The sequence below is a fragment of the Haplochromis burtoni genome, unplaced genomic scaffold (genome assembly GCF_018398535.1).
Source record: "Haplochromis burtoni strain Fernald_Lab_line unplaced genomic scaffold, NCSU_Asbu1 Contig_162, whole genome shotgun sequence".
In the NCBI taxonomy this organism is placed as follows: domain Eukaryota; kingdom Metazoa; phylum Chordata; class Actinopteri; order Cichliformes; family Cichlidae; genus Haplochromis; species Haplochromis burtoni.
The window spans coordinates 1,300,987-1,363,728 of NW_024582523.1; the positions used below are offsets into that span (position 1 = coordinate 1,300,987).

General features: G+C 40.9%; 4 protein-coding genes across 5 annotated transcripts in view; 3 read left to right on the forward strand and 1 right to left on the reverse strand.

Moving 5' to 3' along the window:
* The window catches only part of tex2l (testis expressed 2, like), a 20,710-nt gene extending 8,059 nt beyond the window's left edge, over positions 1-12,651 (reverse strand). Inside the window, exons 1-4 of the mRNA XM_005932882.3 lie at positions 12,302-12,651; positions 3,483-4,915; positions 260-460; positions 1-80 (exon numbers count right to left, since the gene is read on the reverse strand). The exon at positions 1-80 is cut by the window's left edge and continues 248 nt beyond it. Coding sequence (XP_005932944.1) covers positions 1-80; positions 260-460; positions 3,483-4,874 — 1,673 coding nt within the window. The 5' untranslated portion in view covers positions 4,875-4,915; positions 12,302-12,651. The remainder of the gene's footprint in view (positions 81-259; positions 461-3,482; positions 4,916-12,301) is intronic.
* Positions 12,652-16,406: 3,755 nt separating this feature from the next.
* neurl2 (neuralized E3 ubiquitin protein ligase 2) lies at positions 16,407-18,769 on the forward strand. Of its 2 annotated transcripts, XM_042225153.1 has the most exons (3): positions 16,407-16,758; positions 16,881-17,693; positions 18,297-18,769. In XM_042225153.1, exons 2-3 carry the CDS (start codon positions 16,916-16,918, stop codon positions 18,410-18,412), a joined length of 894 nt encoding a protein of 297 aa, XP_042081087.1. In that variant the 5' UTR covers positions 16,407-16,758; positions 16,881-16,915; the 3' UTR covers positions 18,413-18,769. The 2 variants fall into 2 exon arrangements, with proteins under 2 accessions (XP_042081087.1, XP_005932945.1); XM_005932883.3 differs by having other exon boundaries at positions 16,409-17,693.
* A 905-nt stretch (positions 18,770-19,674) lies between these two features.
* On the forward strand, positions 19,675-21,974 carry msrb1b (methionine sulfoxide reductase B1b). The gene is made up of 4 exons (XM_042225173.1): positions 19,675-19,834; positions 20,435-20,577; positions 20,688-20,805; positions 21,375-21,974. The coding sequence occupies exons 1-4, from the start codon at positions 19,780-19,782 to the stop codon at positions 21,389-21,391; spliced, it is 333 nt and encodes a 110-aa protein (XP_042081107.1). The 5' UTR covers positions 19,675-19,779; the 3' UTR covers positions 21,392-21,974.
* An 18,476-nt stretch (positions 21,975-40,450) lies between these two features.
* On the forward strand, positions 40,451-60,660 carry si:dkey-121b10.7 (heparan sulfate glucosamine 3-O-sulfotransferase 6). The gene is made up of 2 exons (XM_005932886.3): positions 40,451-41,277; positions 59,051-60,660. The coding sequence occupies exons 1-2, from the start codon at positions 40,805-40,807 to the stop codon at positions 59,691-59,693; spliced, it is 1,116 nt and encodes a 371-aa protein (XP_005932948.1). The 5' UTR covers positions 40,451-40,804; the 3' UTR covers positions 59,694-60,660.
* Positions 60,661-62,742: the final 2,082 nt, after the last annotated feature.

A 62,742-nucleotide genomic window follows, 5' to 3' on the forward strand; every position in this document is an offset into this window, starting at 1 on the left:
CCCCTGGTTAGCTGGATGCAGATGGGATACTTTGGGTTCCACATCCTCTTCTGCGCCAACACAGATGGCAGCAGGAATACCTTTGGGAAAAGCAAGCAGAGTTCAATGGTGTTGAAGCAAAACTGTTAAACGGGGAACGTAAACAGTTTATTTTAATCTTGAGAGTTAATTTCAAAATCAAATATTTCATTTCAGCCAGTGGGGCCTCAGATACAGTAAAACCTTTCACTTAACACTATTACTTAGCGAGTTCTCATACTTTGCTATTTGCCAGCTGATAGCAGCGTGACTTGACAAAGGTGGGCTCGTGGAATCTCTCGTCATACGTGGCCCTGCGGCTGATGTTCGATCGTGGCGTTTCCAGACGGAGACACGATCTCTCCAGGGTGGCAAACACAGAGTGAGTCAGACCTAGATGGCTGGTTTCTGGGTCGTAATCAAATATCTCATTCATCCAGCCCTGAAAAGAAAGAAAGTAAGATGTGATTTAAAATCAACACTAGGGGTTTTTATGCACATTCAAGTGAGAAGTAAACACTTCATCTCGAATTGTTCCAGCCGTGAAAATCCTGATCTTTGTAATCAGACTGAGATGTGATGTGGAGAGCGAAAAGTACAGGTGCATTTTAAACGCTTTATTTGTCAGCGAAGGTTTCAGTGAGAGCTGATGTCTCGGGACCAAACTAGGCAAATTATATTCAACTCTCTTGATTTTTAAAGATATGCTTTATCTTATTTCACCTTTACAAATACTCAATGTGCGATTGAAGTGCAGACTTCCAGATTTAATTTAAGGCAACAAACAAAAGTACCTCATTAACTGTTTGTGCACTCCACTTTAAAGTTCCAGTCAACTAACTGGTACATTACACACAGTAATTTAATAATTTAAAGCAGAGTCACCCTATGACCTCTGAGACTGCCTCACAAACCTCCCCAGCTTTCATGTTTTAATTGCTTTCAAACTGATACCCAACTGCTAATGGCCAAAAAAGGGAAGTAGCTCAATAGCGAGACAGCAAACATTGTTTTCCACTCTTCTCCATCCCTAGTCTGCCGAGCTTCCTGACAAATTACAGCTTATTCCTGTCTGTATTTCCCACTAATTGCCTCTGGAGCTGACAGTGTCTGGGTGGTGTAGTCCTTCCCGTTTGCCCCGTGTCAAGCTAAGCCAGGAGCAGAACAGCAATTATCACTGCGGCTCCAGCACTTTTCATTATTGACGGTTTTAATTGTGTTCCAGGATCCTCGTGTACGGTAGTAGCACGCCACATTCAGAAGCTTTAATCTGAGAACAAAACAGTCAGACCTGCTGAAGCGACTCGCCAGCATGACATTGTTATTTTGGACCAAGTGAGCAGCAGTGAAGACTAATAACAACTACTTGGCATACTCTGGGTGCTGAAGTTTATTTGGAGGAACTTTTTAAGAAGCTTTTTAAAGTGAATTCAGAAATTAGTAAATTTTCATTCGTATAAGAGGTAAACATTTTGAAATAGCCATAATCCCACTGTGACCATACTAAGGTACATGTTTCCATCCATCTGCTTCATGTGAACATTTTAGACAAAACTGAAGTTTGTTTACAGAGTAGGAACATGCCAACATGAAAAAACTTTGTGCACTACAATATGAACCTGTTTCAGCTCTCTGTGCACAGGAGGGTCAAAAATCAGAATTTGTTCTGAGACTATTAATGCCCTATTTTGCAGTAACTCTTGATCCCATCTCCACATAATATTTATATAACAGTATTTGTTCAATTCATTCTTTTGAACACTTATCAAATTCAAGGTCACAGGCAGACAAAACCTGTCAAAGCTGGATAGAAATGACTATTGCCACTCCATCACAGTGTTGACACACAGAGACTCACGTCCACACTAATATGTTTTCATTTTAAAACGCATCTTTTTCCCTCCGTTTTGGCCTTCCATCCACACTGAGATGCTGTTTTTGGTCAAGGAAAACAGAGTATTTTGAAAACGCTCTCCAAAGCGGATCCATTTGAAAACTCAGTTTTTGCGTCGCAGTGTGGACAGCGAACTCGGAGCCTTTTCGTAAATGACACATTTTAGTCATGTGACGCAGTCATGTGACGCAGTCATGTGACCAATTAAACTAAGATAGCGGAGGGCATTACACAGCAGTTGTTTTGTTTGCTCTAAATTTTGACAGCCCTATTAAAGATTAATATCAGTCTGAACATGCTCCACATAGCTTTTCTTCAAATTCTTTAATTCTCACTCGCTTTTGCAACTTTGTACTTGGGTTACTCGCAGCAACAACTCCACCTCATTGTGAGTCCATTTAAAAAACTTTTCCTCGACATTTTGCCACAACGTTTCAAAGAGCCAGAAAGTAAATAAACGGCAGACAGAAATGACGCAGGTCGAATCGTCTGGCATTTCACGCATGCGCAGTACTGGAATGTTTTCAGCCATTTCAATGTGGACACACAACTCTGTGAAAATGAATGAAAACGATAGTGTGGACGCAGAGCGTTTTTAGACGTATACGCCGTTTTCAAATTTATCTGGGCTAGTGTGGACGTAGCCCCACAAACTCTCACATTCACACCTATGGCCAATTTAAACCTCTGAGATCAAAGTTTTCAGCAGCAGTACCGAACCCTAACCATAACTCTACCTATGTAATTAGAATAGTTTTTCGGTTGCTTTTAAAAAAAATCTGTGTCTTGACAGTTAAGGAACAAACAAAGAAAATGACCATCCTGACACAAATTAAAAACTACTTCCCTTTTAAAAAAACGTTTGACTATCTCAAAAACAGAGTTAGGTTAAGTTGAGAGTCAGAACTAGAGTTATTACCTACAGTAACTTATAATTCAGAGAGTTAAAATCTCCAGTCGATGTAACATGCATATCTGAGCCTGAAAAATAACCCATACCAGGGAAGGCGGGACACACAGAAAGGCCGCAGATGACTAAGAGCTTCAATCCAAGAACTTTCTTGCTAATAAGTGCAGAAAATGGAAAAGCCAATGTACAGTATATATACATTTGCTTTTGCCAGTTTTCAAACATTTGATGGAAAATTGTTCAGTTTAACAGCCTCTGAATCAAAATAGAGCCAGTTGAGCTCATAGTATAAAGACTATAAACAGGTGTAATGTGGGGTATATGTAAAGATCACTGATTGATGAACAAAAATGTAAAATAAATCCTCAAAATTTTCATCCAGGACTACTTAGTTCTCCCTTTTGCCAGCCTTTTTCTAACACTTCAACTGGCTGTCGGGTCTAGTCTCATTTTTAACCCTGTTCCCTGTGAGTTGGAGAATGAGGAAAACAAAGAAATTCAATTCTGTATCTGTTGAGCATTATGGCACCTTCAAGTGCCATAACGCACTTGATTCCCAGGCATTTTTATGACAAACTAAAAATGTGTGAGTACTGGAGCTGAACAGAGGTGTCTGAAAATAAAAGTGACATTTTCATCGTTGATGACTCATCCATTTACCTTGAGTGTGTCAGGCTCAGTGCTTACGATGCCACCTGTCAGAATCCCTTCTCCCAACAGCGTCTGTGGCGGTCTATAGGTATGGACTGAGTTGCTAGACCTGGAGGAACCCATCCGAATGAGCCAAAGCCCTAGCAAGAAGCCCAGTGCTAATCCCAGAGCCAGGCCAGAGAAGTATGGACTGAGAGGTAGGATAAAGTAGCCGTATGAAAGCACTGCCACACAAAATAAACTCATTCGTGGCAGAGGGTGAGGGGGCTGTGGAACGGGAGAGGTCGTGGGTGCTGTTAGAGCCTGAGAACCAGGCAACCTCCTCGCCTGCTTATGAGTTTCGATGGCAAACACTTGCATCATATCACCATCTGTACATATTTCCAGCTCCTCATCCCTGTGTTGCTGCACGTGGTGATGCACCGGGCAGGGGCAGTGCTGAGTTCTCCCGAGATGTCTTACAGAAGGCCACTCAAAGACAGAAAAAACATCAGCATCTGTTTTCCTGGCGCTTCTCACAGGAGACTCGGACAGAACAGTGTCTGTGCTACTTTCCCGCCCCAAACCTCTGGAGCTGATCTGGTGAGTTCCCTGGTTCTTACACTGGTGTTTGGGGCTGCCTGAGCTTTCTTCCCTCCTGATCTTACTGAACATGCTGCTCAAAGGTTCGTGCACAACCTCAGTGAGCTTCCTCTTGGTGTCCTCCAGTTCCATTTTGAAGAAACCACCTTTCAGGCTGTCTCCGCTTGGGGAAAGCAAACTAGGAGATGGGGGAGCAGTCCGAGAGTCCCCATTGCTGCGGGTTTTCGGTTGTGTCAGCTGCTTCCACAGGTGGAGGTTAAGTCGGGAGTCTGATTTGGACTGCGACACCTCGGGCTCTGAGCGGGAAAGCTCTGTGGAGATTGACTTGACGAGGCTGAGAAAAGGTTTGGGTTTGAGGGTGGAGCTCTCTTTCAGATCCAGCTCTGTGGACAGAGACTTGACCAGGCTCGCTAAGGGTCGGTGGGTGGGTGAGGGCGAGCCAGGCAAGAGGAAGCTTGGGCCCAGAGAACCAGAGCAGTTCCCCAGGGAACCTGGCGTTGAGGGAGACAGAGGGACATGGAACTCTTCGGACTTCACCCCTCTGTCATCCTCGACAGAAAAATGTTTCTCCTTTGAGAGCGATATAGCAGGGTAGTCCTCATCATGCTCAAGGGAGAAGATGAACTCACTCTCATCCAGGCTGTCCCACTCTCCTTCAGTTCCTGTTAGCTGGATCACAATCCCTCGGGGGAGATGCCTCTTTGTCCCGAGGGAGGTGGCACCCACTGAGGAGAGACCGTGGGGTTCCTCGGGAGATCTGCCACCTGCTCCACCTTTGTCCTCGCTTCCTCTCTCTCCATTTTTACCACCTTCTGCCATTTCTTGACTTTACATTTCCAGGCCGAGGCACTTATGTGTCACTGAAAAAGAATAAAAAAAGACACGGTCAGCTACATCACTAAGCCTCAAGGGCAGAACAAATGAAAGCAGTCAGGGTCTGAGCTGTAGAGAATGAGGAAGGGCATCTTTTCTGTGCTAGTGCGTAATTTCCAAAGAAACTGCTTACTGATGCCAACTGCGCATTAATGCGTGAATGCCGCTTAGTTGAGCTCTGAAGAGCTGTGGAAACCTACATTAATCTGAAGACCAGTGAGCCTGAATCACAGCCAAGTAAGCATGTCTCCCATAGCTGTCGCTCCACATACTGAAGGTTTTTTAGAAGCATGCAAAAATAGACAAGACAGACTTTCTTCCCCAAATGTTGCACAAACTAGGGCAACTCAGGCTTGGATCTATATGCTTTTTGGCCCTGATATGAATGCATTTATGGAAACAGAAAAATCTGTGCATGATAGTAAAAAAGGGGTAATTTAAATATGGTAAGATCCCTTTAAAGCAGAAACAAACATAAAAAAGCTCCACTCATTCTGTGAAGCAGTATTCAGAATGTAATCTCTCTCCAGCGTCACCCTCCAAAGAGCCTACTGTCAGCCACTGAAACTGAGCCACAACGCTCCCTGTGATGTCTTCTCAAGCTGCTTTGAAAGTTACTTATGCAACCCTGAGATGAATAGTGAGGGGGGATGTTTTCTGTCGTTCACCCCCACCTCCATCCCCGCATATGGCCTTTGTGTGTCGCAACAGCATTGCGCTTTTTCACATAACACGGCCACCACCAACAAACTTGTAAAATGATACAAGTAAAAACCAACATTGGAGAGACGCATTAGATCAGCTCTGATTTAGTGAATGAAAAAAGTAGTTCTGTGTCCCCAAACACAAGTTGGAAACCAGCATAAAGGCCCAGTGGGAGCCCTTTTATTTGCAGTCTCTTGAGGTCAAGTGCCCTGCAAGTTGAACCCTACCTCTTACTGTTCAGATTTACGTAACTGTATTAGGGCACTGTGTGGCACAGTTTCACCCACTTCCCCAGCAGCTGGTGGATTCTGACTAATCTGCTCTTGCCCAAAATGGACGGAGGGGAGATAAACTAACACACACAGATGTGTTGAGGCGGCTTTACTCCTTCCTCACAACCTTTAACGGGATGGAAAGAGGGACCAGAAGCTGCAAGGTGCTAAATGCACTCACACATTAAACAACTGTTAAGCTAATAATGTTTTGTCCAAGCTGACTGTTGTCTTATCATCATGTGAGTTAGGAAACTGCTGTGGACTCCAGATGCTGCTGTAGTTCTAATCCAGATGTTTTTATAACAATCACGGCAGCTATAAGTCGGCTTTATGCATAAACTCATCATAAAAGGGTATGAACCATTGGGGCATATAAGATTATTGTATTGGTCAAATAGCATAACACAAAATCCACAGTGGAGACGGCTTTAAGCTAAAACATGTGCAGGTCTTCTATATGTCTCAAATAAGACAGAGAGAAAATAAAACTGTACAGAAATTGCTGTTAAACACCTTAATTACACAGAATTCATGTGGAAGTGTTGCTTCAGTGATTGGCTATAGTTGTTCCTGTCACTTGGGGGGACATGTCTGCTGGTGGGAACCTCATAAGAACTAGAACCAATCATTACAAGCCAAGATAACCAAGCTTCGCTTGGAAGGTAGCATTAGCCGAGCATTAGCCCATTAGCGAGCTGGCTATTGCTAACTTGGTGCATATACAACAGGCTGCTTATTCACAGAGTGATCAGTTTCCTACATTTTGAAGTACATCTTACACAATGTCCACGCCGTTCTCTAAGGACGTTTGCATAACGTGATTTCATTCGCTGACTGCCATGCTGGAGCATGACAGTTAGCGAATGAAATGAATGTGAGTTGACTGGCTGATGTCAGTGCTGGTGCTTCAGAAGTTAAATTTCTCTCAGCTTTCAGCACAAGCATGGACAGGTTAAAAATTGATATAGCTTTCAAGTCAGAAAAATGAAGCCAGTGTCGTAAAAAAAGGATTCTAAATGAAGGACCCCAGATGGCGATAGCTGTGGTTAAGGCTGTTCGATATAACGATATATATCGGATGACGATATAAAAACGTCTATCATTTCATTTTGCACTATCGTTTGTTTCGTGGTGTCGCAAAATAAACTGTTTACGGCAATATTTTTTCATCGTTTCGATGGTCACTGTAGCGGCTATATTAATTTCTTAAAGTTCTCTCTTTCTCTTATATTTAATATAACCACACTACGGACGGACAAGCCCTGTTTTTAATGGGTTGTCGTTAGCAACAACGACAGTAAAACCATCGCATGTCCGCTTGTTTATTTTCCACATAAACCTTTCACAATAAAGCTCAAGATCCTGTTGAGACTTTTCAAAATAAACGGAATCACTTGAAAGAGGATGCAGCGTATTGATGGATGAGAAGCAAAAAAAGAGCCGCCAGGTGCTAAAAAATAAACCTTAGACTCAAACGTTAGAACAGGCTTTTCCCCGCAGCATGCTATGCAATAAATACTCAGAGAAAACGGCGGCCGTTACAACTTATGTCTAAAGATGTATAGTTTCATACATCGGTTAAAACACTCGACTCCAGGTACACGACGCCCAGCTGGAAACACTTCACCTACCCGAGATTCACAGAATTTACAGAAAATATAAAAATTTTTGTGATTTATATCGTTATCGGGACGATAGATGTTTTATATCGGGATATGAGATTTTGGTCATATCGCACAGCCCTAACTGTGGTTGCAAAAAGACTTCCAGGGCTATTTATAGAAAACAACTTTCTGTCTTGACCTCTAAAGACATTCAGTTGGTCAGTCATTTTTTTCAGTAACTCATTTTGGAAGAAGTTACATGCTCCAATTTGTCACTGTATTGATATATAACAGGGCTCTAGACTAACTTTTTGCCACGGTTGCACTGGTGCACCTAACTTTTTTTCTTAGGCGCACCAGCACAAATGTTAGGTGTAAATGATTAACTAACAATCTTGTGCTTGTACTTAAAGTACTTTGGCAGTCTTTGGCAATATTTTAGACAATGTTAAATTTAATCATCACATCGGCCTCTTCTGACGACCTGTTTGCTGCTACCTGCCGCTGAAAGGCCGTGGAGAGAGGGGACACTTGGGCAGCGCATTTACCACGACATATAATGTGTTTTCTGGATACACTGTGCTTTTTCAGCGTTCAAAGATTGATGGCTCTGTGTCAGAGCACTGCCTATGAATTTCAGACAGATCAGGCCTTAACTTAACAAAAAAGTTATCAATCGTTCTTTTCAATAGAATCAATAGTTTCTTTTCAGGCAGTGAATTTCGGTTGGAGAGACACAAAACCTGCAGCTCAGAATCTAGCGCAAAAAAGACGTAAAGACAGCGCAGACCCGACGCATCAGAATCAGTGAGCTGTCGGCTTTCAGCCCCAACGGCGTGTCAGTCTACGTGCTGTCAGGTGAGAAAGCTGAGAAAGAGAAAGCTGATTTTGGTGCGTCGGGTCCGCTCTGTGTGTCTTTGTGCGGAATCCGTGTACCTGCTCTCATTTACTGTTTGGTGGTTGTTGAAATAGTTTTGTGAGCTTTAACCTGAGATTCTGGCGTTCCTGGCAAAATACATTTATATTTAAAAGTCGATTCAGGATTTAATGAATCGATATCGCTTTATTCAAGCTCACCTCTCTAAATCCACCTGCACTTCCAACTGGACCACGGCCAATCAGAGAGGTCCCGCCCCTGACTATCACTGATTGGTTTAGACCACGATAGGGGCATAATGTGTGTCTGCTGTTGACCACACAGAGACTTTCAGAATTGCAGAGACTTTTTTTTTGTTACTCGAACAGTTGGTCGCACCGGTGCGACCTAAGATTGTTTTTTAGTCGCACCATTGAAAAATTTGGTCACATTTGCGACCAAATTGGTTGCACTCTAGAGCCCCGTATAACAAAATTTAGAGCCAAAATGAGCCAAATGTCTTTTTATGACATTTGGATAAAAGATACATTTGGGCATTTGGATAAAAGCTTTTCTTCAGTCTAGAGGGAGGATGTGTAATGCCTTCCAGAGGGCAACCATGTAAGAAAATGAGAAGCATCGTTGAAAATGTCTTTGACCTAATGTACATATGCTCAACTGAAAATAGCTGAGTGTTGATGGCCATCTGTGCTGATTTATTCAATTTGAATTCAATTCAATTTTATTTATATAATGCCAAATCACAACAAAAGTCGCCTCAAGGCGCTTCATAGATATTATGATCATAGATTTATTAACTCTCTCAAAAGCCTTTTTGTTTGTATGCCTGCTGCGCTGATGCTAACAACTGTTTTGACAGATTAGCTTTCCTCAGTGTCTCAATTAGTGCCACTTCTGCGCCTTCTTCACCAGACTGGTTGTGTTTATAATTCATGTGAGGTTCTGGAACATGTGTGCTAAAAAAATTAAAGTTGAATAGTCTCCAAACAGTTTCTCCACCTATGTTTAATGGAACAGGTTCCTAGAATAGAACAGAATAGAATTCAACTTTATTGTCATTGCACATGTCATAAGTACAAGGCAACGAAATGCAGTTTGCATCCATCCAGAAAGCGCTTTAGTAATAATATAGGTATATTACAAGATATGGATCTATTATAGGTATGTTACAATGTACATGGTGTGAAGGTATGTTATGAATATGCTATAACTATAAGTATGTATAGGCTGCAGTCAGTATACAAGCTATGTACAGGCTATGAACAGGATATAAATATGGTTAAAAATATGAGACTATACAGATTGTAGATATACAATTGTAAGTATTAATAAACAGTTGTAAACAGACCAGAACAGAACTATAATTATTGTATTGTACAGAATGATTGTCTATACAGAAATAGTTCTGTATAGGTTCCTATTTCTGTCACCTGAAGCTAGTGATCAGTTCTTTTGCTTTGGAGGTACTGAATGCCAGGTTATTGATGAAGCCCCACTCTGATAGTTTGCAGAGTTCATTCCTGTTGGCAGAATTGTTATCATTATATATTAATCCAATGACATTGGTACCATGTCCAGTCTTGATGACTAAGTTGGTGCTGGGGTGGATGTGCAGTAGTAGGTGTACAGGGAGTAGCAAAGTGGGCTTAGCACACAGCCCCGGAAGAGTGTCAGAGTGGGGAACTCCCAACTCTGTGGTCCATTTGTTAAGAAATCCTTGACCCATCTGCATGCGTGCTCACTGTCACCAGTGTGCTGGGCATGGCTGCGACTTTAAAACAGGGCTTCAGAAACCAATGGGCGACATCACAGTACCTATGTCCATGTTTTATATGGCTTATGATCCACATGTACAACTAACTACATGTTTGTTTAACTTACACTACTATCTTACTGTATGTTTACATGCTAACTTGCAAAAAAACAGTTTCTGAGGTTATTCCTTCTGTACCAAAATGCAGACCAACTGATAAATAACAAGTGTGGCTCAGAACTTGATCCCTGATGTGTTTTTGAGAAGAAAATTAGACACAAAGTCTAATGTTTCAGAAACATTTACACAAATATCAAGATCCCTATATGATGTGTTTGTGTGATCTCTGGGGATTTCCCTGACTTTGTCCTTTTTGTCCACTTAGTTAACTGTGCATTTGGAGTATTCATCTGCGGCTGTCAGGGGTTGCTGAGTGGATGTGGAGAAAAGGACTCAAACGCAGGACTCACGGTGAAGATGCAGGGTGTTTATTGTGAGGGACGAATGACGAAAACAGGAGATGGCTGACTGACTGAATAACTGAATGAACGGCTGACTGATCTGAACTTGGAAGGCAAACATGGGGCATAGACAGCAGTGACAACATTAATGACGCGACGCCGACCAGGAGAGAACTGAGGACTTAAATACACTGGCTGAACAATGACTGATAGGTGATGGTAAATGGCCTGTATTTATATAGCGCTTTACTAGTCCCTAAGGACCCCAAAGCGCTTTACACAACCAGTCATCCACCCATTCACACACACATTCACACACTGGTGATGGTAAGCTACATTGTAGCCACAGCCACCCTGGGGCGCACTGACAGAGAACTAGAACATAATGCACACAGAGTAACGTAACACAAAACAGGAAGTGGAACGCACAGAGGATAAACAGTGAACATGAACTGAAAATACTGGTCAACAACCCAGAAACCCTGACAGTGGCAGCCCCGTTGGGCATTGAAAACTGTGTGAAACAAGGGCAAGAAAAAAGTAATAATTTGGTGTCTCAACATTACTACTCCTAAAGCCTTTCATTTGTATTTGTGATTCCAGAAACTCATTTCAGTTTCTTAACCGGCAACATGAAAAGCTCAAGAATTAGGCCATAACAGATCTTAACATGCAATCCAAGCATTCAAATGACAGGGTGTCTTTCACTCACTTTCTCTGTATGTGAGTGTAGAGGTTTGTGTGTTTGTGTGCCGCGCCAATCAGACACAAACAGTAACAATCTCAGATTAACATTAATGCAGGGCTTTACTGTGAAATCTGACAAATCACAGAGCCGGATTATGGGCTAGACCAACATTTGCTGGAGTGTGTTTCCAAGCTAGCTCATCTCAGCTGACCCAATGTTGATTGTAGTTATTAGTACCAGTGCAATACTTTAGAGTCCCTTAGCTATGAGTCATCTTCCTGGGCTTAAAGTGAAAGCCAGATGATTGACAAATAAAAAATTGCAGGAATCATATCCAGACTGAGGACTTATGGGAGATTCTGCTCTTACATGAACCTGAGATGGAGGCAGGTGGAGACCACAAACAATATAAAGATACCCTGAGATTTTTTTTCTTTTCACATGAAAAGTCGAAGAATGTCAGTCCCTGTTAGATTAAATATTACAAGTAACAACTGACTTCTTGCAGCAGTTTAAAAGCAACTTCAACCTCACTAATAATAAAGTTATGAGTTTGAAAATGACACTCAGGGCTCCTCCCACGACGTTCAAACAATAAATGTAATAAACGATACATCAATCATTCAATCAATAATAAGAACAGCGATCAGGTGAATCCTTTTTGCACCAACATATGTGATAGGTATGAAAGAAAATATAAAATATTATTGGCTGACTTTACAGCCAAATCCAAGAACAGTTGTCTCATATAAACTATTAAAGCACAGAGTGCAGCTTTGGAACAGCGCATACAGACCGTGTAGCAGTAAAATCTTCACTTTTGCATCCCTCCCTGCATGCACAAGACGAGCGTGAAAGGAAATCACGGCGGGAGAGGTGGAAGTTAAAGAGACGATGGCGAGTGCGCACAATTAGCTAAAAGACCAGACACGTCTCCTCCGCTTATGATGTTTGGAAAATAAAATAAAATAAAAGGAAGATAAAAATGTGTTTAGGGGGCGTTTACTTACCCCGGGAAATTGTATGTGTGCGGAAAATAGTTAAACCGGTTCGTTAGTTTTGTCTTCCTCCGGGTTCCTCTCCATTTGTGCGCGAGAGGACTGCGAAATGCGAAAGTGTCGCTCTTCTGTTCGTCTGCCTGCCCCCCCCCAATTCTCTTTCTCCCGTCTTCGCACGCGCGCACACCTTCCCTCCGCCCGTTTCCAGATGTGTCACGCGCTGCTGAGAATCACAGCTCAACAGCCTGATTATGAAAAGCGTGGCCGCGCGGCATGGTAATCCAGATTAACCACAGAGTTCTGCGGTCCTAACAGACACTCGCACAAACTCACCCACGCACACACGCACGCTGGCACAGTGTGTGTCTAGTAATCGTCTAATTGTATCCTACACACCACAGGGTGACAGCTGAAGTACACCCTGAGGGTTGAATACCGTTACACAGCCTACTGCATTAAACTCCGTTACTCGTCTTATCGATCAAAAGTACCATAATCAGCAGAACACACTGATACTGGAATGTGCGATTTTTAAAAAGAGTATGTTTAGCTTGAGTGAAATGCCAGAGAAGACTTTTATGCGATGCTAAAAAGGAAAGAATAAATACGGCTCCCTTCTTCTGTGCAGTTTGGCCTACATAAAACACAATGTGAGCCCTAGAAATGACAACGTGAGGAATGGGGCAGACTGGCCTGCAGGCTGCAGCTGGGGTAAGAGACAGTAACCCCCATCCATCACTGCCTGGAGGAGGAGACTCAGTGAAGAAGAGCTACAGCTTGTGTACAGTTTGGTTTTTTCATGGTTCTGTTTTACTTTAACTCTGCTCTGTTGTTATTATGGCGTTACACGTTTTGTTTAACTTGTTGGTGTTAACATATGAGCAGTGAGTGGAGTCATGGAACCAGAGGGTCCTTAAATAGTCCTGAAAGAGTTTGTTTTTGTTCCTGTGAGAACTTAAAAGATTTCTTGAATTAAATATATGTCCTTAGTCACTGTCATTTTTCTGGTGCGCTTGTCATTGCTGCAGCACATTCAGTTTGCAGAGGTTGTCCAGCTCCTCCAGGATGGCACATCTATGCATTTCATTGCAAGAACGTTTGCTGTATCTCTCAGCACAGTCTCGAGAGCGTGGAGGAGATTCCAGGAGATGGGTGATTACACGAAGGTGAGGTGAAGGCTGTTAGAAGGGCTTCAACCCAGCTGAAGGACTGGGATTGGCTTCTTTGTGCGAGGAAGAAGAGGAGGAGCACTGCCAGAGCCTTACAGAGTAACCTCCAGTGGTCTACTTGTGCATGTTTCTGACCAAACTGGCACGATGTCCTGATATCCTTTATTAGGACCTGTGATCACACCACAGTGCTGTGCAGCTCCATTGGCATTTGCATGTGAACAAAAGAAGTAACTACTCCTCAGACTTTCTGTCAGACCATAAATTGGTGTTTTTTTTATTGTACTGTGAAGCTTGAGCATTAGTTCTCTTTAGCAGTCTCATTTTCTAAAGACTCTCTAATGGCCACTTGAGCTTTCAAACACAGAGTGAAAGCAGCATGCTAGATCAGCGTCTCCAGCAGGAGGCACAGGACTGAAAGCAGGTCACCAACTTGGCAGCTGGCACAGCATATAATTACTGTACTGTAGATGTTAGACCTCCCAAAGTAGAACACTATGAAGTGCATTGGGTCAAAAATAAAAAGCTTCATAATAAGTGTATTTACGAAGTGTGCAGATTTTGTGACATTTTCAAACACAGACCAGGTGGAAGCTTGCCTCAATGTAAATCTAATCATGCAGTATGGTAAAGCATAGCTTTAAGGTATTAAACATACTTTAAGGTTTTCCCCTATTTATTTAAAATTTTGTTTAATTTTTCTGTTTAATGCTATTTCCTGGAAGAACACTCTTTTAAGCTTTCTGGTGCAGAGCTTCTTTTCATCACATTATCATATTAACCTTCAGATATTGAATCTCAGATAAAGAACTGAGTCCCTTAACCCTTGTATGGTGTTCGGGTCTGTGAGACCCGTTTTCAGTTTTTTTCAAAAGAAAAATTAAACAATTAATTATTTTTTCAACCTGAAATTCATTGGCTTTGGCTTATTTTCTGTGAAGAACATAAATCTGAACTAATTTTCAATGACCTCATACTGTACCTCCCCCCACGCATTTACATTACATACAAGGTGTTCGGGTCCACTGGACCCAGGTCTAATAAAAGTGTTGAAAGTGTAGGTCCTGTGGTCCCACACTCTGTCTTCCTCCTTTCTGGTGCTGCTGATAGTGTTTTCTTCCCCTCCTGCTCTTGCACAAAGTTGAAACATTGTTGAAAACTCAACTATAAACACTGTCTGCTCTTACATTCCCACACATTTTACCCTCTTTCTTGAGGGATCCAAATTTTATTTTCTCATACCCTGTCCCACCTGCAAATTAGGGGCATAATACTATAAATAAGACTTTGCCAGTGTGGTTCTTTATCACAACTGATCAAGATGGCAAAAGATTATCTGCTGCGAGGGCCATCCAATTGATTTTGGAAGAGAGAGGGGCTTCGGATGATGATGTTGACAAAGAGGTTTCAGAATATTTCACATTTCTGAAAATTCAGAGTCTGACAGTGACTTTGAAGAAGAGGATGAGGTTGAGCACCATTTAGTAACAAAACGAAGACGAGTACCCCATCTGCAGCCAGCTCCAGGACCAGAACAAGCCCACCAGACAGCAAGTGAAGAAATATGGATGTCAATAACTGGTGAAATTGAATGGTCTTCTTGCCCAAGAAATGAGCCACCCTGCAGAGCTGTTACTGTGATAAGCCAGGGCCAACACGGCTGACAGTTACTCATGTGCAGGACATCAAGTCTTCATTTGAGCTTTTCATCCCAGATTCCATCCAGAAAATTATTCTGGATTGCAGTAATCTAGAAGGAAGGTGTGTTTTTGGAGAGAGGTGGAAGGAGATGGACCAAATTCATCTAAGAACCCCAAAGGCCTACTTTGGGGTTCTTATCCTTGCAGGAGTTTTCAGGTCCAAAGGGGAATCCACAGAATCCCTGTGGGATGCAGAAACCGGCAAGAACCTTTCCGTGCATCAATGTCTCTGGAAAACTTCCACAAAATTTCCAGGATTATCCGTTTTGATAACCGAGACGACAGACCAGCTCGACGGCAGAGAGACAAGCTAGCTGCCATCAGGACAGTGTGGGATAAGTGTGTGCACCACCTCCCCCTGTTTTACAACCCTGGGCCTAATGTCACCATTGATGAGCAGCTGATCCCATTTAGTTGTGAAACATATTGCTTCACGTGTAAATGTGTTGTGTCTTTCCACTCACTCCACTTGATTATAACTGATTTATTTTTTTATAACATTTTATAAAAAAAAAAACGAGAAGCACATTAATTCATAAATGTGATCTAACAAAGGTAAAGAGAAAAAATTAACCATGTTTGCTGTTCATATGGCTTGTAATTGGGATGAAGTAAACATCTGTTGAGTAATTTAACATAAAATTGTTTGATAGTGTTAATTTGGAAAGCCAAAACTCTAGCGGGTCCACCAGACCCATGAACACTGGCTGAGTAACAAAAATATGAACACCACACAAAGGTTAAAAAGACAATCGCTGTGGTGGAGTTATGCAATCTCCACCACAGCAGCTGCATAATGGAAATAGTTCATGTAGGCAGTATTCACAGGAAAAAGTAAAGAAAAGTCGTATCTCATAGCATATATCTCTGCCGAGCAACACAAGAATATATAAACGTGCTTTTCATAACATTTGGTTGCACAGGCCACGATGAGCTCACCGCCACGGTAACCCAAGTGATGTATTTTATTCTCATTAGTTTAAATGCTCATTTCTAACATCTTATTTCTTTTTTTTTCACAGTTGCATAACTGCTCTAATATGACCTGGTTAAAGAACCAGATAGCTTCACATTATATTATTTTATTTATACATAATAAGTAAAAAACCTCTCATCACATTCCTCCTTTAAAAAAAAAAAGTAATTCTTCTTCATATTCTCCACGGCTCTGTCTACCTCGGTATGTTACTTTAATTGCTGCTTTACATAAGAATGAAATCCCAGTCTGTTTGCATGAGCTATTTTTAGAGTGCAGCCATGAAAGGCCAGTATTTTTACATATCTGCCTGGCATATGGTATTAGGATAATTACGCTGGTATTTCTTCAGTACGTGGGTTCGTGAAATCAAAAATGAGCGCTCAGGCCCCGGGGGCTTCATCGCCCCAGCTAACCCCTGCTCAGTCCCTGTCTTTCTACGTGTCTGCCGTGTGAGTGACTGTGGCCGTGCGAGTGTTGGCCACCCCCTCCTCAACACACACTCACACACATATCTTGCCATCTGTTGACATGTGCAGCTGTTCAAAAATAGCCCCTCTACCAGAAGCTTCCGTAAGTGGCCTGCAGATCAGCAGAGAGGGCTCCTGTCCCACGTCCATGCAGGTTGTTTTGACTCTACAATGACCACGTGTACTCTAAAACCACTGCAAGATCATTTCTTTTGTTCATTTTTTAACCCCTCTGTTCATCTGGGGTTTTTGTTCTTTGATCATTTCCTGATCCAGAGTGGCTGCTTGAAGTGCTGCAACCAAAGCTGGAAATGGAGCCCGTTTCTGACCAGTTCATGCAATTCCACCCCATCCATGGTACCAATGTTCGACTGGACCACTCGGGAACCCAGGCCACAAGAGTAGAGAGCTTTGCCAACGGAGTTTGTTTTAGCAAATGCCCCCTGAAGCCTGGAGAGATTTTTCTAATAGAGATTGAAGATAAGGAGCTGGGATGGTGTGGCCACCTCCGGATCGGTCTGACCGCCAGGGACCCCAGGAGCTTAGAGGTGGTACCTGAATACTCCATTCCAAACTTGACAGATTTAGGGGACAGCTGGATATTTGCTATCACGCGCAACCATAACAAGATCGTCGAGGAGGCTGAGGTCATAGAGCCCAGGCAGGGAGAACTGGTCGGGGGACGGAGGCTTGGGCGAGGGGAGGAAGAAGACGAGGCTGGAGATCAGGCAGATGAACGAACGGCCATGAACAGAAAACCAAAGACTTTCTTCACCGACACCCACTTGTACATCGAGAATGTTCGAATTCCCAGAGATAAGCTGGTTGGTCGGAGCCGGCCCGGGCGCTACAGTCACATTTTAGACGACTTGTATAAAACCAACGCCCTGCCTCCCACAGCCAGACGCAGCAGGATAGGAGTACTGTATGTGCCTAGAGGAGAAGGCCTGGCTGACATGCACATAGTCATTAATGGGGAGGACATGGGAGCTTCTGCAAAGAGAATCTCTACTGCGGGGCCTCTCTATGCTGTGGTGGATGTATTTGCTGCTACCAAGTGTGTTCGGATTGTCCAGGTGGAGTATGGATGTGAGTGTAGGAATGATTTTGAGATAATAGGATGCAAGGCACAGACATTGATTAGCACTAAAAAAAGATACAACACAGCTACAAAGGAGTCATTGTGTACACGCTCCTTTATTAACATCTTTGTGGTCATCTTCACAGTCACTTTGCATTTCTCTGTAGTTATTTAATCTCTTTGTAGTTGTCTGGCATCTCTTTGCAGTCTGTTGTGTCAAGTTTTTGTCATTTTGAGTCTCTGTGTTGTTGTGTGTGTGTCTGCTTATAATTTTTATCTTCTCTTAGTCAGATTATGGCGGTTTTTAGCCTCTTTTGGACTTTTTGCATCTCTTTGTGTTCATGTTGTGTCTTGTCGTGATTGTTCTCTGCATCCAAAGGGTCGTCACCTTTTTGTCATGTTGGGCTTCACTATGGTAATTTGACCATCCATCAAATATTAATGACTGTTTAATAATTTCAGTTGCTCAGGCTCGTGGGCAGCTGGGCAGTTTGCATGTTTAGAAATTCTTTAGTGCTTTTTATTCATCTCTTATTTTCTCCATTGCCTTTAATCTGCTAAAACACTTTGTATTTTTTGTCATTTTCCTCTTCTCTTTTCTGTCACTCCAGTCTCATCCTTGCAGACACTGTGTAGGAAGGCCATCCAGAAGCACATTGTTCACAGGATGGCCATTGACTGGCTCGAGCTGCCAGAGGCACTCAAACACTACTGCAAGTATGAATGAAGGACACATGGACACGTGGATATCGCTTAAGTGCTAGGTCCCATCAAGAATTTGATATTTATTTGGATGACATTTATAAATTATAGCGTTACACTCTTTTCACTTGGAGCTGACATGAATTGTTTGAGATGACAAGATCAAAGTAAAGTAAATTTAAATAGTTTGTTATGTGTCTGTTTGATTGATTAGTTTTAATGTTTGCATCACAGGGAGCATCTGTGTGTCACACATCGCTGTGTCTGTAATGAATAAAGTTGTTCCAGCTGCAGTGCAGCTGCTTGCAAGCAGAGGGTTAAATTCATGTGATGATCTGGTCACACGGAGTCTTTTCCACTTTCATGTTCATGTTTCACCCTTTTTTTTTCTGACTCCATGAACCAGTGTTGTGTCTACACATAATACAGAACTTAGCAAAGAATTCATTTTAAATTGTATGTTTAGACTTTGTCATTAGTAGCCTTTCAGAGGAAAAAAAACTATGGCAGATAAACAGTAGTTATAAGTAATGTCCTTATGAAGTAGGAGAAATCCAGCAAAGACCCTGTAGCAAGGCACAGGGCCTACTCATAATGAATATGTTGCCCCAACCTAGTTAATTTAACTGCACTTTACTTCAATTTTTTTTTCTTCAATGAGTTTTTGAAGCCTCGTCAGAAATGGTCTCAGTGGAAACTTGTCAACAATCTGTTTTTGCCTTATATATTTCCATGTTTGCACAAGTTCCAATGAGATGACTGCAATTATTCCCCAGTTTCCCAGCAAACTAAAAAAAAAAAATATGAAGGGTTGCTTGATACTTTTTGCACTGAACTGTGATTTTCAGATTTACATATTTCAGAATAACAATCAATCTCCTTGTAAAGTTAAAACGAGTCTGGCTGTGGTGGAAAGTTATAATTAAATCAATCTTCTTAGTTCTTCTTCATCTGCCTCCATAACCCTCTGCATGTCCTCCTTCACTACATCCATGAATAAGGAAATAATAAGGCTGTAATTGAATTTTTAAAAAAGTATCACGTGGTTCCAATTGAAAATATGATGCTCCATTTCCGGTACGTTATGTTGATTAATGTTTGCTCAGCCCATCAAACACATAAATTAGAGATAACACATCTGTTTCAGTCCGACATCAGACTCGGAGTAACACGACCTCCACCTGTGCGTCTGCTGTCAGACACTGACATCTAGTGGCCGTGGTAATAACGGCAGTGGGCGGAGCTCCCGTTAAATCCTAAGCCAGGATCACGTCACACGAGAGGAGGGGAAACCGGAGACGTTCCGTAATCGCTCCCAAACGGAGGAAGAAACACCGAGCAAGCTTAGGAGAGAGAATTTTCCCTTCAGCTAATCTATTTAGACCAAATATCATGTCCTTCTGTCAGTTTTTCGGCGGTGAGATCTACAAGGATCATTTTAAACCAGGTGAGCAGCAGGCGGTCCCGTTATTCGGTAAACGGTGATGTGATGTAACCTCCCCTGGACTGTAGTATATAAGTAAGGATGAAAATGAACTTTGAGGCATCATGTGACTGTAAAATTAAGTAAATCCTGTGCAGCATCGCAGTGGCAGGATACAGGATGTACTGTGGCAAAATCTGGGTACATTTATAAAATAAATGTAGCTGGATTTTACCAGGATCACAATAGAATAAAGCTGCTGTAATAGTAAAAACAAAGCAGTGATACAGCTTAAGAATCCAATCAAGTATTTAGCTACAGCTATTAAAGGGTGGTATGTTCAAACGATTTCTTCAGATGTTGTCATGGCACTTGGAGGAATTTTTGTAGCACACAGATTTTAGTTTTTGTTAATGAGCAAACAAACTGTAGAATATGGAGCAATGCTGGAAGGATTTTAGCCCAAAAAAAGTGCAAAAAAACAGCACGATCTCAGCTATTCAGAAAACAAAATAAACCCAGTTCTCTCTAACTACTTAAACATCTTTAGATTATATTGAATGTCTTTTTGCAGGTTGGAAATAAATAAAGGCACCAAAGCTTTTTTTGCATGTCCCCCTGCAGGAGTGTATGTGTGCTCCAAATGTAACCATCCGCTCTTCTCCAGTCGGTCCAAGTTTGCTCACTCGTCTCCCTGGCCGGCTTTCACAGAGACCATCAGGGAGGACAGTGTAACCAAGATGATGGAGACGCTCACCGCCTACAAGGTCCGAGTCACAACCAAGCAAAGTGTGCATTGCAGCAACAAAAATCATAATTACAGTCACCTGTTGGTTCCAACGGGAGGTTTGTGCACTCTGGTGTTGTGTGTACACAGGTCCTGTGCGGCAAGTGTGGCAATGGACTAGGCCACGAGTTTGTAAATGACGGTCCAGAGGAGGGAATATCGCGTTTTTGAATATTCAGCCACTCGCTCAAGTTTGTCCCCAGAAAAGGTAGAGAACTGTGTTTACTGCTGTTTTATAACAAGTTAACCTTGGAAAATCCATGCATGCAGGCAGAAAAGGTCACTTCACCTATATTATAAAACCTGCTTCTTAGCAATAATGCTTTGTTAAGCTGTGAAATGAATACTCCCTGTTAAAAGTTTTAATTGGTAGCTGTTTCTCTTAAAAGCAGAAAATAATAAGCGTTGTCCACAATGAGGTCAGTTGATTCTCTCACATATGAAACAATCCTTTCTTGCAAAAACCACTCACCACTGGTGATTCAGGCTCGATAAGCATTAGGAAAAAGAATCAACTGTACACTTACTTGACAATATAGCTATTAGAACAATATTGTGGATTTAAAGTACAATATTACTGAATCTGAAATGAACTGAGGTAGCAAATGCTGTTCCGGTTCTCTCGTCTAATAACTTGTGTGTCCTGATGTTGCTCCACAAAGTGCTCGATGTTTGAGATTTGACTGGTAGCTTACTGTAAGAGTGAATCAGCATTTTTCAGATTTAGCCTCACATGCAATCAAACAACAGCAAGTGTGTTTCTCTTCTCTGTCCAAGGTAAGGACAAGCAGTAAAGAGCGAGTGAAGTGTTTCGTGTCCAGCTGCTGTACCTGCTGCTCAGCTCGAATCCGGCGAACAGGTTGGGTCGGTGGGTGACGTGGATGGGAGAAAAGCCCCGGAGGGACGTCCTGTCCACTGAAGAATCTTTGACCGGGCCTGTGACGCCGAGCTCGGACCGCATCTCTGCAAATATTCCTTTACAAGATGGTTCAAATATTTTGAACACCTCATATTTAATGTGCATTTAGTCATTTACTCTCCTCAGCTGAAACACGTTGATGTGAGTAGACACACTTGAAAGCAGTTTCACTTCCAAAGACTGCTGTCTATTTAAAAATATCGACTATGCACCAAAGTCCAGATAGTCTGCCTGCTGTTGTGTTACTTGAAATTCATGCAGTAGCAAACAAATCATGACTCAGCTGATTTGTTCTTCCAGTTTGCCACATTTACTTAACACTGATTTCTGTTCTCTATATCCTTTACTTATAGCAAGTTTACAATCGAATGCACATCAGTTTAATTTGTCTCCCAATGTTAGTGTTTTGTTGCTTATGCGAAGGAAAAACCAAACAATAAATTATATTTGATAGAGTCCGTCTTTGTCTTTAAAGATGCATTTGCAGCACTTAACATAGCTACATTAGGGATGAACTTGCTTATTTAAATTTACCTTCAAAGTGGTAGAGCTGTCATTCTTTAGATTGAGCTCTAGATGGCGATATTGTCCTTTCACATGACATTCACTGTTTTCCACAAGTGAGGATTCCCTACATTTGCCCCTATATGATGCAAACGGTGTACTGTATGCTTTGGTATACTGCCTACGCGTGTGATTGATGCACAGGCAGAAATCTGTGTGTGTGTTTGTGGGAGATCTCTGGCATTAATTCCTTCAGCAGGGGCTTAGGCGCTCTCTGAGGCCCAGCTGCAGGCCATATTCTCTGGGTTCCGGGGGTTGGCAAAGACCCTGAGGTTTAGAGGAGTAGCTCGGCCGCCTGGTGAGAGATTGAGGGCTATCATTACAAAGGAAGTAAACATACACCCTCGTGCACACAAAGCTCGACAAACGTGTCAGTCGCCACCCTCTCTCGTCCATGTCACAGACGTGTACTACTTCAAAGAGATGTATTATTTTTTTCCCACCTAATTGCTGTCACATGCATCGACTCGCTTTCTTTTTTTTCCTATGTGCAAAAACATGGAGCTGTACATGCCAAAACACACACAGAACACACACACTGAACTCCATTTTATTGGTCTCACCACAGACAAGTTAAGTTTAAAGCCTATTTTCTTTCCAAACATCACTTCTTGTAGTGTGCAATTACGAGAGGTCATCATAACATTGGGAGATGTCGATGAACTCTCACCGTCCGCAGCTTGAATATTCAGCTGCAAACATTCCATCCGACTTCACGTGTTCGCGCTGCCAAAGGTATTCGAATGCATTCAGGCCTCAGAGTGGCAGAGAAGCCTGACCTTGCACCGAGGTTGTTACGGCTGAGTGAATTTCCTCTTGTGTTGTCTTGGCAGGCAGACACTCAGCTTATTCTTTCAACATAACTTAGCTTATTTGGTGGATGTTTTTACCCAAGATGCCGCACTGTACAGCATTTTTAGCAGAGGTGGTCCCGCTAGGAGTTAAACCCATAACTCTTGGCAGTGGTTGTCATGCTCTGCCTCTGGTATACTGTACAGCCCTGTAGGATAAGGTAAAAGCAGATACATCTAGGGGACTGTGATTACGACATCAGATAGCCGAGATGAAGTCTGTAATTACAGAGAAAGGAGCCCCATGGATCATCTTTGCTGTTATATTCCACGAGGCTGTGACATGTGGTTCATTCCTGTCATGATTGACTTCTTTCTTATACACTCTTTGTACCTCAACGAGTCATTCATATTATGCAGAAATTTGCTCGTATTTCCCACAATAGTTTTCCATAAAAATCTTAAGGGACTAACTCTTTCCAGTTTGGTCTGGGCATCATCTTTTTCTTTCTTTATTCATTGTCATCTTTAAACACTAGGTGACATCAACCACCATAGACATCATCCATTTATGGTTAGTGAAGTACTGTTATGTGTTAGCATTTCAGTGTTTTGGAAGCCTATGTGACGATCTTTGAAAGAAGCTTGCTACACCCTTGCTGACTAACAACTTGTGCTTGAGGAGTCTACCCTTGCTGGCTGTTGAAAAGAATAAAGCACCTTTTTCGTAATCAAATCTGGAAGGTACCCATCTGTTCTGCTATCCATGATGCTAACATGGAATAACAGTGATAGCATGCTAATATTTCCTGGGGGTCACTACGGTCAGCAGCTATTGTTCAAAATCTTTTATGTTCTTAAACTGTGTCCGCATCCCATTCGATTACTAATGCTGGTGTCAGTACTAATGCTAGGTGTCAGAAAGGAGCCCCCCAAGAGGAGTATCCAGGCTAACGTTGTTAGCTAACAACGTTGTTAGCTACTGAGCATGTTGTTTCACAGATAAATTTGCTCCTCGCTAACCACATGCAGTTCAAAATGCCAAAATAGCGAAGCCAGAAACGCTCATCTCAAGGCTTTAAAACAGGACTTCACACACAATTCAGTTAATATCATCATCATCATCATCATCGTTTATTTGTATAGCACTTTAAGAACACACCAGGCAGACCAAAGTGCTGATAGTGGAACACTACATACTTCTTACTCTTATTCACAACAATTAAGAGGACTAGCCTGCAGCACTTTTTTCGTTTCACTCATGTATATGCCGCTGTATATATTCAGATGAGAAAAACTTGGTTGTTTATAAAAATTCACAACAGAAAGATACATGTGACAGTGATTCATCATCTTTGCAAGCTACATATAGCCTGTAAGCCTTGGATTGATGTTGACGTGAAATTACTGTTTCACGTCAATTACTTATTATACAATTACTTGATATAGAGATGTTATTAATTGCTGTATGTGTGGTTATGTTTGTGCAAGTTTCGTCCAGAAATTTTGGCCAACACATTAAGAAGATTCAAACAGACATACATACTTATTAAATTGCAATGCCAATGCTAGCTATCTTGATAACATCCATAGGTTTTTATCAGGCATTGATGTTACATCTGCCATTTTTTTTGTTACTTTGTGTTTAATTGCCATCTTCACTTGTTTCAGTTTAGTTTCTTGGTCAGAGGCTTTAAAAATCTCAGATGTTTTCAAAATGTGTTGCAGTCAAATGCTGCAATTGTCATTTCCACCGAGTACCAAACTTTCCATTTTTTGAGATAAACTACACTGGTCAAAATATAAAGTGTACTAAATGAAAGTGCGCCAACAGAAGGGACTGATTTGAGACATAATAACCATTTTAATATTAGACGTAATGCTACATTTGGTAATTGGCCGTGAAAATCTAAACAGAAAGAAACAGTTTCACCTCTTGTTGTTTATGGAAAAAAAAATTTCATCATATATATTTCTTTTAATTTATGTTGGCGTTTTCTGCCATATGACTAAACATGTCTGTTTTCTAATGGCACTATATCATCTAATTTTGCCCTCAAGAAAAAGAGTTGCTTCACAAAGGGCTGTGCTTACATGTTTTACAAGGATTTTTCCATTAAAAGTTGGCATCTGTAAATGTTCATAACACTACTGTCAGTGATCTGAAGTTATATCTCGCAGGAAACCAAACAAAGTTGCACCCCTCTAAACCACAAATATGATAACTACCTTTCTGGTCTGAACATCTTTGCACGTCATAAAAGGCTTCCACTTGGCATGTTGTGCACAGCTACTTGATAGATAATTCAGCAATAATTGATCTTCTCATAGCTATCATTAACCTTAGCATGACTCATACGCATCAAGCTGCATTTGGGTTTCACCACTGATGAAATGAAAGACGCAAAACAGAAACAGAGTGCTTTCTCAATGAGGTGTGTGGACGTAGGACGTCTGCGGGTTAATGGCGACTCTCTCCGAAGGGCAGACATCACGCTGTTGTTGCAAAGGCACCGCATTAACCTGGCTGCCCTGAAACGTTTTAAGATCGAGCTAATGTTTGATCCAGTGAGAAAAAACATTTCTGTACTGGTGTGAAGAAGCTCAAATATATGTTACCTGTGCAGTGTTGTAAAAAAAAGAAAGGGTATTCAAAGAACTACACCTTTTCTTCCCCGGCCGTACAGATGAATCTTTCATTACAAACGGGGAGTTTATGGAGGGCTCTCCTACCACAGCTTAATTGAAAGGGTAAATGAATCCAAATTAGTGTATTTTATAAAAGAAAATGTTCTGGTCTACAAAACAAACACTTTTCAGACATTCTGCACAGCACTTTGGAGAAACCTAATGGAAAAAACCTTTGTTCTCCAATTTTTCCCAAAGCAGTAAATCCCAAGGGTATTTCCGAATAGACGACTTTTCACATTCATAGGTACTATTTTCTTTGGGTTTCTAGCCCACGGGCTCCAGATCAGATAAGATGATTATTCAAAATTGTCCCATCAGTCATCGCTGCCCCTGAGCCAAAAAACAGGTGGATGACATCATGGTTATTAGGGCATATTAGAGCCACTTGCTGAGCCAAAACACACACAAACGCCGAGACGCACATACATACCCACATATCAGTTTTGCTATGGGACGGTGAAACTCTATTGTCTCGATCTAGATAAAGAGTTAGATTTAACCATTATATATTCAGCAGAAATGCCTCCTCCATAGGGGCAACTGTTAGACGACGAACAATTAGCTGTACCTGCATCGCAGTATGTTTATCCTTCCTATTAGGAAGGCATTTTAAAATGGAGCATGTGAGCAGGAATGACTTGATGGTGCAGTTTAGTGTTGTGTTTTATTGTAATATTTTATTCTTGTAATTATGTCCATGTCATGATATATTGCATGGTCAGAGACTTTGCCTTAACGCCTTACTTTGAATGTACCAGAAGTCAAAGTACGAGTTTTGGTGGTAACAACTTGCTCAGTAGATGGGAAAACCCCCAATGAGAGATAGCATTTCTATCAGTTTGCTAATATGTGGTATATATGTGCTAAATGATGCAGCCATATTGGACTCCCACACTATGAATCTATTTGAGATGCCAACAAAAATAACTCATTATAATTTTTGATATATTATATATGAAGCTTTAAATCTCAAACACATGTGCATGCTAGCAAAAATGTCACGATTCTGTATTTGTTTCATACTTTTTTAATAATATCTATTATATGTTTATCTTTTTTTGGTCTGTCGATGCTGTTTTTTGTTTTTTCGGTTGCTTTTGCAGTCTGTAGGTAGAAAGTTTTCAGAGTGCTCTATGCAGTCCTGTGAATTCAGTAGCTTGTAGAACCACCTTTACCAGCAATAACATTTTCTTAGTTTATCAGTCTCTCACATCATTGCGAAGTATAGTCTTTAGACTTTTCTTTTTATGCTCATTTTTATCCTGCATATATACAGAATTTTGCCATACTGTGCACTGTTTACATGCTAAAAAATGGAACAAAAAACAAACATCACATCACTTAATTGAGGCTTGCTGGCATTCATTTGTGCACAGCTCTCTGAAGGTTCCACCGCAATAATTCAGTCAGGTTGAGGTCTGGAGTTTCGCTGGACCATTGCAGCACTTTGATTCTTTTCTTTTTCAAATGAATTAGCTGGGATGTTTGCTCCTGGGAAGATTCACAGCTGTCTTGAATGCCTATTTCTTTCTCACTGAAGAATGGCGGACTTTCAGATTCTTTTGGCGGTGGTCTTATAACGATTGCTCACTCACTGTTATTCCTCCTTGAGGTTGTGTTAACACGCAGCTAGAAGCTCGAGACCAGCAAACTGCCAAAATGTCTGCTTTTATAGAGGTGCTCACATTTGCTAATGATTACTTAATCAAATGCATTTCATTAGCAGCACTTGGCTGCTCCTTATCCTCTTAATTCCTAAGGAAGCAGAAAGGCTGTGTTTAGTTTTTTTACAGGTCTTCTTAGTGTCTCTTTCGCCTTGCTGCACTTGTTTGTATTGTTATAAACTAGTTTTTTCCCCCTTCTTGTGTACTAAAGAAAGTTTGAAGAAAAAATATTTTGCTTTTTTCTACAAAAATAGATGCCTTGAAGGGTTACTCCAACAATGCAGTGTCACTTCTATATTGCCATCTGAGTCACAATGAGTTTGATTTAAAAAAGAAAGGTCAAATTCAAAGCGGTAGAGACTGAGATGCACACTTTTTTCTTTTCTTCCTTCTTTTTTTTGTGTTTTTTTGTGTTTTTGTTAGTGCAACTCACTATCTTCATGGACATGCCATGTCTGAAAGTAAATACACTTGTGCTTCAGGCGCCACACCTAAAGTTTGGAGCATCATCAAAGACATTTCAAAGCGTTGTGCCAAATCTGTTATAACCTCATCCCGATGGTCATTTGACTTTACAAAGTGTTTTCGCAGTCTGAATAATACTCATAATGATGAGTAAACCAACCTACTTGTGTAAAATTGGTAGAGCCTCTAATTGGCTCTGGTGCATTTATGCAACATTTCACTTCAAACGCACAACCTGATGGCGTTCCCCGTGGCTCCCCTGATAGCCATTTAATGATGTAAATCAAGGTAAAACATACTGGAGATAGAAAGCAGCTCCAACTCGTCAGATCACTAAGCACTTGCTGTTTATTTACAGTGTTCTGGCACGGGCAGCATTGAAGTTCGGAAAAGCAGGCCTAGGCTATAAATTTGTCTGAAGATGTAAAACCATCTGAGTAAAAAGAGACAAAGCACGCTCTATGACCCGTTCCTGCTGGGTGAAGATCGTGCGGTCAGAAGTTAAATCATGCTGCAAACAGGATCGACCCACAGGCAGCTACCCAGCCAGGCAGTGGAACAAAAGTCACTCAGCATCTGGGCTGAATTACGTTCCATCCTCTGGACAAATCTCCACCATCCATCTTGATGCCCTGACGCCTGTCGACTTTAGCGCCCAGCTCCCTCGGCCTGCTGTGTGTCCCCAGTGTCAGCGGCATCTCTCGGGTCCCAGCGGACCCCACACGTACACCCCCATACATCATGCTGCGAGATCAGAGCATTGAGCTGCTGCTCAATAAGTCAGCACAGACAGCGAGGTATCGACAACTTTCAGCTCCAGATGGGATTTGAGTTAAAAATGCAACAAGGGGCTATACTGGCGTGCTTTTCTTGCCAGATGTTTAACAGTGGCTTTGATTCTGTAAAAGGTCTGCTATGCATCTGTATAAAGTTAATGTCCTGGTATGGGGCTCATAAATATGTACTACACCATTCTTCATTATTTCTATTAGAAAGGAGACACTGTTTCAGATGTGTACCAAATGTATTTTTTATCAAATGGTTACTCGGTACAGCGAACTAAAGCTGAGGCCGGTTTATATGCACGGTACATTCAAACCACTTTTGTGCAAAGTGTCACTCAGCCACATCTAAAGGCATAATTACGCCTTAATGGTCACACTCGGGGACAGCACGAAAACCCTGCCATCACAGAGAGGGCAGCAATCGTTCAAACTGGGATGAAGGTGTGCCATTTTCATGGTGCTGCACTTACTTGAACCCACAAGTGGCAGAAAGTATGAAGACAAAAAACAAGTGAAAAAGAAGCCCAGTCCTTATTACCTGCCCGATTGTTGCAACTGAATTTTGAGCTCTTAATGAGAATCTCAGGAGCAGTTAAAGCACACTGACAGTTAAAGCCTTCATTGTTGTGGCCTTTCTGATGATCCCAGTGTGTTTTTGTAATCTTTAGTTCTTGTTTGCTTTGTGTGTTTTCCTTGACCTTGCTTTATTTTGAAGTTTACTTCTTCATGTGGCTTTCTGTATTTTAACTCTCCACCATTGTTACAGCTGCCCACATGGGCAAGCCAAATGCCTTCTAGAGAAGGATTGTACGGTCAGACGAGACAAAGATTTAGGTATTTGGCCAAGAAGTGTGTTTGGAGGAGTAAAGGCCAGGCTTTAAAATCATAACACACTGCACCCGCAGTCAAGCATGGTGGTGGTAGCATTGTGCTCTGGGGCTGTTTTGCTGCCAGCAGTGGATAGAAAACTTAAGAGGGACGTCTACTTCCAAATTCTTCAGTTTCACCTTAGTGCAACAGCTAAACCATTGAAATTTGGACACAGTTGGGTGTTCCAACAGGACACACAAAATGCATTTGGTCAAGGTGCTAAGGAACATTTAACTAACTATTAGTGGGTGTGTACATATATATTGACCTTGTGTGTGTTAGAAAAGATAGATAAGTTCAAACTTGTGCACCAAATTCTTGTTTTTTTAAGTCATTAAGCAAATGGTTAAAGGATTAAGGTTAAATAATCATTAAAAGCCCCAAATTACCATGAGATTTATGCCCATGACCTAAGTATTCAGACCTCTGACCACAACTCTTTGTATTTAAAATAGTGTCATCACTTTTAAAGAGTCAAATTATTAAAAGTATTTTTTTAATTACGCATCTTTCTGTGTTTTATCTCATCATTTCTGCTTTTAATATACCATTTTCCAACATTTTAAGCATCAGACGTTAAGTTTCATTCTCCCCCTGTGTATTGGTTAAAGGTCAAACATACAGTAAAGAGGAAAAATGGAAAGTATCCATATTGGAAAAAGGAAAAACTATCCATCCCTCTGTGTCATCATCAGGCCAAAATTCTGTCTTAGACTTTACAAATCCCAGAAACATAACTCAAAACCAGTGTAAATAAATCCAAATCTGCTTTATGTGAGTAGGAATATACTTCTAACCTCAGTACGAAAATGTCACTTAATTTAGTATAATTTAGTGAACTGACCCTTTACCAGAAATATAGCAGGGGGAAGGAAAGAACTGAATATGATGTGATACAAAGTTTAAGCAGAAGTGCTTTATGGGATGTCTGGCCGCAGCAGGTAGAAGTGCATCCAGGTTTCAAGCACCATCTGCCCAGTAATCACCATCTGGTTTGCTTTCTGAGCCTCACTTCTGCGTCGCCGTGGATTCCTCCTGTCAGCACCGCTCGCTGTTTGTAAACATCGTCTTTTACTGCTGTCTAACTGCATTATCTTAAGTCCAAGAGCAGATAAGAGAAAAACCGAGTGACTGGCTTCAAAGCAGCCGAGCTTCCTGAACCGCAGTGGCACACGCTCCAAAGAAATGTAATCAGGGGCTTTTCTCCTGGCCATCGCTGCAGAACTGGTGCTGCGATACACTCTGTTGTTTGTGTGTGCGGTGTTAGTGGTTGAGGGGGTCATGTTTGTTTAGGCTCTGTCTTTCCCTCTGTGGGTATGGCCTAGGTTTATAGAGGTATAATTCTGTGGTGAAACTGCTCAAGATCTTACAAGTTTTCTGAGTTTTCCTTTGCTCCATCGATTTCTCCTGCTTAAACAACCACATAGTGAATTCAATGCCACTCTATAAAGCTCCTGTATTCAAAACACAGGCATTCACGCAAACACCATGTAACTGTAATAGCCCCAAACGATCTAACAGCATGGCACGTGTCTGAATTTATATTCGTTTCCAGCTTCTGATAAATCTCTGTGGAATTTCACAGCAGAGAGAAGAAGTGACCAGAATGATTATAAACCACTTTTTTCCCCCAAATTCTGTGAATGACATCATGATTGTAGATCAAGGAATGGTATGGTTTTGGAGATCACACAGCGCAGTAAATTGCACGGTAGCTGTAGCGTGCAGTCTGACATTTTGGGCTAAATGTTTGATGCGGAGGAAAGAAGAAGGTGGGCAGAAGGAGGCCCTCGTGCAAGGACTCACCAACACACACACATATGAAATGCACTCGCATAACCTGCGAGCACAGATGCCGCTGTGAAGCTTTAATCTGCTCGTATCATGGGGTGGTCTTATTACTTTGAGTTACATCTGTCAGATAACGTATCGGAGAAGACGATTGCTGCTGTGAACTGTAGCCCAGATAGGGCGATTGCTCTGTTGCCATGAAGTCCCCGAGGTCTCCTGTAACTTCATTCCAGGGTTTGATTGTGGGCTGTTTCATGAAGTTGGGCTTTTTTTTGTTTGTTTGTTTGTCCAACGTGTTTTTTTCTTGCTCAAAAGTGCTGTAGAGGTAAAGATCAATACTGCTTTTCTAATTCATATGAAAGTAAACAGCCAGAAGTTGGCTAACCTGGTGAACTTTAGCTAAAAAGTAAACGCGTGCACATAAAAGTGCACATATAAAATTACATGTTTGCACTCTTGTCTAACGGAGATGACGAATTTGAGTCCACTTTCATGTCTTGTTGATAAATAAGAGGCTACAGGCCGCAGACAGCGTTAGCGTAGTGTAGCTATCACTGCTAGCAAGCAGCGCTGATAGAAATTTGACACATTATAAGCTGCCACTAGGAAAAACTTTTTTTAATGGCTTTATTTACTTGTTTAGTTTTTTGTAGTGCTGTTAGCGTTAATCTCATTAAAATGATGTTAACGCCATAACCGCATTAACGCGGTGAATCTCCATTAGCGAGTTAGCACGGTTAGCAAGTTAGCAGCGTGGGGCTGCACAGCGCGGGTTATTTATTTTGTTATTTTTTTACGTGCGGTTATTAATAATAAAATAGTTCTTGAATATATAAATAGAATGCAATAATAATTTATGTGTATATTTTTTAAAATGGCAGTTTGATGCTGTTTGTAACCAAGACATGGAATTCAGGACTGATTTAGGAGTGTATGTATGTGAAGACATATGCAAATCTTGCACTTTATTCATGTTTGATGTTGTATTATGTTGATAATTCAAAGTAAGTCAAAATATATACATTTTAGCGGCAACTGGTATCGCTTTCAGCCTTTCAGGCTATTTGCTTTGGTGTCTGTGTCATTATTGCAAAATTTATCATTACAGCGAAACGTGCTGCAGTGGGAAGGGAGACAAACACGATACTTTGTTAGGTGTTTATATGACTAACTGAGGACAGGTCTGTCAGTGCTATAACAACAAAACTGTGCCAAATGCAGTCATGAAATTTTACAGGATTGTAGCTGAGATCCAAATGAAGTGCACGTTCAAAGATGGATGCTGCCCAGCCAGTGACTACTGATTATGTGGTGGGGGTTATTCATGAGGCAAAACACCGACATGTTGAGCGGCTTCACAGTTCGCATGATCCTATAATATGACCATCTCTAGTTAAACAATCACGTTAATGTGCAACAGACTAATATTTTCACTTCTCAGGTTTAAAGAAACCCGGTGTAGCACGAACTATCAGGAAACTATCATGAAAGTGGTGTTGAATGTTTTTGCAGGTGTTTATATGTCTGTTAATCTATGGACCGATTTCAACATGATGGTGTAACAAGGGCACAAGATAGTGTCACGAAACCTTCCAGGTGTGTGTAGCTGAGATCAGAATCACGGAGGTTTTCTTTGGGCCACTCTCTTTTATCATTTGCTTATGCAGGCATGACTGCCATGTAGATGTGCAGCATGAGAACTCGTCTGTATATGGCAGTTTCTTTTAAAGTGACCCTTAATGACTTAAAACATCTGGAAAGTCTCTCAAGGTCACGAGATAATTGCAGTTTAATTCTGCTGTTGAAATGTGTGGCAATCACAGCTGTAGAGAAATGGGGAAAAAAATAGATGCCACTCTGAAAAGTATACACTGTAAAAGAAAACTGTGAAAAAACAGGAAACATCCTGTTAATTTTCTAAATGTTGTATTTGTAAATGGCAAATGGTAAAAAGTAAATGGTTAAAAAATATGGATAAAAAAAATCAATATTCCTTATTTTTAATAACAGTTCATTGTACCATAAATCTTAACTTTTTAATGTAGGTTTTTGTAATGCATTGGTATGTGGGAAGGTTTCATTATGCAAAATTACTTATGTGTAAAGATGACCTGTGCCTTTTTTAAATTATAGTCAAACATGAAAGTCATTTAAATACTAAATAATTTGAAATTACTTTCACAATATAAAAAACAGACTTTTTTGTGGTCATTGTTAAGGAACTTGAAGATTCAAATATACATCATTAAACGAATTAGGAGACTAGCTACTGATTTTCTTTTATAACAGAAAAATCATTTCAAATAGCTATATATATGGTTAATGTGCCTTTTTTGAGGGGGGGGGGGGCTCGTTCCCCTCTCATTCTTTAAGCAACAAAAATGTTAGAAGACGTCAGCAGTAGATGAGCCGATCCTGTCTGCATTGTTGTGTCTGAATCTCAGCCCTGCGTGGAGCACCTGAAGCCTTATCTCATCCTGTGTTGTTACTCCACCGGCTGGAGGAGGAGGTCCAAAATGCTGGCGGTGTGTCACTGGTCAACATGCTGTCAGCACAGCTCAACACATCATTATGGCATTTCCCCAATCCTATTACACAGGGAGTGCATTCATAATGACTGAACGAGAATCAAAATATTTGCCTTAGTGTTAAAGAAGAATGTTTCCACTGAGAGGGAAACATCTGAAATTCATTTGTTCCCCTCCGGTTTTTCTCTCAAATTTGGAGGCCTTTTCTTTTTTCTGCTTTATGAAATCAGAAAAAAATCGAGAAGCAATTAGACGAGAAATAAACAAAAGAGCGCTTCCCCCCCCTCAAAACAGCTTTCTTTTGTTTTTTATTTTAGGTAATGATCGGTTGCTTGCAATGTAGTGTTGTAAAAGTCTAAATATGAGAAGACAGCCGGTCATTTGGTGAGTGTAATTCCTGCTCTCGCTTTTCTCTCTGCAAAGCTTTAAACTGGTAAACAGTTTTCATAACTGCCCTCTGATTTCCCCAGGTCGCATAGTGAGGCAACAATCGTGTGCAGGCATGCCTGGCACTTGACGTGCCTTCTCTATTGAAAACATTTTTCAAGTAGCAAGCTCATAGCCACACCCATGTGATAATGTACAGTGCTGCTGTGCCCTATACTTACTCAGCTCGCCGCAGAGCTCTGCCCTGCAGTTATGGCTGAGAATATGGCTTTGCCACTGGCTCTCTGTGTGCGTAGATGTGAAGACTCTACGGACTCTCCCATTGGCTGATGCCTGTGCTTTGTTTGTGTCTGAAGTTTTCCTGGTGACAGCTATTGTATAGAGTACAAATTCCTGCAGTGTTTTCTTTGCTGAATGGGAGACGCTGTCATTCAAAGTTTTTGCCTGGTGTAGCTTTTTCCCCCCTTAAATGTTTTGTTGACTGGGTAAAGAGTGTGTCCAGATTGATCTATTTTTCTATCTCTCAAAACATCGAAGAGTAACAATAGGGGACACAGCGACGTATATTAGGACAACTAGAAACACCCAAAAAATCAGCAGGGCCAACTGTGTGAGTGGAACAAAAAGTCTCTGGTGCTCAAAATGCACTCTCTCCATGAATTACTGTGAAACTATTGAAACTGTGCATATTTTATAGAGAATGAATCTTAATTATTATTAACCACTTGTTTTCTAGTAAAATCTAGCAAAGCATTTTCACCTGTGAATATCTATGTATCTATCTATCTCTATCTGTCTCTGACTTGCCTTCAATTCAGGCACTTTTGATTCTTTGTTGAGTAGTCATAGATAATAAATAAATAAATACATAAAAATTCACCTCTGTCCTTGTAGGAGCTCACTGGCTAAAGCCAGGGGCGCCACCAAGGGGGGGCCACGGGGTACTGGACCCCCCCAAAAAAAAAAAAAAAAAAAAAAAAAAAAAAAAAAAAAAAAAAAAAAAAATTTGCTGGTGGTTCCCTCCATTGCACCCCTGGAAAAACTGTCCTATGTTGGTAATAATTCTATGAACGTGACCACAAGAGAGAGGAAACCATCCTACAATGAGTTGAAACATTAACTTGTTATTCCTGCTCAAAACAGAATTACTTATGGATTTAAAAATCTTATCTGGTTTTCATATCTGGGATTGACCAATAAGCCTATTTGAATAGAGCTTTCCCAGTGTCTTCCTGCAACAGGAACACCTTAAAAAATCATTGCACCAATCATTGCTCATCAGCAAAATTAAGCAAATTTAACGGGTTTAATGGAACCTGATTGTGACACAGAGCATTGACAAGGGAGGAAATTCTTTAAAACTTCAAGATAGGCCGGGGTTTTGGCATGAGCTTTGGTGGAGGATGGTGGTGGAGGATGTTGGTGGAGGATGCCACTGGCACCCTCAGTGTGTCCTACTAGTTTGTAGAGCTGCATATTATCAATAAAACAATAAAAAGTAATAAATAAAAAAGTTTAAAAATGAGAATTTGTATCATTTGGTCTACATTTATTAAAAGTAAGAGTGACACACCAGTGCCATCTTGAGGTCAAATGGACAACAGTGTGCAGCATATTATAAAAAATAAAAATATTCTTAGATGCTATATATGAGGCTTTTTTTGACATTCTGCCAAACCAAATATAAAATCAGAGGAATATCAGGAAGGTGTGTGTTAAAGGTCCCTAAACTCCTGAAGAATTCCTTTAAGGTCAAACAAAAACTCCAAAAGTGTTCCCTGAACTCTGGGTTGAATCAGTCAGACTAGCTTAAAAAAAAAAAAAAAACCCAAGAAGCTCTGCATGAAACTCATCCTTTAATCCGCAGTCCTCTTTAATGATGGTGTCTGGTGTGGTTTGGTGATACATTTCTTTGTGTGTGTGTTTGTCCCAGGCTCAGAGCGAGACACATTCCATCCAGGTGACTTAACAGCTCTTCAGTAGCCGGTCGCATCCATTGTCTCTTCAGAGAGGCAGCACAATACAGGTACAATGCTCGGTATTCTCCCGGGGGACAATGACTACAACGCCCTTCTGGACAGCTTGAGAAGTCATGATGGTGTATTCACTCTGAGAGGAAACAGTAACAGATTTTCTATTGTGAGAAACACAAAACTGGAAGCATTAAAAAGAATCACAAAGCACGACATCGGGGTAAGTCTGGTGTATGTCTCAGTGAAATCGCTGATATGACGTCAGTGATTTCAGATCTAAGATGCATTTCAGGTCATATTGTTTGTCTAAAAACGATGTTTTATATTTGGCAAGACGTCATTTGGTTTCATTTGATAATAAAGAAAGATCGCCTAAGTCTCAGGAGCAGGGGGATGTGAAACAGATCCTGTCTTTGAAGCAGCCGCCACAGGTCATTTGAGGGACTTTGTACAGCTGTCTGTGTTCCCACTGCCTCAGACTGTACAGAGGTGTGCAGGAATTCAACCCACAGGATGCCACTCAGACAAGGGCCTATGTGAAAGAGTGTTAATACCTTAGTTCAGGTGTGTCCCTGTAAACTGAGCAAAGTTCCCATACAGTACACTGTCATTCATGATTACACAGCTATAGTACACAGGCCCCGTAGTGGCCTATTTATACTGCATATCATGTACTGTAATTGTGCTGATGGCCTACAAATACAATGCAATACAATAACAACATGACATTTTTATTTCCACATTTTATCTGTGCAGTAATTACACGTTTTTCTCAAGAAGCAATAGTCTAAAGCCTCCCCTCATTTCTTTATATTTGGCTTCCGAGGAGACTTTGTTTAAATGAAATTCTTTCTCTCATCTTTAGTCTACTAGTTGTACCTGACTGTTTTCAGAGGAATGTTTGTTAGTTTGCTTGCTTGTTTGGCAACATAGCTCTGACCTATGAATCACCGGAGAATAAAAAAAAGGCTCATAACTCAAAGGAGGACCCAGTGTCGCGTTTACACATAACAGAAAAATGGCAAAGAACCAGTTTTAAATGGTGTCTTTAGGAACTTTGTTGCCAGCAGCCTGTTACACCAGCACCTAGGTTGTTCCCATTCCTTTAATTGAATCTATGAAAAATGCCAAAGATAACAGTTTGACAGGCATGAAATAGTGTTTGTGCACAAAAATGTGATTCACAAAGAGCTATTAGCCAAAATTAGCAGCTATTAGCCAGACCACAACATTAGTGAAGCAGTGTGGGATCCTGTTGACAGCCAAAGTCCAAAGAAGAGCTTTGAATGTCCTTCAGGAAGACTGAAGAACTATTCCTAAAAACTACAGAAATAAGCTACAACAAGCTGACTCAGAGTTCAGACTGTGTTGAAGAATAAAGGTAAATATTGACTCCGAAGCTCTTTAGAATCGTATAGTACCTTAAATACCGTGTTCCCATTTGTATTTGCAGATTATAGAGCTAAAGAAAGAAAGTTTCGTGTTTAACAAAATTGAGAACTGGAGCCCAAATATTGTAGATGGTTTGCAATCAATCTCTGAAATATCTGAGTATCCAGTGAGTGGCAGTTCTCCGGGTGAAAAAGCCTTGTTTATGCTGGAGAGGAGAGGGAAATGAAAAGACTCCTTAAAATCTGATAGGAAGGCAACAATAACTGAAATAACACCTGCAGAAGAGCATCTCTGAACGCACAGCATGTCAGCCCTTAAAGCAGAACGGCTACAGCAGGCCACGATCTCTCAGAAATCTCTGTTCCCAGCACATTGTTGAATCTGTGCCATGAAGAATTAGTGCAGTTCTGAAGACAAAAGGTGGGACGGGTCCAACCCACCGCCTAATGAAACGGCTGGTGAGTGAATTTAAGTGCACTAAATACTTTAATATGAATATGCCAACATATTGATTTTCAGACGGGAGTCCTTACAGTAGACTGATTCAATTCCAAGATGGACATTTAGCTATGTGTCATCCTCTCCACTCTCTTAATGTGATAAACGGACACACACAGGGATAAAACGCACACTCACATATAGTAACAAACTTGTCATAATGGACAAGAAAGCTGAAAGAGCATTAGTAATTTCAAGATTTACACTTTAACTTCCTTTAAATGTGCGCGCACTTTGCCAAACTGTCGCCAACCAGTTTAAGAAAAGAGAAAAGAGCTAAACTCGGTCTTAAACATTAAACAACACAAGGCTAACCGGCGGTATCGATCACTTTGACGAGAGAGAAAGGCACATCTCCGATTGTTTTTCAACATCACGGCAGATCAATACGGAGGAGTGCTCCAGCAGCGGAGAAGAGTAAATGATGTCTTCTCTGTTTAGAGACTGAGAAATTGACATACTGCTGGACTGGAGGATGCCTGTGTCGATAGATATTGTCATCCCCTTCAGATTTATCATCCACAAGAGCGTGCTGCCATGTACCCTCACTTAAATTTCGACATATACGGCAAAGGTGCCGATATTCTGCAGTTTCACTCAACAGCAAGACAACTGGAGCTGTGTTGCTGTTGAGTGTCTTGGGTGTTTTTTTGTTTTTGTTTTTGTCTCTCTTTCTGAGTCTTCTGTGATGAATCTTTCCCTGTGAAATCCTTCCTGCATACTCATCACTTTGCGGTGCATAAATACACACTTTCAATCCTCGATTCCTTGATTTTGGAGTACACCAGACACTAAAAAATCTCATTTTAACACTGGTGTGTCGCTCGTGTTTCTCATTACTCTCCAGATTACAAGCCTTTAATTTAACGTAATGTCATGTTGGGCAGTTATTCATAGATTTCATACTGACTTGTAGAAAAAAGGCCATAGAAGTGCTTGGAATTGCCCTTACGTGCTCTGAAGCAGGCGGATTGTAACATCTACCCCAGATAGTGGACACTTTTCAGCCTAATCTGAGCTACTTTTGGCACTTAGAGCTCCGTTAGATCGCTGACATATGTTTTAGGGGCCAGATGTGCCCCAAACATCACAACATACCTGACATCTGGTCCATATAAGGATGACTTCGAGGCAGCCAGACTCAGACCCAGAGTCAGCAAAGGTCCACAGAGGCCGATAAGAGAACTGCAGATGTGGATTATTCCTCTCCGAATCTGCTCCTTTTTTCAGTTTATATCAGTTGGCATAAATGATAATCCGTCGGTGCTCAGTGTTCAAACCCAGAGAATGATTTGTTTGAAACAGCTGTAATAACATATGAGAACTTGTTACTTATATCCAGCAGTACAATGCATTGCTTTAAAAGGCACAGACATCATAAGTGTGCCAATAAAGTTATCAGCGTTCTAACTGCTTAATGCTGGAATACCTTTGGGATCATACAAACAAACACACACACACAAACATAGTAACCATAGTATATCCTTTAGTGTGTTTAGCAGGTTTTGAAGCCACTTCAGCTGTAGCCGTGATGAGTGTCAGCCAGCATCCTCAGGTTACAGAGGTCAAGCGGGGACTCTTGGGTGTTTTTTCAGTGTAGCGGTACACCTCATGAATATCACTGGGAGGAAGGGAAGAAGCGATGTGGACTTTTTATCTGTCTGTGTCACTCCTGAAAATATCATCTGCATCCTGGGGCTTTCTTGGCAAGATTCAAGAACAAATGAGTAGACGTCTCGGGGAGATGAACCCTTAATCCTAAACTTGCACCAACATGTACAACAACAACAACAAAAAGAAATAAAAAGAAGAGCTGCTATGCGTGACTTTTTTATATTTCCAAGTGTGTTTGTTTTTTCTAGCATTTGTCTGTAGGAGAAAGTAAATAAAGGGACAGACTGGTGGTGGTCTCAATTATCTCATGTTTACCGGTATGGTCTCACATATATACACACACACCCACTCACAAGGAGAAAAGAAACAGAGAAATTGATGACACCTGTTTGTTACAGTTAGCCAGGGGTGACAAGGTTAAATGTGTGTGTGTGTCATGGCTGGCACGACTGGTGTGTGTGGTCCGGCAGCCCAACTATAGCAGGCAGCAGGTGGCCGCTAGTTGGCCATACAGAGCTGCTCAAAGCGACCGGTTACCTGGAGCACAGCGCGTGGTTTTCCTGTATGCGGAGAGTTCAGCAGTGGATGTGGTGACTTAAAGGGGAAATGAAGGGAAATTGCTTTCAAAAAACTAATATCCCCTCTTCATCATTTCCCAGACGTTTTCTCCTCTCCCGGTGCATTAAATACAATTAAACTAACTACCATATTTCTCTAAAATTGCTTTCAAAATAACGCGATATGAGCGTTTTCTCCTCTCTGTCACTTCGGAGAGGAGAGGGGACGCGCCGTGCCCGCGTAATTATTCGCTGTATTTTCAGCGTGGCACGAGCTGAGGATTGGAAGGGGGCGTGCGCTTGATAAACAGGGCGTGGATTTGGCAGTCACACGGAAAGGATCGCTGAGGGTTTCCTACACAGCCGCTGCCAGGGAGCCGCAGGGGCGCACAGAAGGCACGGAGAGCTGTGCGGCAGATTCAACCTGCTGAATCTGCGTTTTCATTTTGTGGATTTTTGCTCCAGTTGTTAAAGAAACTTTGTTTTGTTTGTTTGTTTTGTTTTGATGACTGCAGGATTCAGGGACAGTCACGGGGGGCGAGAGGGATAATAAGGAACATGTGGAGCTTTTGGATGTGCGGTGGACAAGTTTTGCGTCACTTGGACATGTGGCACAAAACAGGCGCTTTTTAAGCTGCTGTCACTTTGACTTTAGTATCCAACCCCCCTGATATGGCATGTTTCCTGCGTCGTGTCCCCGTGCTCAGGATTGCGACCCATGGGATGTAGTAAATGGAGAGCTGCGTTCAACTTTGGACACCTGAAGGTGCACTCCAAGCTGCCTGTCTTCTTTACCATGATTATTCTCTTCATTTACCTCTTTTACTGCCTCAACGGTTACTGCGAATCCCTGCCCAGACCCGTGTATGACCAGCGAAGTAATCTCCAAACCAAAATTATCTTTAAAGATGGACAAGAAACGGAGCAGCTCGGCGCGTATAACGCGTCTCCGGTCTCGTTTGTCCGCGAACAGCTGTCGGACTTGACGAACAGTGATCCCCCGTCCAACAATATTTCTATAGCCAATAATTTTGGCAGCAAAAAATTCCCTCAGGCCATCATCATCGGGGTGAAGAAAGGTGGCACTCGGGCTCTCCTGGAGTTTTTGCGCATCCATCCAGACGTGCGAGCCGTGGGCGCTGAGCCGCACTTCTTCGATCGCTTCTACGAGAAGGGACTGGAATGGTACAGGTAAAGGCGTGTTTACTTTGTTTTCCTTTTTATTTTATTTTTTTTATTGAAGGACTTATGAAATCTTTCATAAAAATCACGAGTTTCGTTCCAGCAGTCCTCAAACAGCAAAATGGGCAAACGGATACTGACCTTAAAAGACTCAAGAAGTCTTTCTGTTTGTGGTGACTTCAAACTTCCGGAATCTAAGTTTAAAAACACGCTTTCTCTTTCTTTACGTAAATGTGAATACCCCATTTATCCTTCGTTGATAATGTTGGTTCACGGACACATTTTCCCCCACGAATTCGCATTTTAAAAACGCAAACATGTATTTTATGAAATATTCAGCTTCATAAAAGACATTTAAATACGACAGTGGTGTATTCATAACAGGTCATGTGCGGGATTTAAAAATCGAGCCCCTCTGTACGGGCCTGTACTATCAGTGCTCCCCTCCGGATTATATTGGATTGCTCTGCCATGGAAACTTGAACCAGATATGGCTTTTATCTTCAGTAGCTGCGGTTTTAATGTAGCTTGTCAGAGCAGTTTGATGTGGCAGACGCCTGATTAGGCAGATGTTAAATCAAAAGAAGAAGAAGCGGGAAAAAAATTGTTCCTTTGGAATCTGTTTTGCCTTCAATCAGCAAAGAAATAAACATCAATAACTGGTTCAGTGGGAGGATTTTAAATTTTATGTATGTATGTTCAGGCTGAGGCCACATTTGAAATAAAGGTGATATATCCCAAGAGGACTCACATACTGAAAATATGTGTTTGTGTCTCTTCCTTGTTGCACTAAATATTGAAATAGAACTGCCTGGCACATGATGTAACAATAACACAACAAATTCAACACACTCCCTCCTTATTAGTGCAAATAAAGTCTCTTTTAGTCCAGGCTGTAGTGAAAGAGGAGAGCTGAGCTCTTCTAACCCCTTTCCTCACCTTTTCTCTCTTCATTAATATCTCTCAGCACCAATAAGATGCTCTGCTGATAGCTTGCAAGGATGGCAGCGTATTCAGTCCCCTGCCAATAAATTGCTGTTTATTGAGCTGACACACCACCTGGCTAAGTGTCCATGCTGGTCCCCTGAGAGCCTCCGTCACTATCAGCCCCTGATCACACAGAGAGAGGGTGGGTTATTGTGGATGCTGGTGGTGTCGTTGATCTGATGGTGGCCCAGATTTTAAAGGACATATATCTTTCGGTACAAGTTGCTCTTTCTACTGAATCAATGAAGCAGTTTTTTTTTAATGATAGCACGCTCCAGAGAAAAACGTTAACATTTATCTTTTTTACTGTCTTTTAACAACATAGATGGACATTACAGATCACCTCAAATTTGCAGAAGGCAGAAAAAATCAAGAGTTAGTGTGCGGAGGAGGAAAGATGAGAGCCATTACAGAGGATCGGCAGAGTAAATGACAGTTTGATGAAGAGATGTGGAAAGGGTAGAGGTGAATGTGGAGGGGTGGCAGGTGTCGTCAATACAGGTAATCAGCTGTTCGCTGGAAGGGTGCAGTAACTGCTGAGTGACATCAGAGATCAAAGTATGCATGCACAAGTGTAGGCTGGCGTTTTTACCACTTAACAGTGGTACTGAAGGTGGAAGAGGCTGGGGATTTCCTGCTAAATGCACGGTGCATGCATGATAACAAAGAGAAAGATGAACGATGGGGGAAGTTTTGTATGTGGGAAATGCTTCTCGGGGCAGTTTCAGTTTAAGATGTGAAGATAGGTTTATCATCAGTGATGCTGAACTTTGGGACAATTAAAGCACAGCACAGAAGTGGACTAGTTCAATCCCATAAAACCTTTAATTAGACAATAAAAATTCCAGCGCACACCAGAGTAAGGGACACTTTTATCGGCAGAGTGCAATAAAAATCTAGAAGTGAGTGAGCTGCGCTTTTATTGCAGTTTTATCTAAACAGATTTGCTCTCCATGCCAACAGGTGTGTCAGGTGCTGGTCCCAGCACCTGACACCCAAAAATCAAAATTAAAATTAAATTAAAATTCACCCAAAAATTTTTAAAAAAGCACGTTAAATGGTTAGGTGGCAAAAGGTGGTATCTGTAAATTTAAATACCAGCTGTGATCCTATCTTACAAATCTAGATCACGAACGGAGAACAGATAAAGAGAGAGCTGACAGAGTAATAAGTATGTCTGAGAATCACAAACACAGACAGGGGATCACTGTGAACAGAGTCAGCAATAGATGGGTAATACAAAAAATGCAAAATTAACTGTTAAAGAAACAAACTGGAATTTTTAGCTCATTAACAGTGGAACACTGTTTCTGTTATTTTCAGTTAATATGTATATTTACTTAGTAATCAATTATTTAATCATCTTATTTTTCCTGGAATCCAAAAGTTGGGCTTGAAATTAATTGTTTTATTCACCCGTCCTCCGTAACCTCTAAATTATAATTAAATGCAGATTTCAGTTCAGTTTTTTCTATTTATTTTAAATCAATCAATTAATTGCTAAAGTGATAAAGATACACAGTAACCTTGATGAAAACCTCAAGCTTGCATTTTGATTTAAAGGTGAAGGTGAAACCTTTTTTGTTTGTTTTTTAATATCTTTTCCCTCTCAGATGTTACCAAAGCCATGAGATAAGTGAGGTGCAAAACTAGACTAATCAGGTGGATTAGTGCTGCCGTTACAGCTATGCTGTGTTTGCTGACTATCTTTTAAAAAACTTCTTTCTTTAGTGTTACTGGCTGCAGTCTGTTTGCTAAGAACCTATTTTTAAATGCACATTGCTGCGTAAGAGATGTAAAAAAAAAAAGAAAGAAAGAAAAGAAAATGTAAATGTCACGATTTGTAAGCCATTTGCCGGTGTCAGTGATGACAAAGCAAGACCTAACAGGATTAAATGTGGAGAGATCAGTGACCTTTACATGTTCTTTATACTTTCTGTTGATAGGAAAGTGACCTTACCCCTGTTCTTTTTAACACAGATGTGATGTAAAACATCTGTGTTTTTTGTCTCTCTTTTCTTTTCTCCTTTGAAGATATAATGAAATGTGTGTTTTTGCTCCATCCTAATCCGCTGACAGCTCTTGTCAACACTGCGCGAATTGGACCGGTGTAATGACAGGTCAGGCATTAACGTGGACAGCTCAGGGACATATGAAGGGGCTGAGATGAATTAGGCTCCTAGCTGCAGTTAAACAAGGCCTTATCGAGCATTAGTCAACACCCCTCCCATCCAGCCACCGCCTCGCCACGTAGCACTCATCCTTGATGAGAACTGCAGTCATCCTACACCTGTGTGCAACAGGGGACACTTATTGTGCCCAAGGGCTATGTAGTCCTCTGGCTTACAGACAAGCACTGACTTATGTATCTACTTTTTTATTTTATGTGAGACAGATAGATGATCAAAGGAAGTGGAAGTAGTCCAGTGACTCCAAACAAGGCTTAGATCATACATTACTTAAAACTGGAGGGAGTACATGTTATACCATAGAGTTACTCAAGCATTGGGGGGGAGGGTGGGTGAAAAAGATTGTGATTTAAACACATTGTGGAAATAATAAATAAGTAGAATCACATATAATAAATGCTACATAATGCATCAGAACTTTGTGGGATTAATGCCTCTGAATAAAGGATGATTGGTAATGCTAAGCTAAGTAGCTAAAAGTAATATTAGTAAAATTAATATTAGGTTGAAAAATTATTTTTAATTTATTTACACAACATCACACAAAGTTGGATACAGGTTAGCTAAGTAGCAAAAAGGCTAGATAACTAATGGATAAATTATTGTAACTATTATATCCAGGTAAAAAATAAATAAATAGTTAAAATGATAAAATACAAGAAAAAAATAATACATAACATCTGATACAAGTTTATTGGTACTAGAAATAAGTAAATAACTGAAATAAGTAAATATACAATATCTAAAATTTTTGGATAAACAGATGGAATGACTAACGCATCTAAAGGTTTTTGCTAATGGTTGAAAAAGTGAGCCTAAGTCAAGCTAACAAAATAAATAGCTAAACCTTCTGCCAGTCCAGGTGGTAGTAGTGCAAAAAAAGTATTGTCAAATGATTTTATTTTATATTTTAAGGATATATCTCCCCAAATGTAAAAACTATTAAAAACTATGTTATGCAGAAGTACTGAGATCAATTAGCTTCTTTAGTTTTTTTGTGCAACTACACGCAACTTTATCATAGACATACTAGCCTTCTGAAAATATTATCTACAGCATAGGTACTTTAATAATGTAACCATTTATTGACATCAGCACATTTACCCTGTATGCTACATTATAGTCTGTATAAAAAGTACATTTACTGTAGTATCTGGAGCTTATCTTATTAGCCATTATTAGCTATTTGCTAATTTGCCAACTGGTTTTATAACAGCTGTTAAATTACATTTTAATAAGTAAGGAAACGACTAGAGAAACACCCTTCAGCCATGTTTTGAGCATTGATGTTGTACAGTTTGTCCACCAGAGGGCACTTTTCAAATTCCTTGTTGGCTATTGTGTTTAGAACGCCCTAAACAACAACTAGCTGCTCTTAGCAGAGCTGGACAGAGCATAGCAGTAGTAAATAAATATTTACATATACCAAACTTTGGGAAATCTTTTTATATTTGACGTTTCAAAAGAAATATTAACAGATATATCAGAATATCAAATACTTAAATTGCCAAATATCTGCAATTTATCTGTCTCAAAAATGCCAAATTTGTCGCACTCTTCTAATATTTTCTTTTCCCTCCTTCCTTTGATTTTCCTGCTTTTCTGCCTTTTCCATAATTCCAAATCTAATCTATTTTTGTAATAAAAAAATATGACTAATTAAGTGTAATTACAGCCTAAGTACCTAGTGATTCAAATATATCAATTTGAAACAGAACCGTAGCATATGAAGCCAACAAAATCATCTGAAATTGTGCTGGAAAGTATCACTTAGTATTCTCTGACAGAGCTCTTCATTTCAAAGTGTCTTTGAGCTCAGAGAGCCATGGCCCTGTCTTCAGCTGGTAACCAAGTAAAACACATGGACATCCTTAAAGGAAGCATTTGGCAAATTGTTTCAGAAAAAATGCTTATATGTGGAAAAGCCTTGGCTGTACCATCTACTGGAAACGATTCTGTGGCTTTGTGGTGGGGAATGGGGGTTCAGACAGCCATGGTGTGCAATGAGTGAGTGTGAGCATGTGTGTGAGCTTGGATTCATTCACACTGCTTCAGCTGCATACCTGATCTCCATCCACTTTCTTCTTCTTCTTCTTCTTCTTCTCCCCACCATTTCTTGATGCTATAAATATCTCGCAGATATAAATGTCATTTCCCCATATTGATCACCTAAAATACGTTCTTCCTATCGATTTCCTCCTCTCTGCCTTTATCACGCTGTTGCAGCAGAAATGAATTAACTTCTGAATATTCCATCTTGTTGACAAGAAGCTCGTACTCCCATCCGCGGCTGACATTTATGCCCCACAGTCTGAGTGTTGATGGAGTGGATTTATTGGCTTGTTCAGGTCACTCAAACTGTGTAATGTAAAGCCACTGGACACGCTCTCACTCCTTTTAGAGCCTCGTTCTCTTTATGCCTCCTCACAGTCACTACTTTTCTTTCTCTTTCCTCATCGACTCATTTCGTTTTCTTGTCGTAAAACCAAGGGAGCGTGTTGTATAATTCAGCTGAGGGTTAGATGCGCCACCTAGACAGTAATGTCCAGGTTGTATTTCCTGTTAGGGCACTCTACCAATCACATGGGATTCTCTGGTTGAATTTCTCAGTACTCACATTCTTGGAAGCTGCGTGTTACGGAGTGTTTTTTTAGAGTAAACAAGGATTGGGAGGGAAAGAGACACTTTCAATAAAGAATTCAGAAAAATAGGAAATGCAAAGAAAGAAAGGCAGCTTTCCTTGGAAGACAAGGTTCAGTGCTTTGGATGTTTGAAGCTGTATCACTACAAGAGTAAACAAGTGGGTTCAAACCATTAACATTAGTAGCATCATCCAACATGTCTGTCAGAACTGACACACATGAGATTATTTACCTATATATAGAGAGATGTTATTATCAGAACGAGTACAAAATTCAGCTGGAAAAGCTTAAGCGCTGTAATTAAATGTGACTCAATCAAACTAGACTTGTTCTGGAGGAGGTATGGATTTTTACTTGGTCAAAAAAAGGCCTGATGTAGCCCTGTCATCAGTTTTTTGACAGCTCATCACTGTTCGACCTTTCCCCCCGCCAGCACGCCATTTTCATCCAGTCAAATTTAATAGAAACAGATGACTGGTGAGAGATGAACAATGAAAGGATCACTGGGGAAAGTATGAAACTTACCACATTTCAATCACAGTTACAGAAAGAGAAAGTTTGTGTTGTTCATCGCTCAGACTGGTTTTTAATTCTTCTGTTTGGGGTTTTAATTCCAAACTGCTGTGCTGAGTATGGGCATTTTTAGTAAGACTCAAAGAAGAGGGGGCGTCGCTCTTGTTCTTCAGTCGCAGACTCATTGAAATCAGCCTCTGCTCGTTAAACAGACAGAGCAGACGAGGCAGCAGGAGACCTGCGAGATCAGGATGACTGATGAGCTGCCACAGACGACAAAATAATAATCCTATTTCTACCTCCTTCACCTTCTTTTCATCACATCATTTGCCTTCATTTCCACCAAACCTCTTGCTTTATTTTTTTCCCCCCTTTACACTATTATTAGTCTTTTTATATTAAATGAGCGTGCATGAGGAAAGATTGGGGGAGGGGGGGTTTAAAAATAGTGCAAGATCTGCAGACGTAGCTTACTCATAAATGAAAAAGAGGAAATGAAAGAGGTGTGAGGAGAGAAACAAAACTAACGAGTCAATAACTATATAATAATGGTAACACTCTTCATATTGTGCATATGAATACACACACACACACACACACACACACATATATATATATACTTATAAATTTGATGTTGACTTTTACTTTTAAAAGGTTTTTACGTTACATTTTTTAAAAATATACATGTTACAGTAACAATACAGCACACATTTTTATTTATTTCACTTAAATAAGCACCTATTATACTTATATGCTCCACTCACTCATAGGCCAGCAGCTACCCACTGCACTCATGGTGTCACAGCTTTGCTAATCTAACGTGAACGTTGATGACCGCTACACGAACAAAAGGAGGGTAAACATACAAGACAAACAGCTTATTATTGCTTATTTGAGACCTTTATTTGATCATGTCGACCACACCTCTGGCCATTATCAGAAACCTACTGTTTTTTAACAACCCCAATTTACATTGGTGGACATTACTTTAAATATACCAGAGGTAGTCATAGGCTCATTTTGATCTGTAGCTCTTTGCCATATTTACTCATATTTGAGGAACTATGGTAAGCAAATTTGAAGCTGTGTACAGTTCTGGGATATAAGTACCGTTTTATATCCCTTTAAAATGAATATTTTTAACTCCAGTACATCGCCCATGTTAATGATGCAACATTGATATTCATTTAACCGTGATTAATAAATCTTTTTTTTTTTCAATTTAACATTATGTTAAAAATTCGGTACTTTTTCTAACCACAAACTGGTGAATTATGTCTTCAACTTAATTTAATGTTTATATATTCATATTTGTTATTATATTTTTAATTTTATATATTTTCAATTATATATTTTTTTGTATTTATTTTAATTAATTTTCATTATTTTAATAATTATTTTTTAATAATTTTTTTATTTTATACGCTTACGTTTAACAACCCTAATGTATAGTAATAGTTAGTAAAACAGTTTGAATTCCAAAATGTTCAAAATGCTTGTTGTAAAAGACAACAGAAAATTATTTAAATGTCTTTATATTCTTTTATACATTCGCCATCTTCTGGGGATTTTTAGTCAGCTCCACAATCTATAAAAGCTCAGACATTTAAATCTCCTTTTAATTCTGCTTCCTCTACGATGTTTCCTGCTTTTCATTCATAGTTAATATTAATCCACAAATCCACACCAAATTTGCCACAAATGCTCTCACTGGAGAGGCAGGTAATTATTGACGGTTTGTGTATTTGTGTGTGGCTGCTGACCTCTCATTGGTGTCCATCTCTGTTTAATGTCTGACTGCCTGACGGGCTTGGGGGTGGGTGGGTCGTGAGAACCTGCAGCCACAGAAAAACACACTTTTCTTTGTCTGCTACAAAAGCTTCCTAGAAAACTCCCCTAAACTGGAACTAACCAACTTAGAATAACTGGTTGATTGTTAGTGATGTCTGTGTGGGTTTTGAGAGGAAATTAGGTTAATTATGCCTGAAACTCTGGCAGAGCGAGCTACAGCTGAATTTGAGGACAAGCAAAACATCAAACAAGACGGGTGATGGGTGGAAATCTGGAAACCAACACCAGCTCCTGCTTCATGTTCATCCAAAAGCTTTCTGTGTCCTGAATGTTTGATGTCTGGACAAATGTAGCCAAAGCTTGCAAAGAGCCTGATAGATGCTACTAATGGCAGAACGCTGCAAGGATGGTTTCCAGTTGTAAAAGCCCAGTCTCTGCCAGCAGTGATTTCCGTTTTTCAGCTTAAGACAGTGCTAACAATGAGCTGAGAAACCACAGGGATGAAGGCTGCAACTGCTCGGAAGTGGGTTTCCACGATCGTACAGTATCGAGTGTTCTTATTGGTCGGGACCTGGGGAGTTGCCAGGCAAGCAAAAGTCCATATTGAGTCAATTATAGCGTTGCTGAGGTGTGTTTGTCCCACATGTGTATGTACTCATTTAGAGGAGCTGTTTAATTAGTGGAAGCGTGTGTTCACTGGTGCTAGTGCACGGTCAAAGGGAAGGGTAAACATTACAGCATGTACCTCTTTGCACATGTTTAATATTTAACTGGACTAACTGGGCCGAGGGCAAACTAACAGCAAGTCAAAAGGCAATAAACAGCAATTTATCTGTTTGCTATAATGGGTCATATTTGTGGTATAAAATTATAATTACTGTTATTATAGATTTGTCAAGCTGTAAAAATGATATACATTTTGCCGTATGGTTTTAATGTGAACAAAGTGACTAGAAATGCTCATATTCATTATTATGTCCAAAACAGGCTCATACATGAACTGTAGACGTGCACTGTTTGATTGAATTATTGTCATTCAGTCAATAGGCCAAACAGTGCACATCAGTCAAGAGCAAATAATAATATAAATATATATACGTAGTATAGATAACATAGTAATAACATAATTATAACTGCTTTTTTTGGTTGTTTTATTTTGTAATTTGTGGTCTTTTTTGTACATTAGTGATTTCTACTTCCTGTCTTTGACTTCCCTATATTGTGATTTTTTTGTCCCACCTTCAGTTGCATTAGTATCACCTGTGTTTAATGTACCACACCTGTTCCCGCCTCCCACTTGTTCGCTCATCTGGTTCTCATTACACCCAAATTTTCCAGCAGTTTCTTTTTTTCCCCTCTTGTAGCGCTCTTCTTTTGTTTTTTTCTCATGTTTCTACACAATTTGGTTCGCTCTTGCTCTTGAGTCGTGTGTTTGTGTCCTCTTCCTCTGGATATTCTTTGATAAAGTAGCAAACATTCTCATATGACTAAGTGGTGTTAGGGCAGTTCATTGAGTATTTGCTTAATCCAAAGAAACTTCTCTCATGCTCACATGCATTCCCAAGTGTTGACATCTTAATGCCAGCCTAATTATACAACCGCAGCGTCCTGTGATGTCGGTGAGATCGTGACATTGTGACATCACCGGGGTTACATTCGAGAAGGGAGGAAATGGAAGAGTCCCTCGCTTTCTCCACCCACTCTATCTGGCCGTATTCATCCTGCATTCGGGAGATGGGGAAAGGCAGGGCGGGGCCCCTTAAAGGCCCCCCGGCTAGCTGCTCGGAGATAAAGCCCCACAAGCGGGCCGCTGTGGGCCCCGGCAGGACCACAACAGTAGATTTTCCCACTTGATAAGTCAAGCAGGGTGGGAGCAATCAGGGGAAGTGACATGCACGTGCAAACACACACACAGTTATTTAAACTCACTTGTACGGGCACAAAAAAGTAGACTCACACGCCCAGACACTCATGAGGGTTTCCATACTTTAGTGCTTTCTGTCATTACGGGCTGTTCTGTTATCAGTAAGATCTTATCACCACATCCTTTCTTCCTGATCTTCATTCTGTCTTCTTTAAGAGATTTACAAGTGTAGTATTTTCCAAAATGTTAAGCTACTCCCCCAAAAATATAATGTGTTATAAAAAGGCAGAAGTTCAATGTAAAACACATTCATTCAGTGCTGTCGGTTTCCACCGAATGCTACAGCTTAGTGGTTTTATTGAAATTCACACATACGTTTGACAACAAAAGCATGCCGAGCTTCCTCTTTCATTATCTGCTCTGATCTTTTTTCAGGGGAAACTCTGACTGCTCCTCGCTCGCTCGCTCACTCACCGCTCTCGGGCCTTGAGATGTGTCTATTAACTGTTACGCCTCTATTTTTCCCCTCAGCTAGACGCATTCTTCAGCTCTTTCCTACCGACCTACCCCAGTGATGCAAACCTCCTCGGTAAAAATACTCATCGCCACCCTGGTGCGTCAGCCAGACAGCAACCTTCAGAGCGTGTAATAGTCTGCCACACACACGCAAAAACACACACGTACACAACTGAAGGGAGCGTAACATGATCTGTGACGGATTTATGTCACACAGATATTGTGTAAGACTCTTGTGCCAACCTATAACGTAGCACAGATGTCCAAGAAGCATTAAAAACACTGAATACGCGTCCAGTAAGCAGCCAGTAAGCAGGCATAAATTCTTATAGGTCCTAACAGAGACAGTAACTTCAGCTAGGTTTGCATTGTAAGTGCTTTTTGACCACTTCTTACCAATACTTCATACTAAAGCTATTTTAACTTAGAAGCTCATTGTCTGATTACGGTCAGCCCGTCAATTAATTTTTAATGCTAGGAATTCTTACATACTGCTGGGAAGTATTAACAAAATGTAATATAAAATTAAATATCACTGCCTGGAATATTTTAAAGGTCTTACATTTTTAATGAACGCTGCGTAAACCCTGTAGGGTGTCGTTCTTTGAATTAAAAAAAGGCTCTTGAATTGCATTTAGACACACAAGAATCCCACATTCAGTTTCCTTTTGTTATTATTATTATTGATCAAATCTATTTTTGGCAGCCAAAGAAGTAAAGGAGAAGATGTGCAAGATTTCTTGTATTTATACAAGGCATTGGGTACATTTAAATAAAGATAAGCAGCCAAAAACATCATCCAACTAACGCAATGGCCCAACTCCAACAGACACAAAGTGAAGCACTACTTTAGCTCCCCTTTTATTGAGTTGCTTACAGTCCCTGCTGACTTCTAATCAGCCCACAGAAACTTCTCAGCCCTGTATTTGCCGACAGTAATGACAACCCTCTCCCTCCACGCAGCAGCTTTTACAGATCTTTGAACACACGCAGGCTAACTGTATCCGTCTTCAGACGTCCCTCTGTAGTGGTTTGAGGATGTCAGTGTGTTTTAAAATCCCTTCACACATGTCAAATGCATTCATAACATTCTCACTTTGAAGGATACAGTAGAGGCCGAGGGGAAGCTTTGAAGTTGTTAAAAAAAAGGGGGGATCAGGAGTGGAAGAAAGGAGGTGAGGCGAGAAAAAATGTCGGAGATAGAGGAAGGAAACGCAACACATACGAGAGAGTCCGCTCGTGATGACATGTTGCATTACATGATCTCCGTGATCCCCGGTGGTCTCGCTACGTGAAACGCAACCATCTGCCCCTGACCTTCGGGGTGGAAGAGTCCATTTCCGTGCAGCGCAGGCTGGTGGGGATTAAGAGGGTCCGGGGATCTGGCCTCAGGCCCGGCAGAGCCTGTATGGATCACAGCTTTCAGAGCTCCGAACTCTGGGACCAGAGGGAAACTTCCTAAACCAGAAACACTTCCCTCATCTCCGCCATGCGCACACACATCCAACACGCGCACACAAACTAAGAACTTCATTGCTCCCAGATGTGGGTCCATCCTGTGGAGGGCATGTTCAGATGGTTACAGTGTGCACATGTGTGCGCTGTGTTTATATATGTGTGTGTAAGGAGAAGGCAGACAGAGCAAGATGGGTTGTGCACAAACAGAAATGGAAATGGCCGGGGAATGTGCTTACCACTGGAAAAGTGATAATAGGCATTCACAGTACCTTACCTTACCAAACCGCTTTTTTAAAAACAAATATGGCGTTCAGGTTGCAAAAAGTGGTAGGAATGTGCATAATCTTTGCTGGGTATTAGAAAGAAAATAGATATATCAATTTAATCTACGATTTAGTACATGGGATATTTTCCTTTTGCTTTTATAAAAGAAGATCAAACTCTGTAGTGTTAGCTACGAGAAGTCCCGCCTTATATTCCGTAATGATCAAACTGTAGAAAAACTTTATCCTCCATTCATCAAAATCCAAAATTATTCATTTTGTTCTGATTAATCAGGGTGGCTGAAAAATACTTTTTCAGATAATCTGTTTGTCAAGTAGCCCCTGCTTTTCTCTTGCCTTTGAGGACAGCACAAACTACTAAACTGATGTGTGCTCATTTTCTGTTGATAAATAAAAGCCCACAAGTTTGCAGCCATTTAAACAGTCTTTAATAAACCTCAGCCCACCCACACAGACCACAAGCTAAATGTGTGTGTGTGTGTGTGCGAAAGAGAGAGTGTGTGTGCCTGGATGCATTTGTATGCACAGATAAACGCACATCAGCATACTATCGGACCAAACCGCATTCCTGCTCCAGATGCTGATGGGAGAGGTGTGATGAAAACAAACATCAGGTTGCTAGGTCGCCCTAAACTCTCTCTGGCACCATTTCACACACACACACACACACCAGTTGTGATCAGATAAAAAGAACAAACATTTTGATTTTCTTCTCATCTTCATGAGATAATGGGAGATTAGATGAGATGCCCCTGTTTTTTTGCTTTCTCGCTGCTGCTTTTCTTCTCTCCATCTGTGGCTCTCGCCATTTGTTTTTTAGACTCACAATCGCTGATCTTCTTCTTCTTCTTCCTCTTCTTCTCTCAGCTGTAATCCACCCTTACCGGCAGCCCCTTTCCTCCCCCCACCCTGTGTTCCATCACTGTGTGGCCTAAAAATGTAAACACGACGTCAATAGAAGCCCCTCTGTGCCTCAAACAGGTTACTGTGGCGTTCATTAGCCTGACTGAAATGAAACATCCATTTAGTGCCGCAGCACACTCACGAAATAGTTCAAACATGCTGGAAACTCAGAAAAATACAATTAAAAAAAGAGGGGGAGGGGGTATCGATGGTGTTAATATCATTTTTTCCAGTGTCAGGCTGATTCCTGTGACAGTAATATTAATTGGGCCAGAAAATATGATAATTAAAGGATGCGACTATTCTTTTTTCTCAGCTGGAAATACTCACTGAATTGATCGCACATGTTTTTCCGATGGGATTTCAGAAATCATATTGGAAAAAGTGGGTGACACAGGTAGGCAAGGATGGATAGGGAGAAGTAAATTTACCAAAACAGCATCGTCTTCTTCCACTTCTTTCGGCTGCTCCCTTTAACGGTCATCTGTGTCCATCTCACTCTATCCCTAACATCCTCTCCTCTTTCACTACAGAGTTCTTCTTCTTTTCCTCCTGCTCTTCAGCTCCACATTCAGCATCCTTCGCCCAGTATATCCACCATCCCTCCTCCTCCAGTCATTTCCTCAGAAGTAATTATTTCTAATCTGTCCCATCCTGGTCTTCTTCAACTTCTGTCTTTCTCTCAGTGCTCCTTTCTCCAAACTATCTCACTACCATGTTGTAAACCTTCCCTGTTGCTCCTGCTGCTATCCTTCTGTCACAAATCACCTGCTTTTTGCTCTGTCCATTGCTTTGTGTGGTTGAGTCCAAGTATTTAAAATGATCCTCCTTCATTACTTGTACTCGTTGGATCGTCACTGTTACACCTGTCTCTCTCTCATTCACATACAGGTATTCTACAAAAACACTCTGAGCTTCTCAATACTTCCCCATCAACACTCTCAAAGCAAACATCACATCTGTAGTGCTCTCTCAGCATCTTCTTAACCTAGCTTCAACAACTTTTTCCCATACTGTCTGTGAGAGTGCAGTTTCCTCTGAAAGGCAGAGCTCTTAAACTTTCCTGGGATGCAAACGAGGTCTTCAGCTTCTTTTTTTCTGGGACTCAGATCCATAAAAACTATATTGCCACTTATATCATGTGGTCACCAGAAATAAACTCGCGACCGACATGCTTAGAAACGTCTGAGCTATAGGTTGTAGCTTACACTACGCCCTAATGGAGAGAGGACTCATGGGAACAGCATCGGGGTTTTTTTCCTTTAGGTATTTGTTGTACATTTCACAATTTTGTTTTGCCTTAGCCCCCATAATCCAAGTCAGACATTTCTTATGAATGCCATAAGTTGTGTATTTGGTGTTACCCTCAGAGTTTCATGCCAGGGGACATGCCGGAGTTGGAGCCGAGTGTGTGTGTTGGATCAGAGAAAGAGGGAGAGAGAGAGAAATGGAGTCTCCATCACCACACACCAGAGCCCCAGTAAGCCCCTCACTTGCAGACCAACCACGAAGACTCCGACCCAACCGCCACCACATGCCTGCTGAGGAGGGAAGGGGGGAAGCATGGAAATTAGCTGAGGGATCTTTCACAGTTGCAACACTGGCATTCTTCTCCACTTGGATTTCTATAACACAAACTGCTGCCTGCGATTTGAATCTCCTTTGCAAACCAGTGCGTTTTGTTGTTTTTTTAGGAGAGGGAAAATTGGCAGAATATTTTTCACAACGGAGGTTATTAGATTCCATTTTGGTGTTACGGTAGCATTTGAATGAAGTAAACGATACGAGACAAATAGGTTTTCCTTTCCCTCCCATTTCCCCCCGATTTATATACAATCTGTTCTGGCAGGTTATGGAGACTCTCAGTCAAACACAGGCTTCGGTCAGGGTTTGTTGAACTTTTTGAGGTATGTCCTCTCAGTCTGAGTCATCTAAGTAGGGGTAAAGATCAAGAGGAAGAGGGCAGCCCTTTTTTTTTTTTAAGCCAAAATGTGCCTAGAATACCTCAAGTACTGATAATAACAAGCAGAGAGCCAAAGGCAATAACAGGATTGGACCAGAAGACATGGTGAGCCCTATTATAGGATACCTTTGGGCTGTATGCAGTCCGCAAGTATAACTGCTGCAGTAGTATAATTGAAATGTAGAAATGCAGTTACACCACCACAGCCCAAATAGTCCATAAATTAAATAACAATCCCAGTTTATCGTTTGGATCTTATTTTTGTTAGTTATTACTTTGCTTGAGTTTGATGGCATGGATTGATCGATAAAATAAAAGGAATCTGTCCAAATCCAGCTCCCAGTAATTTGTGAAAGACTTGCGTCTGTTAGGCATATTGGTGCAAAGGTAATGAACCAAAAAGCCATTTGCACCAACACAAATTATTTTATTTTAGGCCACAAGGTGGTCATATCATGTCAGTTTTAACCCTGTAAATCCTGAAACATTAAATTTAGGCCATAAATTTTACATTTTAAAAAAATGGAGTGTTTTTTGAACATTCTAAAAAAAACTTAAAACAAAAATTAATCAAATATTAATTTCTATATATTAGTTTTAATTTGTATCATATTTGCAACATCTTATGCAATTGATTTAGATTTTTTTTTAAGTCAGAAATTCATGCATCAAATATGAGATACTTGGTGATGGAGGGTTAAAATGTTACTTTAAGCTTCCTGCAAAGACAAATATTAGACATTAAAGTTAGAGGATATAGTAAAGGTTATTTCACCAATGCCCCAAGCCTCATCAGCTGACTGGCCTGGGGTTAAGGTTACTTTTTCATTCGTACCTCATTCTACACAATCTACATTTGCAAAGTCAACTTTCTTTGACTGCGTTCAGGCGTGGTTGAGTTTTCTGTGCCACTGCCTGCTTGGAGGTGAGGTGGGCTCTGGCATGGTTCAGCTGTATTGGCATACACATGTTGTGTGACTGCTGATTGGGCCTAAATTACAACTAAAAATCAGCGTGACACTGCGCATGAGGACAGTGTGTTGCCGTGCCTAGACGCTGCCGAAATAAGTCACAAAGTAAGTCTAATCATAAGTTTTTGTTCTGCTGAAGCATCCTTTTTAAAATAAACTGTCACGTCATAAAGATGTGGCAGCAATGGCGAGCAGGAGGTCAGTCCACTCGGGCGGGGATAATGGAAATAGAGAGCAAAGAGGAGTGGACTGAAATATGGGGAGCAAAAGAGACAAACTGAAGCATACTTCATAATGTACTTCAATGTCAAAGAGTGGGCACGGTGCAGAGTTACTGTGACTTTCATTTTGTTGCCTCTTGACAGTAACTTCTTCATCACATTGCATTTTATTCCAAGTCAGAGAAAAACAAACGCATGCCATTTCTACCCTCGGGTTAAACTGTGAGCCGACGTTTTAAATTTCACAGCGGTGCAAATTACTTTCAAATAATATTTCATATTACATATTTTGACTGGCTTTGACTATAAAGCCTAAATATGCATGAAACCAACAGCAGAGTCATATTGGAGCTTTTGTAGATTATCTAAACCCTTAAAGTGTGTGTTTGTCCAAATAACTTGACTATCTGACCATGTTCTTTCTAAGAGTCTTCCCACATTCCCGAATGTGAGCAATAGACCATTTTCTGGAAAAAAACATTTAGCCATTGCAGAAAAGGCACACGTGTAAATAATAAAAGATTAATGACAGTTGAATTCCATTTAGCAGCTTCAGTTTCGGGGCCCTGGTACCGGCGCGATACTCTTTCTGCTGTCCTGTCTCGGCTTGCTGAGAAAAGCCACAACAGAGCACCGTCAGTAATTAGTAACACCTGTGGTTTCCTAATGTGACAGGTCAAAGTGTCTGCTGTTGAAAAATGCCCACTTGGTGAGTGAATGCAGTGTTTTTGATTAGCAAAGATGGCCAAACTGCAAATATAACATTTTACTCAATCTTTACTCAAAATTAGTAATCTAAACTAAATTTCTGGAGGAACTTCCTCGTGATTGCTGGAAGCTTTTGTAGTTAGCATGCAGCTGTTTTAGTCGACAGCAGCCGGTAGACCGACAGCTGGCAGTGTGTTTGCAATTCAAAGCAAGCAGTATGAGATAATGTCAGTTAGCTAGGTAACAGTTAGCTGCTATACTTTTGATTTCCAGGTGTCAGTGAGAGCAGTGCTGTAAGAAATGCTAGTGGTATTACAGCAGTGTGGCTATTACTTCAGGCCAGCCGGACATTCTCCCATCATCGAGGAACACAGGAGCAAGAGCAGCGGTTATGAGCTTGTTTAGAAGGAGGCCGCGGATGAGATGAGGAAATTACTTTTCTGAGGTTAGCATAGTCTCGCGGTTTTCCTACAGTAGCCGTTCAGTAGCTCCCTCCCACACTAAACTCACATGGTCACTCCATCAGTGCCAGCAGCTAATGCCATGTTTATCTCTCTCTAATCACCGATTTATCCCTCTAATTACAAACCGAAATCAAAAAGCCTCAAAGGCAAGTGAGGCATCGTCGAAGGAATGTGCTGGAAATATTAAGGGAATGTATCATTTCTCTAATATGTACTCTTAATATGTGACTACAGTGTAGTGGGGTTTTGGGGGGGGGGCTTTTCGACTATGTTAAATGGCTTTTTCTCTCTTTCTCTCTTTCATCCAGGAACCTGATGCCTCGTACTCTGGAAGGCCAGATAACCATGGAGAAAACCCCGAGCTACTTCATCACCAAAGAAGCTCCTCGGCGCGTGTTCTCCATGAGCCGCCACACCAGGCTTATCGTGGTGGTTCGGGACCCTGTGACGCGCGCTGTTTCCGATTACACGCAGACTCTGTCCAAATCTCCCGGGCTTCCATCCTTTCAGAACCTGGCTTTTCGTAACGCCACCACAGGCCTCATCGACACGTCTTGGAGCGCCGTACGCATCGGCATCTACGCCAAGCACCTAGAGAACTGGCTGCGCTACTTTCCAATGTCGCGCTTCCTGTTTGTCAGCGGCGAACGCCTTGTAACAGACCCGGCGGGTGAAATGGGTCGGGTCCAGGACTTCCTAGGGCTCAAGCGCGTGGTCACAGATAAGCACTTCTACTTCAACCAGACCAAAGGTTTCCCCTGCCTAAAGAAGCCTGAGGGGAGCAGCAGGCCTCGCTGCCTGGGGAAGTCAAAGGGGAGGCCCCATCCACAGATACCCTCTGAAGTCCTGCTCAGGCTCAGAGACTTCTACAGACCTTTTAATCTTAAATTTTACCAAATGACTGGCCACGACTTTGGCTGGGACCAAATGGCAACTCACCAAAGCTCTTAAAAACTGCCACCACTATTCACCAACAGTTAAACACAGGCAGGGATACTGTGTGTTCTTTGTCGCCAAAGGTTCTACTCTGTATAACTTGCCTTTTGTTTTTCATTTATTAAGGTATGATACCTGAATGCCAATGCACAAAGGAGCCTTCACCTGGCTTTATAACAACCATGCTAACAAAGTTTAGAAAACTTCAATTCTTTGAAGCACTTGAGCAAGCATTTTCGACAAAGTCTTGTGCAAATGGCTTGTTTTGTGCTCATACAGACAAGCAGAAGGCAAACTAAAGCATAATGCCTATTTACTTAAATCAGGATTTCAAGCACTTGACACCCCAAGTTAAGCTGCCATTGCTATCCAAAACACTGACAATGGGAGACGTTCACAAAGTTAAACCAAAAAGAAAAAGAGATTCGATGGGTGAACAAAGCCATGAGAAACCAAACGACAGTAACTGATACGCAATGGTGCAATCACAATAAATGCAAATGGTTTGAGACACAAGTTGATCATTCAGAAATAGTTACACTAAATCAACATAAATAACAGTTCAACTCTGGTTATATACACTTACAAAAAGTCTAAAGTTTGTTTTATGGACTATCATTTCATTTTTTTAAATACAAGATGTAGCAAAGATGATATATAGCTGGTTCTGATGAAAAAAGGTTAGAGAGGGAAACCTGCCATGGTCAACTACAAGCTGTAAATTTGCAGTTATTTATGTCATTAATGCAATGAGTGCATTGTTAAAGACTGGAGAGGAACATTTACAGCCAGTAAACCAGTGACTGTTTTTCCACTTTGTTTGATTAACACTTACCCTGTCACATGGTACAGTACTTACATGTAACTGTGTATTTCTAAAAGTCTAATTTATAAGGTGGCACAGTGTTGTTGAGATGTTTTCTCTGAAACTTTTGTATTTGAAATTCTGCTGGAAATTCTGACTAAATATTTTGTTCTGAAACAAGCATTTGGGTCATTTTTTGCAATTTATTTCTGAGAAGTATTCGCATCAAACTCTTTGTATTCATTCCAGACAGGCCGAGTTTGCTGCTGCCAAGACTACAACATACATCTGCGGGGCAGATGATTTGCTGGTTCCTGGAAAAGATGTACGAGACTCGTGATGACTAGAAAAGAACGCGTAATTAATCGGTGTTGTGTTATTGCAAGAGATGATGTAGGAATGACCCCATTCCTTTACATCATATGAAATTGTAAAGACTATTTGTTTAATATTTCATCCTGAAAGAAAAAGCAGCTTTAAAATGAGATTGGCACTTCAGCAGTCATGATCTCACACCACAGCTAGCCTCTGTTCCACATCCATCACAGCTACTGTAAAGTACTATGCAAAAAGTCTTGAGCTGCACCACGGAAATAGGTGCAGCTGTTTATTGAAATATATCAATACATAAATGGGAATATAGTACCCAGGCAGACATCTATCCATTTTGTTGTGCCTATTCAAACACAAATAGATTATACAAGGCAAAAACAGTATGATCATCTTTATTCTTCAACACAGTTTGATCTCTCTTAGGCAATATTTTTTTGTCGTTTCTTAAAGTAGTGTTTAGGAATCGTTCTCCGGGCTTCTTGAAGGACATTTAAAGCTTTTCTTTAGATATCGGCGGCCTTTTGTTTTGTTCTCCATCTAGATGATCCCACATTGCTGAAGTTCAAGCTCTGGTGAGGCCAATCTACGATAGTGTTTTTCTTTCCAGGCATGCTTTTACTGCACTGGCAGTTTTTTTTAGATCATTATCGTCATTATCATTACTTAAAAATAAAGCTGTTAGGGTTAGAGTGAAAAGGTAATGTCATGTGTAATTAGTGCGGTTTAAATGTGCTGGTAGGCTAAATTTGTTAAATTTAGAAAAAGCCTACTAATCAAGTCAGTTTTCAGTCTAAACTGTGCTCATCTTTAGTAACAGATATATGCGTGCAACTATGCAAAAGCTTCTCAAATCACATTTGAAAAAGGTTTGGTTTGATAGAAATAAGCAATCGTTTTGGAGATCAGAAAAGAGATCACATATGATGAAATATGATAATCACAGAGTCATCACCGTCGCCTTCTTTCGACTGCTCCCTTCAAGGGTCGCCACAGCAAATCATCTGCCTCCATCAAACCCTATCTCTACCATCCTACTCTGTCACATCAACCCTCTGCATTACTGTAGTCCTCCTCTTCTTTTCCTCCTACCCGGCAGCTCCATATTCAACATCCTTTGTCCAGTATAGCCAGTTTTCCTCCTCTGCACATGTTCAAACCATCTTACTGCTCAGCCTGAATTATCTCTCCTAGATAAATTAATTTCTAATCCTGTCCATCCTGATCATTTCCATTTAAAATCTTATTAACTTTTCAGCTCGGCCACCTTCAGCTCAGCCAATCCCACTGTACTTCATAGCAGATCTCACCACCACCTTGTAAACCTTCTTTTTCAATCTTTCGGCTCTCCTTCTCTCACAAATCATCAACAACCAGCCATCACCTGATGACTAAGCTCTGTATAAGCTTTTTGGGAATTTATCCTTGTTCAAAAGGAATAAATGGCACATGGAACAGGAAGTCTGGAACTGAATATCTGTTATCTACTATCAGGACATCCTGGCCACAAAAGACCCGAAAAATTGACTGTATCCCCCAGAGTGTTAGTCAGTCAGTTCCTGGAGTTTAAACTATGTGACCCATCTGCTGACTTTAGCGTCATATTTAGTGAACAGATGTGAGAGAGGTATCAATATTCCCATCTAACTTTCAGCATTAAGATAATTCACCAGGATGTCAAACTATACGTTTGTCCATGATGGAAAATGCTTTCTTCAAAGTGACTCTGGCTCTAACAACATAAAACTGCAGAAAGCCTCTCAGCAGTTTTAAATGCGCTGTAGTCATTTGAACGTAGACACATGTTCAGTCAGTTTTTGGCACACACTTAAAACAAGTGTGTGCCAAAAACTGACTAAAGTTGGTGGCTGGAGCTGGATATACAGGGAGTGCAGAATTATTAGGCAAGTTGTATTTTTGAGGAATAAT

Excerpts from the sequence above, each read along its gene's own strand:
- neurl2 (XM_042225153.1), top strand. The coding sequence starts at position 16,916 with ATGGAGCCCGTTTCTGACCAGTTCATGCAATTCCACCCCATCCATGGT. Across the intron at positions 17,694-18,296 it reads TGTCCAGGTGGAGTATGGAT|TCTCATCCTTGCAGACACTG; the intron begins GTGAGTGTAGGA and ends CTGTCACTCCAG.
- si:dkey-121b10.7 (XM_005932886.3), top strand. The coding sequence starts at position 40,805 with ATGGGATGTAGTAAATGGAGAGCTGCGTTCAACTTTGGACACCTGAAG. Across the intron at positions 41,278-59,050 it reads AAGGGACTGGAATGGTACAG|GAACCTGATGCCTCGTACTC; the intron begins GTAAAGGCGTGT and ends TCTTTCATCCAG.